Genomic DNA, 70,345 nt, shown 5'->3' on the forward strand with positions numbered 1-70,345 from the left:
GCGAATGCGGTTACAGCTTATTTGAGGCAGAATGCGTGTTTGTAGGTCAGAACATTTGGGGATGCGTGGCAAAAAGAACATGGTAGAGAACAAGAGGCCTAAGTGATATTTAGTGTATGATAATGAATTATTCATTTATTTTTTGCATTTGAAACTTGCCTTAGGAAGGCAAAGCGAGGTGAGGTGAGGTAAGTTTGTAGGGCAGCAAATACTGGTTAGATTTACTGTGCTGTGGGTAGTTTTGATTTGGTGTTAGGAACAGTCTATGGCTGACTCTTTCTTCTTCAATTGTATTTTTAACTTTTGGCAAAGTCTTGAAGATGCTTATATTTATAGATGTCAGAAAGCAAAATAAATAAAAATAAGCTATTTGTATCTCTGTGCTTCTGTAATTCAAAGTCATAACCATGACTTCCACTGACCTAAAGAGGACCAAACAGCTCTTTTTTATAGCTCTGAAGAGCTCTGACAATACCTGATAGTGCTAAATATATGATACATTTCCCTCAAAGCCCCCCATCCTTGCTTTTAGTAAGAGCAAATTCTTATTTATGAGACAGCTCTCACAAGATGGAATCTGTTCTGTAAGAAGACCGGTCTTACTCAACTTTGTACCAGCAGCTGGTGTTTGCTGGAGTAGAAGTCACTGCTTCTGCTCAGTGGCAATTTATCCTGAGATACACACATGTAATTATGGATGAATGTCCCAGCCCCAGGCACTTCCTGTCCTCAGACACTGTGATGTTGCTCCCCTTGCACACGTTGGGTTGGGTTGCAGGACGTAACTGGACTGTCCTAACTCCACAGCCAGATGTTGGGCATTGCCAAACCCATGACTGTCCAACCTTTTGGCTTGCCTGGGACACGCTGAGTGAAGAGGAATTTGTCTTGGGCTACGTATATGTTGATCTGTCAAAAAATACTCTTATTTATTTCCTTGGAAACTATAACAGATACAGTGAGCACAGTAGCACTGTGTGATAGAGCAAATTCCCAGCTACAAAGCACTATTTTTCAACAGTCATCACCATTAGATATGTGTTTTCATCAGCAATGAACAGGAGCCTGCATTCCACAGTAGTGAACATCTGCACCAGCAGATGTGACCCACCCTTACTGTCACCTTTGCTGAAACACACCACCTGCCACTGTGCTCACATCCACTGCTGGGTCTCCAGAACTGCTTGGCAAGCACCGATGAATGCCAGTTGGTGCCATTTTTTCTGCTTGGAGGAACTCACTGACACACCTTTGCTTCATCTGCACTTCCATGTCAGATGACATTTTGTCAGACTGCCCCTCTGCTGCCCTCTGTCACACGGCACCAAAATGTAATGGGATATTGGTGGGAAGGTTCAGCCTCTATTGCCATACCACCAACATCCACCACTGATGTTGTGGGCCATCATAATGAAATAGGAGGCATTACTTTCAGAGCATGTAAAATGCATAATATAGTTAACACATATAAGTAACAAAACCATAAAACTAGTGGTATATTTGACCTTGTTTTTGTGAAGCTAACTCATCAGTCTGGTTTGATGGAAGTAGCTGCAATTCTTAGTGAGTTCTCAAAGTGTTCATCAGTGATTTTTTGTGACAGTTTATCTTTCCTGTGCTTCATCCTTGAAAACTGTTGTTCACATACTGCCAGAAAGTGATGACATGAATAAAGTGTGATTGTGAAGAGAGGGATATTTCTCTCTGCTAAGATAGGGCTTGTAACAGTCTGGTAGAGAGGCATGATCAGATCTTTGAGTTGAATATCTGATTGCAACTCTGTACATTCATACATATGCACATTTCATGCATTTGAAAATTTGCAGATAATGTATTTTATTATATTGACTGAAAATGAAGCTGCAAATATACAAAAAAATCTTTTTTTTTTTTTTCAATCTTGAAACCTACTCTCAAATTCCTTTATCAAAATGGAATGTACAGCTGCATATTTTTTGCTGTTCACAGGATTGTTTTTAGCCAATGTATCAAAATGCATGAAGTTATCTGTCATCACTTCAGCTGGCATTACACTGCGCCCCATGCCCTGGTTTCAGCCCAGGCAGTGTTAAAGCACACCAATATTTGGTTGTTGCTGAGTGATGGTTGCACACCCGGCATGGGGCACAGCCACTAATATGATGGCATGGAGCCATGATAGCGGCCCATTTTGGTCCACAGGAACCACTGTGACTCTTTTCCCCACTTGCAGACAGGCAGGCAGATGGCAAAAGGCTGTGTGAAGCTGTGGAGTGTCTTCCCTTGGTACAGTCTCACTCAGAAAAAAAGTTGCACCAGAGACAGAAACAAGCATGGGCTGGTGAGGCTCCATTGGATTTTTTAAGGCTCTGTTTTTACAATCCCTTAAAGAGTACCATTATCGTAAAAGAACCTGGTATTTGTGGATTTGGAAAGTCCAATAAAATTTAAGTGGGAAAACATACCAAGTCACACTTATTTTCTATATTTATAACTCTAGTTCTGACAATATGCCACAGATACTGCAGTCTAACCATACAAGGCTGCATCCTCAGTAAGGACATCTCTGTGTTTAAGGCATTCCCCTTCAATTTGTCATGGCCAGGAGATGAGTGCCCAGCATGTTGTGTTGTGTGTGCACAGTGAACTGTGGGTGACCACTGGACAGAACCAGTACAAGCACATGGGAGCCCCAGGAGTGGAGGACATATTTGACAGCCACTGTCATCATCATCCAAAAAAAGCTTAAATAATTATGTTCTACACAACGGATGGGGAGCAAGAATTGGAGAAAATGCCCACTCACATTCTTGCAGCCTCATAGCCCCCAGCACTAGAGCAAAAGCCATGCTGGGTCAGTCCCAGGCTGCAATTACTGGTACTGACAGCAAATCCAAGAGGTGTGCTCACTTCTGTCGCTGGATGCAGCTCTTTTTGTTGGTTAAACTTGATTTGCTACTAATGAATTATTAGCACCTCTCCCTCTGATTCTACTGCCTCAGGTGTGGCCCATGCCTGCTGCACACCCTTATGATGTGAACCTCATGTGCTCAGTGTTTCTCCCAGGTGTGCCTTACCAGCTTCTGGGAGGCAGTAACTCCCCACCATACCCTTGCTTTGTGTAACGTGATGTGTTACATGAAAGCGGTCATCTAGTTTGCCATAACTAGCTAAAATGTTAAAGCAACAAACTATCTTGTCTTCTGTGAAGTGTTCCTTCTTGCTCATTACCTCATGGAGGCTAAGACCTTTGCAACTCTTGTCATACAAAGCCCCGAGCCCCATTGTTTTGGCTGTCTCATAGCAATGAGTTAGAAACTTAGCAGGGCCTATGTCAGACAGTGACGTGATATAACGTGCACAATAATCTCCTTTTTTTGGGAAGACTTTTGGTGTGCATGTGTAGGAGGTATAAAGGCATTTATTTATTAGTATTATTTGTTTAAAGGACATAAGAAAGGACTCTATTTAGAGTCCTTTCTTATGGACTTCTGCCTGTGCACTAATGGGTGAGGATGGGAGACACATTGTCAGAACCATCTAGGATCATCCTAGTGACATCCTGTGTAGCTCTGACTTGAAAACTGCTCCAGTGATCCTGCACAAGAGCTCTAAAGTGCCATGAGCCACAGATGTTAGCCACAGCATGTCTGTCCTCCACCCTGTTATACACTCCTGGTTTGAAGACTTACAGGGTACAGATCACATAAGGAAAGTTTTTTCGGAGTTCATTATTTCCTCTGTCAGAAATAAGTGATGTTATTCTTATCTCAATTTCCAGCCACTGCATCTGATTTTACCTCCACTGCTTTGAAGAACTCCTATTAGAAACTTGTTCCCATGAAGACACTGTCAGGCCTGATCTTTTAACCATCTCTTTAGTATACCAAATGGCTTATGGATCCATGATAGGAAGCAATGAACCCATTTCAAGTTACTGAGGATTACTCAGCAGCTGAGTTGCAGCAATGTGTTGTGCATGTGCTCTGAGCTTGCTGCAAGCAGAAAAGATGCACACAAGCATAAGACATTGTGAGCTATTCTTTAATGGAAATTGGAACAGCCAAAGAGGTTGCAGCAAAAACTGTAACCCAGTTGATGAGCAGTAGCTTCTAAAGCTCTTGTGACCTCCACGCTTCGGGTATGTGTCTGAGCTCTGAGCTAATTTACTCTCTCTGTGTGTACACTCAGTGCTTCATCACAAAGCTCAAGGGAATGAAGGGGCTGTGGGGACAGGTTTCTCTTCTCGCTTTTCTTAGCACCGAAGTGAAGACACATGAAGGACACTGAATAGTTTTTGTACCACAGTGTAGCTCCCAGCCACAGTCCCAGGTTGATGGCAAAACAGAAGGTTTGTACTGCTGCAGCCACATGAGACCTTCATTTGGGGCTCAGAGAGACTGCAGGCAGTCCCCACAGTATGACTTTTCTCAGTCCATCAAAAGAAGTGATTTAAAATGTACTCTGTAATTAAATTATTATAACTAGCAGCAATTTCCTCCTGTTTGTAATTTAGTTCATATTAAATTTATCTCCATCATTTTTGTCTGTATAAACTTGGGAATCTGTTTTTTAATTGACTAATTTAGATTGAGAGATGAGGTTCTTCTGGGAGTAGATATCTGTAGGCTCCAAACTTTTCATCTTGAATCACCAGATCAGCCCAGGGCCAGGTTAGTGAGAGGAAGAAAGTCATTCCTTCCTGCTTGGTTTATCAAAGCATCTTGGCATTATTATTCAGGCTAAACACTGCTTGAAATTCTTGTGAATGCAAATTTTATATACAGAGATACAGAGAAGCTACAAGTGAGAAGGATATAACACTGCAGCACTTTTCCAGTCAGGTAATTCAGTGGTTTGCAGTGAGCTGGGTTGGGCTTTTTTTTTGAAGCCTGACCTGACTCAAAGCCCATAGAAGTCAGCGGTAAAACTCCCAAGAGACTTTGGCTTTAAGTCAAGGAATTAACTTATATGTCTTAGTGCCATAGGATATTATTGAACTAAAGAGCTTATTAAGATTAAAAATGGGATTAGGCATTACCATGAATGAATGCAAAGAGGTTACATGGCTGAGATAAAGCTGCAAAGCTTCATTCTGCCCTTCAGGAAAAGATCCTGGAGTGGAGCTGTGGAAAAGAAAATTACTCATCACAGCATTACAGATAATGAGGTGCATCTTTTATCTTCCTAAACTGAGAAATCTGGCACAAAAGGTAGATGTGGAACTGAAACATCACAGCTTTACTCCAAGCAGTGATTGTTTCTGATTGATGCAATGAAAATACCTCGTTCATCTCAGTGCTTCTTCTTTTGAGCCTTGGATTTTTATTTTTTTCCCAATGAACTTTTCTCCCTTAGCCACTAAGATATCAGCAAAGGACCTCAGCACTGCGGGGAAGAAGTGGGCAGACATCAGAGGAAAGAGGGGAAAGGAGGGAGATGTACAGAGGGAGCAGTGAGCGCAGTGCCAGCAGCTGATGTATGAGGGCAAGGCTACATGCTTTGGCTTGATGAAACCTTGCCAAGGGCAGCTGCTTGCTGCAGGCCGAGGGCACACTTGGGGCGAGCACTGGTGTGCATCTGAGCCAACAGCAGCATTCGTTTTTTCTTTTGGAGGAGGCTCATTGAAATAATAAATTCTGACAGCAGGGAGTGGGGCTGAGAGCTCACCATTTCTCTTTAATCATATTTATGTCTTTACTGGTCTATTTATGTCTTGTTATCAGAAGCTTACAGATGGCTGCTAAACAGCTACTATGTATTTAATTTTGATATCGTAACAACAAAATACATTTGGTTGAAGTGTGTGGCTAGAAAAGTGGCTGAAGAATGGCTGGAAAGTTGCCTACGAAGAGGACTAGGGATGCTGAACATGAACCAGCAGTGAACCCAGGTGACCCGGAAGGCCAATACAGCCTGGCCTGTATCAGAAATAACGAGGCCAGCAGGTCTGGGGAAGTGAGTGTCTGCTTGTACGCATCACATGTGAAGCTTCATCTCAAGTACTGTTTTGGGTTTGGAGCCCTCACTACAAGGACATTATGTTGCTCAGGTGGGTGCAGAGAAAAACAATAAAGCTGGTGAAGGGACTGGAAAACAAGAGTTATGAGGACCTATGGTGTTGTTTAGTCTGGAGAAGAAGAGGCTAAGGGGAAACCTCGTGGTTCTCTACAAGTGCCTGAAAGGAGGTTGCAGCAAGGAGAATGCCAATCTCCTTTCTCAGGTGACAAGTGATAGGATGCAAGGAAATGGTCTCGACTTGTACCGGAGGAAGTCTACATTTGATGGTAGGAAAAAATTCTTCGCAGAGATGGTGGTCAAATATTGGAATGGGATGTTCAGAGAAATGGTGGGATCCCCATTTGTGGAGGTATTGAAGAGATATATAGACATGGCACTGAGAGATATGATGTGGTAATGGAACTTAGTAGGTCAGTTTAATGGTTGGATTTGATCTTGAAGGTCTCTTCCAATCTAGATAGTTCTATAATTCTATTTCACATGAAAAAGCAAGCTTATTCACTCTATACAACACTACTGTATTTCATGTAAGAAAACTGCAGTGATGATGGCCAGAGAGACTGCCCTGTCTCCTGCCAGAGTTACATCTAATCCATACCAGATGTTCTCTGCAGGGGATTATTGGATTCTTTCTACAGTCCCACTGCAAATGCCCTAAGTAATAGAGCCTTCCCACTCCCATGGAAGAAGACACCAACTTTCCCGAGAAAGAGGTTTGTTAAGACTTGATAACATCTACTTAAAATTTTGCTGTCTTGTTATGTTCAGGTAGACTTTTCCTTGTATTATCCAGGTGATATTTGTCTTCTTTTGTTATCTACCTCCAGGTGGGAGTCACAACTCCACTTGGCTGTTTCAGCGACTGGATCAGATTCCCTGCTGCCTGTACAGTCCTTACAGCTGCATTTCCTCATCTTTCTATCTGTATGTTTCTTTCCTCTCCCTCCCTCTTCCATGTTTGCTTGAAATGCGTAAAAGTTTATTAGTCTCTGTCCTCAGAATGCCTGGATCTGAATGCAGCCTTCTGGATGGGATGTAACAGTATTAAGTTTCTTTCAGATTTTTCATAATGTAGCTCCTTGTGGTGCTATTTCTATATAAGCAGTCTCAGTCCAGAATTGCTTCGTTTGCTGACCATATTTGGTTCCAATTTCATAGCCCCTTGCTTTCCCCTTGTTCTCGTTTTGGGACTGGTGCTTACCTGATCTTCTGCCAGCTTAAGATGTGTGTTTCAATGGACTGCTCCCCAGTAGTTTCATCTGTGTGATCACCATCCTGACTATTTATGTGTGACCTGGTGCATACTGGCTTTCCCAAGACTGTTTTCCTGCATTTCCACAGTCCCTGCTTGCTATTGAAATTCAGTATTTGTTGGCTGAAATACTATGCTGTCTTGGAGATCAGGCTTAATACTAACCCATTAGTTTCCAGCAATGCATTTACAAAGTGCCTACCCTGGAAAGACCTTGATCTCAGTGAGGATTTCAGGTAAAACTGCAATCACCAAAGCCAAACCTAATGCTACTGTTGTTTCTCATGTTGTTGGCTTGGTGTTATTTTTCTTCCTTTACTCTCAGACCTGCAGCCAGCCCCCTTGGTGCAGACAGATGCAAGCTTGCTATGCCTGTACCAACAGCTGCCTGGATGGTCAGGTGGCTGCCTGCTACAGGTTTGAGCTGACTAGTGTCCAACTCGCTTGTGAGATGAGCAGAAAGAGCTTGCATTCTCTTTGTGCCTAGAGAAACTAACGGGGAGGGTTTGTGAAAGCAATATTATTTTGTGCCTTAGGTCACAGAGAAGCGTCCATGTACTTGAGGAACTGTAGTCCATCTGCCTACAACCTACTGTGTCCCTCCACCCTCTGTAAACATGCTTAGATCACACTTACAAGAGATGCTTGCTAACAGCTCACATTGGAGTGTGTGTTAACAGTCCTGGGATTTCCATCCTTTGCTCCTCCTGTTCAGTCCTCACCAGAGGTAAAGGGAAACAAAACAAAAGCATTTGAGCTTTTCTTAGTTCTTCTTACAGGTCTTCTAATAGCACAAGGCACCTGGCTGTTATTGGAGCTGATATGGACTGGCTCCACCTTGGTAACTGTCATTCACACTCTTGAGGAAATCTTTCCTTCCTTGGCATGTTTCTTGTGCTCACTGCTGCCCAAATCTCTCAGGGTACCAGAATCTTTTTTTCCATTTCTAAAGCCCACCTGGCTAGAGTCACACTCTTAACAAGATTCTCAGGAATGGGAGAGACCCTCAGAAAAATGATGAGACAAGGACGCGTTTATGAATGCCTGGAGGCAGTAAGTCTTTGGAATGAAAGCATCAGTTTCACCCAGCAGGGTCAGCAAGGGCCAACAATCCCTCCACAGTTGTCCTAAACTCCAGATAAAGAAACCACATGAAAATAGAGTGCTGGTTAAAGGTAAGAGCTGTGAAAAATCAGGTACTGGAGACCTCAAGGTGGAAGATACTCTTTGCATTACTTTTTCTGACTCCTAGAATCTCATTTGTAAGGTAGAAAAATATCCCACATAACATCCAAAAAGATTGTCAGAATACATTTTTTTAGCATCTTCCATATCGTTTTGATCAGTAGAAAAATGGTAGAAAAATGCAGTAGTGGCTTAGTACTGAGGTGATGATTTTCAGACTTTTGTTGGATGGGAATCTTGCAGTGGACATCTCCAGATCTCCTGTAAACTCCAGCTCACACTGAATGTTTTTTCTTTATTGTGTTTCCTGAGATGGTTTAGATCATTTGTGGAAGGAAAGGCAAGACATGCACTTCTTTCTTTTCCCAAGGTTCAGACTTCTTTTCTCTCACACATTTAGGTCTATTTAACTCTTCAGAGACAGAAACACACCAGAGAAGATTGGACTCATCTCGGACGGCACTGTGGTGTGATACAGAATTTTCCAGGCATCAGCTAATCTCAGCTTTAGTTTGTACTGTTGAACAGCAGTAACCACGTTAAAAGAACTTTCACTGGCTTTCAAAGTCATGTTAGGAAAGGATCCAATTAAAAAGGAAAAAAAGATGCCTGGCTAACTGATATTTGTCTTTCACAGGAGAGACAGCACTCAAAGCCAAAAGACTTTGAATTAGGTACTCAGTGAAGAGATGCAAGAAAGAACCTCTGGAGATTGGTACAAAAGAAATCAATGAGACCTACCAGCATGTACCAGCAGGAAGTTAGTCCTCAGGAGCTTGAATCTCCTATGGATCTGTAGAAAGTTCAACAACAACGAGAAGCAAAGGGACACGAGTGGTGTAGCTCTCCTTTGCAGTCATAGCAATGAGAAGGAACTACGTTCTATGGAACTATGGAAATTACTATGGGTTGGAAGCACGCTGACACCCAGTTGCACAGTCCTGAAAGAAATAAAAAGCTGCCTAAAAGATTTCAGCCCTGAGCAAATGGTGCACAGCATGCCTGGGAGAATCACAGAATCACAGAATTGTAGGGATTGGAAGGGACCTCCAGAGATCATCGAGTCCAACCCCAATGCACCAATCATCACTCAGGAGCATTGCTTCTTAGATGATATCACAGTTAAGACTTTATTGCCTATTGTTTGGAGATAAATAGCTAGTTTTCTCTCATGAGGAGGGGTGACTGGCACTCAGAGATTTCCTAAGGAAAGGATTTTAGAATGAAAAGCCGAGTCATCTGCCTTTCTCAGGACATATTTTGTAAGTAAGTCAGACTAAATTTTTAGGATTTTAAAAATGTATTTTATTATTTTTATTGCTTTTGACATGTTTTTATAGTAAAAGAACAAAGAATAACATATTTCAATGTGTATAGACTGAAGTCCTTCTAGAAACTATTTAAATATATTTGCTTTCTTGCACCACAGCCATCTCTTACTACTTGAGAAATTACAGCTTCAGGAGTTACATCTTGTTAGAAAAAAACTCTGAGTCTCAGACAAAGCAACCGTGAGAATGTTTTAAAACTCCTAACTCTTTGAACTCCTTACAAAGAAAGGAACAAATGTCATTCCTATTAATGCATATAAATTATTTTAAAAATAACTAACAAACTGTGGTGACTCAAAGCATCTTCTGGCAAAGCTCCTCAGCCAGGCATGGGACAGGGGTATATGTGCGTTCCCATTGGAGGTGTGGTTCTGCTGGGAGCAGGGGTTATGGCAGTCTGATATGGAACTACATCAAGACCTTCCCCTTCGCTGAAACACTTCAGTCTCTGGGCTGAGGAGAGCTTTGCTTTTACCCCAGTGTTTTCTAACCGAGAATCTCACTGTTTTTGTACTGCTTTCCCAAGGCCTGGGATGACAAGTGAGCAGAAGAACTAATTTGAAAGGTTCTCCTCTTGGTGTACTCCTACTTAAAAAAGGAAAAGCTCCATGGAAATGGAGGCAGCCAGCTTGCAGGATGTAAATCTGGATCCAGTGGGTCTTTTCACAGACTGAAAAAATGAAATAAGGATCGCATTCTACAGGATAACGAAATGGGAAGAAAAGCACAAGAGCACTGACATAGGAACATTCACATTTAACCACAAAAGGAAAAGGCTAGCACATGCTTGAAGAAAAAATGATATCTGTCTCCTGTTGTAAAAGCTAAATAAAATATCACTTACATTCAGAACACATACAGAAAGAAGAAAAGCCTTAAAAGATATGAAAGGTGCGAGAAATGAGGAGTGAGCAGAAAGGACAGACTTGCCTCTGCCCATGGAAATAGCTGTGTGCAGCAATTAGCTAAATGATACATGACTCCAGTGATGTGATTGCACTGCTGTTCTGAGCCACTCGTTGCTTTGCTGCTGCTGCTAATGACAGGAGCACTGAATAATAAAAGCTCTACTCTGGGCTGCCAGTGAGAATTTCCTTCAGCTTCTGGTGCTGGAGCTATATTTTACATGAAAACTGCTGGCTTTTACTTCTGCCATGACAGCAACTGGTAACTATAGCACAGCTGTGGATTTATAGCAATGCTTTATGTGTGGGGATTGATCTTCTAGGCAGGACTTGCTTTCCTCCTCACAGCCATTCCTTGCTGCTCATGAACATTCTCAGCACAGGAAAGACAAACCAGGGAGAGGCGGTTCGTATGCACAGAGGCTTGTGAAGCTGAAAGTGATAAAAAATGCTGTCTGCTCTTATGCATATCACGTAGCTACAACAATGCCTGCTCCTTGCCTCTGACCAAAATGAAAGTCCTTCCTTAGTGCAGGGCAGAAGGGAGTGTTCGTGCCTTCACTCACTGCTCACCAGTGCTGAGGCTGCCAGATACCAGGAGACACAAATCGATGAGGTTAAGTGGATTTGCTCTGCGCTTGCCTGCAAACCCACATCCTAACCTCCCTCTGCCTCCCACCTGCTCCACTCTTATCTCTCCCAGGGGAACATCCAGATGGGCTCTGGAGCTTTGAGCTGGCAGAGGGTGAGGAGAAGAGCCTTCCTGCAGCTGAGTGCAATGAGACAGACTTGCCCATGCTAACTAATGCAATGCCATCTTCTGCTAGATGAGACAGAACTACCAACACTATCTGGTGGCAAATGGTAATGATTTTTTGTCTTTGTAACCAGCAGCATGTCCTTGGAAACAAACTCTTCATGTAAATATGTATGGGCATGGGGACAGTGCAAATGTCATTCAAGGGTCTGCTTTCTAAGGAAAGGACACACAGTGTCGTATGGAGGGTCGTTTCTTTGGCATCACAGCCACTCGGGAGCAAAAAGGAATGAAAAGCAGGATTAATTCATTTAGCTTTTGATCTCAGACACACACATTTTCATTTAACAGGATTACAACAGCCAGAGTCTTGTGACCCATAGCTGGTGGGCAGAGAGAACATTTTCCAAGCCCTTTCCCCCTTTACTTGGTGAGGTGCATCTTAGCAGCAGGTTCCTGGTGGTGAACCCCTGGGGAAGGCTCTCCCACATAAAAACAGCCCAATGTCTGGACTAGTTACTCTGATTCTGATATCTACAGATGAACTCCTGGCAACTAGTTGGTGTCCCAGATAACGTGGGAACATACCCATGGAAATCCTATATAGAAAGCTGTCAGAGAGAGAAGGAAGAAAAAAGAATGCGTTTGATATAATTAGTTCTGGGCATACATGCACACCCATGCACACACTATCTCAGCTAACCAGAAGAAAAGCTTAAATGAGGCTTCCTATTTTCTCCACACACGTGAAGGTCTACAACAGTGGGAGAAGACAACGTATGGTGCAGGGAGGCATTAAGACATTTTCAGTAGTTTCTTCACATGGAGCATGCAATCTGTTCAGGGTCCTGAATAACTTCTTTGACAAATTAATTTGCAAAAGACTTTCTCATAACTAGCTCTTACAAAACCATCCTGCTCATGAGCAAGTGGGTATAAGGGCCAGAAATCAGTGTCAAACATAATAAAGACCAAGCTGGCATCTGTGGAGTCACCAGGTGACACCAGTAGAGATGCTGGAGCCTTAGATGATCCCAAACTGGGCCAGCTCGTGCAGTTCCAGATGGCTGAAAGCTTCCCATGGGCAAATCACCGTGATATCTGCGAAAGAGAGAATGAGAAATGGGTTCTGGAGCAGCACTTCTTGGATTTCTATTGTATGAACAGAAAGGCTGATTTACTGAGAAAACATTAAAATGTGGGACAAGAAAGAAAAGTGAGACTCCATTTGAAAATTAAATGAATCAATGAGCTCTTTAAATGTGGTACTACTACCAGTCTGAACCAGATCACTGTATTTTCTCCTATGCCATCTTTCTCTGTGAACATGACTATGGTTGCTTCAGTGGTGAGACTGGTGTGAAAATTCATTCTGGTTACGGGGTTTCTCCTGTTCTTATAAACTACCCATAACCAAACTGTGGTATCCTTGAAGATGTGCAGTCTTAAATCAGATGCTGAATGATTTAGTGTAACATGTCCAGGACCTGTAACTCACTGATAGGTGCAGCTGTTATTTGACTAATTATAGGTCATTCAGTGTGTATTTTTCAGTCCAAAATCAGTACATTACATTCTTAAAATTAGGATTTTGGTGATAGCACAAACACTTCTCTAGCTGAGGTTTAGTTACTGTGATTTCTGCTATTAATAGCTTAGCACTTGGCATTTATTTGAGAACCTCATGCTGCTGAAATTCTTAGTCAGAGTATTAGCAGAAAACAAAGACAAACAAGCCCATTTGCAGCCAAGTGAAAGTATCCAAAAATTGAAGCATGACTAAACAGCCTTTCTGCCTTGTGTATGTAAGCATGAGCATGGCCATGGCAGCTTGCAGAGGGAGCACTGACCTCCTCCAGTGACCCTGAGAGCTGCAAAGAGGCCAGGCAGATGAAGGCCACCCCAGACAGACCTCTACTGTGCTGAAAAGTATGCATTTATGTTCAAGAGGGGCACAACAGCAACATCCTGCAATGCCTACCTGTGCCCAGCCCCTCCATGCCTGGGATGTCATCTCCAAACCTAGGAAAGAAAAGAGCAGGTGAAGGGTGAGTTTGAGACAGCAATACCAAGGGGAGAAGCCCCACAGCCCCAGACAGGGAAGGGGGAGTGTGGGCAGCAGATGATGAGGAGCAGCTCTAGGCTCAGGTGGGCCAGCACCAGGACAAGAGAGCTGATGGCACTATGGGACAGGATAAGCCTCCTGGTTCCTTGCCTGGGGGAAGGTGGTGCCACAGGAGCTCAGCTCAGCAGTGAGGAGCAACCCAACTAGAACAGTTTTTTTTCTTTCCAAAATACCCTTACCCTTTTACTCCTTTTTTAGGAGGCTTGCTCTTGAACTGCCTTGTCTGTCTCTGCTTGAACTTGGGAGGACCCTTCCGTGGTGTGGTGGGACCAGTGGGAGCATCTCCAGTGGTAAGGTTGGTGGTGGGGTTCTCGCTCATCGTTCGGCTACTGCCAGAAGTATGCCTGACTCAGATCCCTCTATCTGCAAGAGAGTGGCAAGGACTGACACAATATTCTGCTTATCATATCTAGGTACCAATAGTCTTGTGATAATTATGGGAAGTAGAATTGTGACAGGATTAAACATAAGATACAAAATATAAAGAAAGACTGTTATGCATACAAAGCAAGCAGTTTAAGCATTGCCTTTCATTGTGAATGCTAGAATTAAGATAACAAACTGTGAACATTCCCAATAGGAATGAAAAGTAACTTAATCCCATAGTTCAGTGACCTGTGGAATCGTAGAGAATTATACCTTTTCTGTCTCAGACATGGCTGGATTATTGGAGACAGGTTTCTGCTGCTGCAGTTTGCCCCATGGTTTGGGCAGGATAGGCAGGTTTAGCCACTATTGTCTTCCAGTTTGCCTTCATGAGAGTAGAGCTAGAGTTTTTACTTGCTAGTTCTAGATATGACTAGTATTAGGAGCAATAAAGGCATGCTTATGGACTTATGGCTTAGAGATTTATCTTGTTCTTTGGAATCATCATGATATACAACACTTGTTCTTGTATCCGTGCCAACGCATTGCCTTCTGCACAGTGGTGAAGATGGGATGCTGAGCTAGATGGGCCTTTAGTCCGAGTGCAGCTGCACTTAGGGCTTCAAGTTTACCAGTGCCAACCTTATGAGGAATGGCACAGAATTTCTGAAAAATTGTCATTGCAAACTGTGGTTTAGACAGACATTAATTTCTGAGGATTGAGGAGATAAAAGCCTATAACTTCCCACATTATCTGTTGTCCATTTTGATGTTTTGAAGCATTATGTTGCATACATTGACCTCATGACAAAATGGTGCACATGAGGCAAGTTCCACTTCTCAGGAGCTATAGAATTGTCGGGCAGCAGTTCTGGTGTGGGAAAAACCTTTCCTGACTGAGAGCTGCTGCACAGAAAGCCCAGAGAGGACAGCAGGAACTCTCTCCAGTGCCCAAGGGAGAACCCTCATCTTGATCAAATTCTGTGCTAATTAGTGTGCTAGAGCAGTTTGACCACTCCATTTATGGACAAAAATAATTGCCAGTTTTTCCTCTCCTCCCTGGAGTCACATTCTTCCCCATGACCATTATATAACTCCTGTCTCCAAGTTTCTATCCCTGTGCAGCCAGGCTGATGGAATAGCTGATGGAATTAACTTCAGGATTTTGGTACTAAAAGATAATCCTATTATGTCATCATAATGCTCTGGCCTAATCCCCAATATCACCTGCAGTGACACTCCAGACTTCTAATCTCAGAACTATAAATGCCATCAAAAATGAGTGTTCTTTTTTTTCTTAGTTTAGAGAATAGTCTGCATCTTTGTCAGTGCCTGAAAGAGCCAGAGTGCTGAAAACAAAACCTGAGACGGAAGGAGAAACAGCATCCAAACAATCCTTCTGTGTCACTGGCAGACAAGAGCAAGGTGAAGAGCCGTGTTTGTGTATCTGTGGCAGTCTGGGAATACTTCTCCCCTGACATCCTTCCATCTGTGATAGCAGTAGAATGGATCCTCATGAAAACACCCAGAGGCATGCTAGTTCTCCCGTTGCCTGTGGCCAGGCTCTTGTCTCAGCTGTAACATCCCGTGCAGGAGGCTGGAAAGGTTCCAGCAGCCCCAAATGGAGCAGCAGATGGTTGTGTCTGCAGCTGAAGGATGCACAGATGCTATTCCTTTGCCTGTAACACAACGATTCCCAAGCACAGAGTGTGCCCACAAACACAGGGACCAGCTTAATTCAGAGAAGTTGCTGGTTTGGCTGATCTCTGAAGAACCTGAGCAATTCCCAGAATTTATGACTCTATTCTCGCAGCGTGGTAGCTGGACAGGCACATGCTGTCACCTTCATCTCTTGCAGAAAGGGACAGGAGGTGCAGTGATTGAAGTTTCTGTATCCTTGGCACCCCTTACAAGGGCTGCTCCCAAAAGTACAACCAGAGAAACAAACTGGCTAGCAGATTTCCAACCCTTTGTCCTGACAGCCAAAATTTGTAAGAGGCAACTGAGCTCAGACTTAGTTCCCAACTCAAGTTGCCAACTGCTGTCTGCCAGCATGGTACCTTAATCACAAAATGGTCATTGAAGGCAATTCCCCGTAGTTCTTTGAGTCTGTACCTTCATTCCATTGAGAAATATCAATGGGAAGATATAGTCCTTGGAATTTACTTGGTCCCAATCCAAAGTAGCTGTGTCCACATACAGCTACTTCTATACCTAAGATTTGGGATAGAAAAGGATCTCCCGAAATCACACTTCATCCTCTTACATACATGAATTCAAGAAACAGCATTCAAGATAATGGAAAGGGACAATTCTATTACCTTCCTTACCAGTATCCCTCTACCCATTCTTCCCACACATCACCAAAAGAAAGGGCAGAGGCAGGAACCAGCCTCAATGTCACAGAACAGCCTCCACCTGGCAGAAGGAATCTAGCTTCCCTCCCACTATGGAGCTGGCGGGACTTGCTTGCCATCACCCACAGGCAGAGGTGCCTTGGTTCATGCTGGAGCCCACCCTTTTCCAGTTCCCACTCCTCGTTATCAGCTGCCCCTGCCTTGGGATGGCATATTCCCAGCAGTGTTTCCCAGCTTCCCTGTACCTGGTTACTTGGCTGGTCCCTGGTCCCACACCAGGCAGACAGTTGATCAATGCTGGGTGCAGATGAGTCTCCTCTGTCCCCTATAGGTGTTATGCAGCCCCAGGGCTTCCCAGGCTGTTGGAGCTCCTCAGCTGCTGCCGGCTCTGGGATGCAACTTGTGGGCAAGAGCAGCTGTGGACGTGCAGGCTGCTGGGGAACAAGATGTTCTTCCACACACTTCCTCTGCCCCCTCCTCTGACAAGGAGTTACTAATTGCCCCTGACAGCATTTCTGTTCAGTTCAGGGCTTAATCCTTGGGGTAAGAGCCTTGCTTGCGTCCAACTGCTAATTATACCTAATGCGCATTAATGTGCTTATCTCAATTGCGTCAGATATCCCACCTCTGGGTTGATGGCCAGGTTAATCATCCTTCTTTTACTTCTCTTTGAACCTAAAGAGGCTTGAATACTACTGTCAAGTGCTGACTCTTTAATCTGCCTCCTCTTGCCCCTTAATCTCTGATCTGCTATGGAAAATTTCCCTGACAGATAATGCAGATGCCTCACTTGACTTTCTTCAGACAGATTCAGCACAGAGTCTCTTCTTTCTTTATCAGATAACTTCAGGTACGGAATCCACCATGTGCCTGGTGTCTTCATGATGCTGCAAGGGTGTCAGACACAGAGCCCTCCATGCAGTGATGCACTGGGAATACACAGAATCCAGGAGGAAATACCCTCAATTTTTCAATCCTTTGGATAATTATTTCTTGACCTCATGAGAGCCACAGGCATTTTCCTTGCAGACAGGCTTTCATCGGGGCATAATGAATCCAGTATAAGATGCCTGGGGGGAGTCTCGGAGGCAGTCTTAGTCTCTTGAGTTGGCTAATCATAGACATGGAAACAGCACATGCATGTCCAGCCCTTTCTGATCCAGTGCTCTAGACAAGATCTCACAACTCTTCTTAAAGTGTTAAGACCACAAACAAATGAAAGATGGACTCCAGAAGACAGGAACACACATCAAGTTGAACTGTATTCCCACAATAGCTTCCCAGATGGTGATTACTGGAAAGACTATCTCAGTTAGGGGGTGACATCAAAGGAGGGATTCATTCACATGGGAGATGCAGTGCTGCTTAGTACGAGCTTCCCACTGATGTGCCCTATGCCCTGATCATCCCTGGGAACTCCAGGAGTGAGCCCACAGCCAGGCACTGCCAACAAACCCCTCCGAGGACTGCCCAGCCTCAAAAATAGTGTGGTCCTGGGGGATGGTGGAGCCTGGGACACACCAGTGCTGCAGCATGTGCCCTGATGCCCCAGCAGCCAGCCCTAACGGTAGGAGGAAACAGCAACAACTGTGCAGAAACACAACTACCTCTCTCAGCTACTGGGTGCACTCACGTTTTCCAAGCATGAAAATCCAAGCTAGGAAAAGACACCAACTTCTCTTGCACATACCCCTTTCCCCCCCCCACTTATTCCATCGAGCTCCTTAAAAATACTCACAGTCCTAAAGGCTCCTCTTGCAAACCATTCAACTCCTGTCCTGCAGCCTGGGTAGAAAAAAGTCTCGAGGTGTCCTGCCTCCCACAGATATACCCTGCCAGCAGGTGACATCAGGGCACCAGGCGCCAATCAGGAACAGGCCCACGTGGGGCAGTGCGTGACCTTGGTGCCCTGCAGGTACGGAAAGGAAAGAGCTGGGGCTTCAGCTCTAATTCCAGCCCAGTGAAACCCCACTGGCAGTAATACGCATTATTTTGTGTGGGGCTTCATACCTCCAGTGCATTTCTGTTGCCCGTTGTGGCTGCCTGGGAGAGCTGTGCAAGAGATTTGGAAAAAAAGTGAGAGGTATCTGCAGATAAGAAGAACCAGGGTCCTATTGGAAAGTGCTAGAAGATCATTTTCATCCTCAGCTGCAGCAGCACTGTGTGGCTTTAGCCTAACCTCAGGGCAAAGTTGCAGCGCTCTGGGTGTACTGGCTCTGGTGAAGGTCTGCTCACATAACCTCACTGTGCATCCGGCTAAACTAAAAGAGGGGAGATTTAGGTTAGATGTTAGGGGGGAATTCTTCACTCAGAGGACAGTGAGGCACTGGTACAGCTGTGGGTGCCCCATCCCTGGAGTTCAAGGCTAGGTTGCATGGGGCCCTGGGCAGCTTGAGATGGTGGGTGGCAGCCCTGCCCACGGCACGGAGTGGAGTTGGGTGGGCTTTGAGGTGCCTTCCAACCTGAACTATTTTGTGATTCTATGTCAAGGACAGGAGCTGCCTAGCATGAGGGGCCCTGGCAGAAGGGTCTGGCACAGCATCAGTCTGCTGCTGAGCCAGAGCCCACAGACGAGGCCCCTGGCCTTCCAGATGGCTGAAAGTACTTCTTACTGAGACTCTGGGGTTACATTTAGAACAATCAATAAGGTCCTACCCCTAAGAGTGGACACAGGGAGTTAAATCCTGAGTGCAGCTGACGACCTGCCCATCAAGCAGAGAGGCAGCAGAGAAAAAAAGTTCCATGTGTTTGGGGATGATCATGCAGCTTTTGGAGACTTTGCAATTCTTTCTGGGCATAGGAGGAGGAGATGGGGGCAGCAATGCTGGAGTTTAAGAAATATCTGCATAATGCTCTCAAATATATGGACTGGTTTTTGGGTGCTGCTGTGTTGAGCCAGGAGTCGGATTAGATGATCCTTATGGGTCTCTTCCAACTCAAGATACTCTGTGATTCTGTGATCACGTTGGCGTTGCCTCTTCCCTTGCACTTGCACACAAACACACTGAGGCTGATGGTACTCAGCAGCTCCTGACAGCAAAATTGATTTCTGTGGGCAGGAACCTGCCTGTATGGATATAAACAGGTGCAGCCCGCTGGCAGCAGGCTCCATCCCATCCCTGCTGCTCATTCCCATGCCTCCATCTGCTTCAGTCAGGTTTCTGGGGCTCCCCCTCCCTCTCTGCCTTCTCCTGTGTGGGCAGAGCTGCTGGGAAAATCGGCTTTGCAGCCCCCAGTCCTTGTAGTCCTTTTGCTTGCATTCTTCTTGCCTCCTCCTCCATGCTGTTCTGAGATCTTGCAGGCTTCCTTTTCTTAACCTTATAAATTTACATGTTTCCAGGCTGTTTGTTTTTGAAATATTCCTTTTGTTTTCCTGTTTTTCCAGGGAAAGCAGGCCCATTTCTCTTTATAAAAGCGGATATATGGGAAAAAAAATTTCCAGTGCTCCTTAAGTAGTGTGGCAGAAACTCCCACAGCAGTTCTGCTTGTTGTGTTCGCTCCTATTCTCCACCATGACCAGGTCATTCTCCCTCTCCTCTCCTTCCTTCTCCTCTCTGCTTTGCTCCTTTTGTAGAGCTGCAACGACTTAACTGGACTGAGCCCTACAACTTAACTGGACAAGGACATTTGCCCAGGAATAGGGTACCTGTTTATAGAATCATACAATTACAGAATCATGAAGGTTGCAAAAGACCTCTAAGAACACCTAATCCAACTGTCAGCCCATCCCACCATGCCCACTAACCATGTCCTCAGTGCCACATCCACATGGTTCTCGAACACCTCCAGAGATGGTGACTCTGCCACCTCCCTGGGCAGCCTCAATACTCTTTCAGAGAATAAAGTTTTCCTGATATACAATTTAAACCTCCCATGGTGCAGCTTAAAGCCATTACCTCTTGTTGATGATCCCTTCCCAGCCCACAGTCCCTATCCCTACACCTGCCCAGGCTCTGGAACCACAGCAGCAGCCACTGCACCCAGAGCAGATCTCCAGGAGCTGCAGGGCTGTGTGGTGTCTGGTTTCCTAAAGGGAAACTATGAGCTTCATCACCTTTGGCCGGGTTTGTCCCTATTCTAAGGAATAGCTTAAAGACATCTCTGAGGTTTTTGACCCTATTTATGAGCTGTGTAGCCATGGCAACTGTAGTTATACCAGAAATAGCAGCTTGTTTGAATGACAGAGAGTGCAAGTTTACAAGACAGTGACTTTTCCAGGGCCACTGTGCTTGTGGGACTGTGGAAGGTAATCCTTGCCAGGGGTCAGGCTGAGGATGGAGTGGCTGAGGACTACAATAGCTCTTTTGAAACAAATTTCTATGATCTCATATCAGGTGCTTCTGAGATGTTGTGCTGTATTGATAGAGTGTGATTGCTTGCAATACAGGCATACCTGGCTGGGAACTGCTGGGGGATTTCTGTGGGTAAGCAGAGGTTTCCTACCTTCAGAAGCACAGCCTACCAAGTGCTTCTGCATCCCTGGCAGGAGGACAGATGTAGGACCTGAATTGGGAAAGTGATTACCTGTTAGTTTTGTAGGTCAGTGAGGTTGTCATGTCAACAGTACTTCAGTGGGAAGCTTGGTGAACTGAGGTGTCTGCAAAAGAAGATTCACATAGAATCATAGAATGATTTGAGTTGGAAAGGACCTTTAAAGATCATCTGATCCAATTCCCCTGCAACGAACAGGGACACCTACAGCTAGAACAGGGTGCTCAGAGCCCTCCAGCCTGGCTTTGATTGTCTCCAGGGATGGGGTTTCCACCACCTCTCTGTGCAACCTGTGCCAGTGCCTCACCACCCTGACTGTAAAAAACTTGCTGCAACCCTCCTTCCCCACTGTTCACCATGTCCCCAGCAGTCTGTGATGGTGAAAAAAGAAACAGATACAGAGAACTGAGTGTAGCTGCAAATATACATAACTGCAGATGCATGCAAACCAGCTCATCACAACTGCAGAGAAGGCGGCACCTTCATGGCATGTTGCATTGTCCTTCCTTCAGGTCATGCGCTCTGGTTTCAGGACAAAGCACCTGACAGCCTGCAGTAAGCACAGTAGTTTGCTGACTCTGGGGATCTGCGCCTCTGTTGTGCTGAGTGCCCCTGCGCTCAGCTTGCAGAGCAGCCTGCACTTGGATCTCATTTCCACTCATGCCATGGAGACTGCTTTGTTGGTAGGGTGGGGGTGGCAGAGGCCAAGATTTGCTCCTCCACTGCCAAGGCTCTAGAGAGAGATTTCCATGGGCAGTCTGGAGAAAGATATCCTTTGAGGAAATGTAAATCAAGCCTCTGGCAAAACATGGGATGAATTCCCAGAACAGCTGCAGCTGCTGTTTCCTCCTGGAGCCGCTCGGTGGTTCAGTGCCTCTCACAGCCCAATGCCTCATATCTGAGCTGTCCGACCATCCTGCTGTCCCAGGGCTCCCTCAGGAAAAATTAAGTCCTCGCCTTTCTCCTTCAATCAAGGTGCTCGGTTCATGCATGCCAGCAGAGCATCGTAGAACCCGAGCTCTCAGGCACCAACACTTGAGGATGTGCTTGTTTTTTGTAGCAGGTGACATAAATCCTGTGTAGCTGTCATACACTTCATTAGCTACCAGCCACATTTCCTTGCTTCTACGCAGTGAGCCTGGCCTTCCTTTACGTGGGTAACAAAGTCTTGCCACATAACGCTAACAAGGAGTACATGGCTAGGGTTTTGTTAACTCACACCAACCTTTCCATGATTGGTACTAATAAATACGGAAGCTGATGTACACAAATTGCACAGAGCTGCAGACTAGAACCAGCCGCCCCAACATCTGCCATAGGAGCCATGAGCGTGGCCGTGCAGCACAAAGAGCTCCACACTGTGTAACTGCGCTGTGATTTATCACCTGGGAGCATCCCCTGCCCATTGCTGAGCTGTCCCAGGAGAAAGCAGTAACGTTACTGAGCGTCCTTCCTGTGCACTGACACTGCTTAAATGTCTGCAGCCAGGCTGCTGGCAGTGCTGCAAGGGGACTGTGTTTGTTAGATCAAAAAGCTTCCTTTCTTTTCTGTTCTTTCTCTGTCAACAATTGAAAGATGTTTTTTTTTATTTTATTATTTCCCCCCAAATACCATTTAGCAAACAAGTTTAAAGTCCTGAACTATGACCTGGCATTTTTTCATTTTTCTAAACAAGCACAAGGAGTTAACCTTCCTGTCTATGTGGCTGCCAGTAGGCAGAGCACGTGGTCACTCTTAAAAATGCACCTCAACAGCAGTTTTTACAGCGGTGTCTCCAGGATCTTCCTTAGAATCTTCTCCTCCCATTATTGACTCCTTCCGTATGAATTAGATGCCATACACCTGCATGCAGTGATTCAGTGATCCACTAGCACTCACTTAACATGTTCATGCATTGAACTAAGCGTGGAGGTAACACTGTTTAGCTTTATTGCTAAGAAGAAAAACAGAAGAGCCAGCAAGAGGGTGTCTTTATTTAAATCAGATAATTCCAGTGCTTTGTCAGTTTGAAATAGTGAAGCAAGTGACTCAGTGTCATTGGGCTATGAAGAAGTAACTGCACACAAGTCAGCTCCAGATGTCTCCTCTCCTGACAGCTCCCCTTCTCTTGCTCTGAAGGATCGATTCTCTCTCCTTGGCAACCAGCAGCCCAATCCAGAGAGGCTCCTCTAAAACATTTTGGTGAAATGTTTCTTTCTTCTTAAGGAGACACATCCATTACTGTGGCTTGCACACCACACTACAGGCATGCTCTTCTTTCCTCCTCCTCCCAGATAAAAGCACTGCCTTGCAATCTCATTCAACTCAGCTCTTTGCCACCACCACCATAATTAGGATCGTTTTTTGAAGTAACAGCTGAGGCTCTCAAACAGAACTGATTGCTGCTGGGGAGCATCCCGCATTCTCCTCGGGAACATTCAGCTAATGGGCAGAGGAGGCAGCTCTTCCAGCCCCATTAGCTGGTCTCCTGGGTGACTGCACACCTTCCAGGCACACTGATGCTGAATGCTCCAGCTGCCACACGATAGCTGATCCCTGGTGAAACGACTGTGGAAGGGGGAAAAGCCAAGAGATGGAAGTGTAAATCACACTGAAAAAAAAAAAATAAATAAAATTCTTCTTTTACAGCTGAGGTCTATGGCCAGGGATTAAGGCTGAGGTTCTCTCCTCAGGGTTTCATAAGTCTTTAGGTTTCACTGTTTTAAGTTTTTTATTTTTATGTGATGGTTTTGATTGGCACACCCCAGCCTTTCTATTAGTGTAGATCCTTGCTTTCATGCTTGCTTGTGAGTGGAGGTGCACCTCTCACCAACTGAGTTTGAGCCTCTTGCTATGAGGCTGCTCTGTGGCACGGGCTTGGGGCTCCAGCCACTTCTAGGTCCAGTCAAATATGATGAGCACATCACAGAATCACAGAACCATAGACTATCCCAAGTTGGAAGGATCTGGTTCCAGACAGGACCGCCCAAAACTCAAACCCTATGTCTGAGAGCACGGCTCAGAGATGAAGTGAACTGTTCAGGAGTTGTCATTGCACACCTGGCTTACTCATGTTGCACAAAGGATATAGTGGCAGGTTGACATCCACAGAGATCAGTTTGCAGGGTCCATAGCTGAAGGCGTACAGTGACTGTAAAGGTTAAAGCTGGTTATAGAGGAAAATGAAAAAAAGGAAGGAAAGAGTGAGAGAAGGGAGAACGTTTCCCTGGTGACCAGCTGGGAATGGCAACAACGAGCTCCCATTGGAGCAGGGGTGCTGCAGGTGATGATGAGGAAGATGGTAAAGATGACAATTTATTGCCATGTTTTCCCTTAGCAAGACATGCTTTTGATCAGGACCCTCTTAAGCTCCCTACTGATTGTCCTCGGCTATGAGGCTATGACTCTGTTAGCTCTGAGAGAATTCTAATTGCATGCAAATGTTGTTGAGCTTCTGTATACATATGTTTTGGATGGCAGCTACTGAGAGTTTAAATAGCTGCTACCTACTTTGTTGAGCATAACATTTTCTCTTTTATATCCCTAAGTCTACAAAACAAGAGGCAAAGAAGGAGAGGGAGGAGGGCAATCCTCACTCCAGTACTTTCCATGAGACCAGCACAAAACCACTGTGGGGGCTGGCAAGGGTACAGCTGTGGGATCCGCAGTGGGAACAGCACAAGTGCAGTAAAGCAGAACCGTTGCCACAGTGCCCAGAGCAGCTCTCTGCTGAACACCAAGGCACGCACAGCACTGGAGAGCCAGCGGGAGCCTGGGCACAGCCCTGCTCTGAGCCTGAATTTCAGCACCAATCCAGGCTGCCTGCTGAGATGAGTGTTCAGCACGGGCAAGGCAGGGTGCAGCTGGCAAGGAGATTTGCTAAAGCCAGCGGGGAAAAAGAGGATGCCACATCTTTCCTAATTTAGTCCCAGTTTCAGCTCTGGCTGCGTCGGAGGGAAGCCACAGCGCACGGGGCATGCTTGGATAAATACCTCCGTAACACTCTGCCCAGGGATCAGCTTAGGGCTGAGATTTGATTGCACATAGTGAGATCTGACCTTACATAACCACTTCTGAGAAGCCCCCTAAGGTTGCTTGCTACCCAACAACCGCTGAGAGATGTGAGATGGGTGCAGCTCTCCTCCATGCAGGCATTCAGAAGAGGGACCCCAGCCCTTGGGGAAAGAATGTTCCCACACCTATTACCTTCCTTCCTGTCTCCCCTTCACTCCTTCCACCTTCACTGCCCTCTCCTTAAGTGGGCTGCAGTAACCATCCTTAGCCTATCTCAGGATGGCCTCTGGATTTCCTCCATGCTCTATTTGCCTTTGCTCCCCCAGCTCCAGCCAAGCCCTCTCCCTCTCCTTGCCCTGATGTTCTCCCTATGGCCAGCAAGGCATGCAGGAACAACATGTGAAGATTTTGAGTGCCTTCAGGCTAGAGATGGGGGTTATGGGATTAGCACGTTAACTGGCTTGAAAGCTACTTAAGCAAGCATTACATTTCCAATCTCCTCTCCATCTTTCAAGGAAATCTCTTCTGGAGGAGGTGGAGAGATGGAGCACCCAGTCACGTGTTGTGAAGTCAGCTCCTTGGCCAGCTGACAGCCCAAAGGGTGCGCTGGAGGCACCTGTGTGTGATCTAAGGAGGAGGAAGGGCCTCCACGCAGTACAGGGACACTTGGCCCGGGGACACCCGTGGCTCAAACAGATGGTGTCCTTACAGCACTCACTGACATTAGTTTGCTGCACCGTGAGGTCTTCTTGGTGCATTGCTCATAGCCTCGGTGGAAATGGCAAAAAGCTTGATGGGGAGGCAAAGCTCAGGACAGGGACAGAATTTGGCAGTGTTGTTCATTAGAGAGCAATGCAAGTGAGCAACACTGTGCATGGAGTTCATCACAGATGAAAATGAATAGCTGCGAAGCAAAATATTTAACAAGAGTAGTGGGAAAAGATATTGCACTACAGAGCCTCTTAAAACTACAAAAATGGATTCCTTGCCCATGGAATCATAGAATTATTAAGGCTGGGAAGATCACTATGATCATCTAGTCCAATCATCAGCCCATCACCACCATACCACTAAACTATGTCACTCAGTATGAGATCTACATCTTTTCGTGAACACTTTCAAGGATGGTGACTCCACCACATTACTGGGCAGCCTGCTCCAATGCCTCACCAGACAGAACTCTGTATTCCCCTCCCTGGTGCTTCCAGCCTAGGAAATTTCAGCTCAAATATAAACATTTTACAAATAAAGAGTGGGTGAAAATACAAGATTATAACAGGTGATGTTTTCCTCAGTTAATCACTTCTAAAGGCTATAAAACAGTTCAGTTCCTCAAATTCAGACACCTCTTATGTGGAGCACGGAGATGACATTTAGCAGCAGTGGAACACCATGTGAAAAAAAAAAAAAAGCCACCACAGAAGTGCTGGACAGCTGATGGCAGCAATCCAAACACAAAGAGAAGAATAATGCCATGCCTTATCTTTTCTTAAAGTTTTCAAGAAATCTCAAGGTGGGTTGGATCCAATAATCTTCCACAGAAAGCATTTGACTATTAGCAGTAAAGGCTGTGTAGGTGAAGGATATACGCTTCAAATATTGAATAAGGTTTTCCTGTTCCTGGCCAAGGGGTTGGAACTAGTTATCTTTGAGGTCCCTTGCAATCCAAGCCATTCTGAGATTCTGTAATTCCGTAAGCTTGGACGCTAGTGGTTGGTCATGTGTATTAGTGTGGTCAACCAATTCTATGACTGACTGTGGTCAGAGATCAAATGAATAAGAACTAGTAATAACATTTTATTTAATAACCTCAGATATTATTTTTCAACTAAAGTCACGTTTGAAATATTGCCATTCTTTTGCAATCAAGCAAGGCACTATCAAGACATTGTCCTTGCTTCCTTCTGTCACAGGCTAAGAAGTGGCTGCAGTTTGACAAAGTCTGCCAAGAGATGGTCTTCATTGCATGGCATCAGATTGTCACAGATCAAATACTTGGTGTTAGAAATTTGCTTTCAGTGATATTCTGCTGCAACATAGTTCAAAACCTGCCTTTTTTTTCCAGCAGATCAGTGACGTGGTTCCCCAGCGGGATGCCGGATATGCCAACCTGAACGATGCTGCCTGGTTTCTAAGCTCCCATCTGCTCACCATGGTGCGTATCCAATGTCTGCAGTTCCTTCTCACCCCACTTACTAACAGGAAGATGAAGCAAAGAGCAATGACATTTATCCATGATTACATGCTGGCTAATTTATAATCTAGGGATAAAACCTGTTTCTCTTGTGTTCTGGGCATTTGTGCCAACATAAGTTGAGTGTACATATTCAAGTGTACGTCCCTGTACCTCTCTGCACATCTGTGGGTGTACTGGTCTCAATGTACACTCACATACATTTAGAAATAGTGCATATACAGCACTGGTCTCTGCACATGGCCACTAAAACCAAGGAAACCACAAATCAGGGTGTAACCAAATGGTAACCACAACCCTTGCACCTTCGCAGCAAAGGTGTTCTTGTCTCCATTGTAAACTGGTGATTCGACTGAAATTGGAGAGTGAGTCTAGACACCACAGGAGGTGAGGCTAAAGGCTGATTTACAAGAGGCATGGGCTGCAAAAGAAGACCATAGTTAGCACTTCCAGCTGTCTAAATGTTGCCCAGGCCAACACTGTTCATGCCAGGCAGTTTGAGCTGCCATAACTTGGCATGGTCAAGGAAGGCACTTGTTCTATGCTTTCCCAATCTGCACTCCCACACAGCCCCTTCCCTTTGCTAGCACAGGTGAACAAGGCTGGGAAACTGATCTGGGTTTAAAGCTCACTGACAGATACTTATGTGTCTGCTTACCAGGTCTTGGCAGGTATGTCTTAAACTGAGCACAGCGCTGTATGCACAGAATCATAGAATGGTTTGGGTTAGAAGGGTCCTCGAAGCCCACCCAGCTCCACCAACTGCTGTGGGCAGGGCTGCCACCCATCACCTCAGGTTGCCCAGGGCCCCATCCAAGCTGGCCTTCAATGCCTCCAGTGATGGGGCACCCACAGCTTCTCTGAGCAGCCTGTGACAGTGTTCTGTTCAGTTCTGCTGTATTGTCCCATGAGGAGGATGAGATAGGAGTGGGAGGATGAGATAGGAGTGAGAAAGAACAGCAAAGCATTAAGCAGTTTCTCTTGGTCGGGAACAAATTAATGGAGGCTTAAAATGACTCTGGGGCTACAACCCTGACTCAGTGAGAATCCACTGTCAGCCAGATATGTGCCCTGTTTGTCCCCTGAAAAGCATGAGGTCAGAATCAAAGTGCCACCCACAGCTTGGGTTAAAGATAAGATAGGTTTGGAAAATCAGTTCCTCTCTTCTGAGATCTGCTTGTCCCTGGTAGAGATTTCTCTGATTCAGTTGTCTGCAGCCTCTAAAAATTTGTATGTGATAAATATTTTCTATCAGATGTGAATCTGGGGCAGAGAATGTAAGCCCCTCAACAATAGATTTGCTTAGCTCGGTTTGCTTCTGCAAACACATTAAAAGAAGTGCATCAGTCATTTCAGATCCAGATTTGCTGGTTGCAGACCAATGATCTAATTTGTCCTTAAATTCCGCTCTGAGGATGATGTGCACGGAAGAGTGATGTGAGTGAAGAAGCAGGTGGGCAATCTGCAAGTGGAAGAAGAGAAAACCTGCCTGTATTTCGGAGTGGAAGTGGGGTAAAATCCTTCTTGTATTTAAGCATGCCTGGGAAACGGGAGCTTATTGTTCCAGAGGCTGCTGATCTTTGGGACTGCTTGAAAATGGCTGGGAGCGGGGCACACGCGGCCGGATGGGAACGATGTGCCAATCAGGTGTAGCAGGTAGCATGCGTTACTTGGGAAAAATGAGGCTCACCTGTAACGACCCCCACTTGTATCCCCGCCTATGCGTGAAAACGCTCGACCCGATTTTCCACACATCACCAGTATAAATCAGTACAATATACAGCGGCACCGGCTTTTCAGACCGATCTTAATTACAAGCAGGAAAAGAAACACAATTAAAACCGGGGATCGAACAACGAAGAGCCGAGCGCCCAGGTGCAGTAGCAGCAGCCCTCACAAAGAGCCGGGAGCCTCTCGGAGCCCCCTCCCGCACCCCGCCCGGGGGCTCTGCGCTCACACAAAGCCGCGCAAGAAGAGCGCAGCGCCCGGAGGGTCGGGCAGAGAGATGCGCGGAGGAGCGCTGCAGCATGCGGTCTCGGGGCTTCCTCTTCGAGTGGGCTGGTGGAGGGAGGCTTTTTTTTTTCTTTTTTTTTTTTTTTTTGTTGTGTGGGGGGGTTTTTTTTTTTTATTTTTTTTTTTTTTTTTTTTTTTTTTCCACCACCAACTTCCTTCCTGCTCCAACTGCCAAAGCGCAAAGCTGAGAGCTGAGAGCAGAGGAGGACCCCGCAAGCAGCAGGCACCGCGCAGCAGTGAGTGCGAACCCGGGCGGAGGGCGGAGGTCGAGGGGGGTGAAACTGGGGAGGGGGCAACTTTTTTGTTCCGGTATTTGGTTCCATCGCCCAGCCTGGCCGGCATACGGACAGGGCCCTGTCTGCATCCGATGGGGAAGTTGGGTTCGGCGGTTGGGATGCGGACAGAGGGAGGGTCTCCCCGGTGCCCGAAGGATTTTCGATAGCTGGACGCTGGGCTGTTCTTCTGCCCCCGCACCTCTGGGGTGGGACGTGGGGCACCGGTGGGGCCGTGTTTCAGTGCCCCGGGGTGGGAAATTGCTTCCTCACCTCCCACAAACCCTCTTCCTGGAGATAAGCCCTAGGATGAGGGAGGGGGGCATTTGAGGGAGTGAATTGGATGTGCTGAGGGAACGTGAATAAAACGCTGACACCGTGACTGCCCTCTTTGTGCCTTGTGGTGGCATGGGGGGATGAGGAGGTGCATCCCCCTGTGTGCATCTCTCTGCCTCAAAATGCTGCAGATGCAGCCCCAGCACAGGCAGCGATGTGTAGGAGAGCACAGTCCCTCCGTGTCTTCCCACAGCTGGCTTTATAGTGGGAAGTTCCTGATATGGCTCCAGTCCTCTCTCTGCTGCTGCATGAAAGCTCCCAGATCTCAAAGGTGCAGGCGATGCACAACTGAGGGTCGGGGCTGCAGGAAAGTGAGAAAAATACAGCAGAGCAGGGCATAAATAAGTCATGTCTCCTTGTGTAAAGCAGCTACAGGGTTAATGCTTTTCATTTTTAATGCAGCTGGTGGCCTGAGGCCCTGGGGGGTTCTGTGGAGCTGTGTGCTTGGCACAGGAAGCCAAGCACCCCAACAGGTGGGCGCTAACATGCTCACCCTGGGGATGCTGCAGTGCCTCAGCCCTGCAGCATCTCTCTGCTGGTGGAGGGCACCGGTCCCACAGGTGGAGCGAGCAGATTCAGTGCCCAGAGCTGTACCCATCCCCAGCTCTCCCCACACCCCAGGGTTCTTCCTCAGCCCTGAGGAACTGCTGCCTGTGAGGTAAAGGCAGGGGTGGGGAACAGGTGAGATGTGATCACCTCCCTGCCTTGGGAACATGGCAGGAAAGTCAGGTCTACAAATAGAAGATAAATGCTGGAGTGGGGTCTGATCACTGCCATCTTGCAAAGATGTACTTGAGCTGTTCAGCCCCAGCCAGGCTGTCCTCCATGGGCTCCTGCCACTGGCACAGCAGGCTATCTGTGTAACTCTTTGCAGGCTTTCAGAGCCTAAGTGCATCTGCACCTCAGGTGAGCTCCCCCAAGGGCTGGCAGGGGAAATCTGCAACATGAATGATGCAAGGAGGAGGTCTGAGGAGCAACCAGATGCCTCAATTCTGGCTCTGCCTCTTCTGTGCATGGGGCTGGTAATATCTTGCTTTCCTCCTGTGATAAATCACAACCCCTGTGTAGAGTGGGAACAGGTGGGCAGTTGCTTTATAGTTCTAGTGGGGGCAGACAGCTTGGTATCACGAGAAAGCTCTGGCGGGTGGAAGTGACTCAGATCTGCAGCTGGAGCCCAATGGATGGCAAGACCTGGTGCTGGGTGCTGCAGCTCATCACATCCTCTTCCTGTGGTTGCTATGCGATAGCACTGCAGGGTCATGAGGTGCCATCATTAGATGGCTGTGCTGGGGCTGCACAGCGGTGGGACATGAGCTACAGTGCTCTTTTTGGGAAGCTCCTGGTTTCCTTCCTCGTGAGGACAAGCTTGCGTGCCTTTCCTATAGTACACAGGTCCTTCATGCTCCCAGAGCCAGGAAGGGGCCTTTGGCTTCTGGGACATGCTTTCTTTCGAGGCCATTAGAACTGGGATTTCCTTTTACTTCCCAGCTGCTCCCCCCTGCAATAGTTCCTGACTTACCATAGCATGTTGTAGCAAAGCAGCCTTGTATCAGAGCAGTAACACAACTGAGTGCACTCACCCTTGTGCTCCTCAGTCCTTCCCTGTCTCTGTAATGTGCCTTTGCCAATATGCCCCTCCTTGAATGTTTTCCACTGGTCTCATCCATGCTGGGATAGCACTGGGAGGTCTGTGAATTACTCATTGCTGCCTGATTCCACTTGCTGATTCATTGTGGACTGTTGCATAAATATATATATATTTATTTGCATTCTCTTTCAGTGAAACTGAAAACAATCCTGGGAGCTTCCTACTGGGAACTTCAAGGCCACAGCTGTAGAGAGGAACAAAATGCTTAGTGGGGGAAATGCAAGTAACCAGGGAAAAAGTGAATTTTTAGCCTCTGAGGAACAGCCTCAGAGGATGAGTTAATATAAGGATAAGCTGAAGTGCACTGAGTGATCTGTGTAGCAGTGCAGCTCACCTCTCCTTCCTCTTGCTTGTCTTTGTCTCCTCTTTCCCTATCATGTCCCTCTGCCTCCCTGCTCTGCCTCCCATTTGGGATGCTGGCCAAGCTGCCTCACCACCTGCCTGGCACTCAGTGTTGTGTATCCTGGCTGAGCTGGGCTCCAGCCCTCCTGTCTCTCCTTTCTGAGAGATGAAGTACAGGTATGCAGGGCTGGATGCAGCCACCATCATGCTTCCTTCCTCAGCAGGAGGGAGACCTGATGAGTCTGGGGTGAGCAAACATTGAGAATACCAAGAGACAGATCAAAGTGAGTGCATCTCTTTGGGTGCTTTAGACAACATGCTGATGTAAGGGAGCTGCTGCCAGGTATATGATCTTTTTATGATCTCTGACTGTTGGCTTGTAAGAAGAGAGTGAGTGAAACATCTGTCCTCAGCTACATTCCCGTCTCTGTGCCCTGCTGTGTGGCTGTGGCTCTTTGTATGAGCTCTCTGGCAAGCACAGAAGCTGTGCACAGTGGCTTCTAATTGCAGGGTTGTCAGCCAGCGATCGCACTGCAGAGCGACTGTAAATCATTCTGGTATCAGCCTCCGCTCCTGCACCTCCTCCCTGCAAGGGAAGGCTGGTGGAAATCTGTGTGTGTGTGGTGTCTGTGGGTGAGCAGCGAGGGCAGAGGGGGCTGAGCTCAAGCCCAAATTTCAGCACAGCAGTGTCAGGATTGCTGATTGCTGCTGCCATTTGCCTTTGACGATCCCACTGTGTTGTGCCTGCCCGGCTGCCTGGGGAATTGACACGCAGTGTGCCCTCAAGGGTGCTACTCCCCACAGAGCAATCCCATTGACTGCCCCTTTCTTATACCCAGACCAAGCGACCATGACTGAGAAGACCCAGGAACCTCATGTGGAGGAGGATGATGATGAGCTGGATGGGAAACTGAACTACAAACCTCCTCCTCAGAAAACACTGCAGGAGCTGCAAGAGTTGGACAAAGATGATGAGAGCCTCACTAAGTACAAGAAGTCTCTGCTGGGAGATGGACCTGTGGTGGCAGGTAGGCAGGAGCATCGTGGTAGGAAGGGACTGGGGAGATTCATTGCAAGAGTGTGTCTGAATACAGAGATGGGGCAAGGTGGCCTCAAAGAAAAAGTAACTTGGCTGACTAGACTTCTGCTGGCAGAATGGGGATGGACAGGTGGAGAGATGCAGGGGATCTGGCAAGTAGGATGCCCTGAATATTAGATGTAAAGTATCAGAGAGTGTTAGTGTTTGAAAGGGGCTTGTGGTATGGGGTGTGTGGGCCTTGGAGGGCTGCAGGGGGGTTAGGAATATGAGGGAACCAGCTTGTGCTGAAATGGGACCTGAAGAGAGATGTCTCCTGTGGTGGAAAGACCTTGTCTAGGAATTGAGGTAGTGGCTGGAGGGATCCATGTTGAGTGTCTGGCGTAGATACACGGTCCTGTTGTGCTACAAGAAGTTTGGTCTTACTGGGTGCTTTGCGAAGTGCATCCTCTGTGTGGGAAGTTCAGAAGCATTTCTTTGGTTTCTGTCCCCCTTCCCCCTCAAACATTTAATTTCACAAGCTGACAGCTTCTCCCTTACTTTCCTACCTGCAGACCCAACAGCTCCCAACGTGGTGGTCACCCGACTCACCCTGGTGTGTGACTCTGCTCCAGGACCAATCACTATGGACCTTACAGGTGGGTACAGACTCACTGGGCACACAGAGGAACACACAAAGGCTCTGGGATGTTTCAAACTGAAAGGGAGTTTGTCCTCAAGATATCAGTGGGCTTTAGAGGAGTCGTGAGGATATCATAGCCTTGCTTTTGATTTTAAGGTGCACTTGTATGAAAAAGAAGATGCAACAGAGGGAAGTGCGGAGGATCTTTCTCTCATCTAGACTGCTCTGGTAGCTTCTGGTAGAAGGGTTCCTTCTGCTTTCTCTTCTTCCTTTCATTTAGAGCACAGGGGACGTGCATGCATTTGGGTAACAGGCTGTTTTGAAACTTCAGAATCAAGCAATACTGCAGTTCCGGCTCCAGAGGACATGGGGAGAGGAACAGGCTTCACCTTATATGGGCTTTTCTATATAGAGAGGAAGCCAGGCCCAGAGGGGCAGAGCAGCTTCCTGTTCAACTGCAACCACACAGTGCCTGGGAGGCCTCACTAGCTGGGCAGGGGCTGTGATACACAGCTCAGTTCACCCGGTCTGGTACTGGGCATGGCTGAAGCAGGGTATTAACAGTGTGTAGTGCCTAACGATGAGCCTGCACATAAATATCTCTGTGTACCAAGACCTGTGTGTATTAAGCACTGTCGACACAGAAGCATGTGGATGTGGCACTGAGGAACATGGTTAGTGGGCATGGTGATTGATGATGGGTTGTTGGTTGGACTAGATGATCTCAGTGGCCTTTTCTAACCTTAATGCTTCTATGATGCTTTGGTGTGAAGACTGATGCATACGCACTGCTCAGGTGTTGGCATTTCTGCCAATGTCTGCTCATTGGGCAATTGCAGTGTATTCGCGTTGCAGGTATGCAGTCTTTTGAAGGGATGCTCACCGTGACACCAGTCCCAACCCTGGCCCTCTGCAGGTGTTCTCTCCTTGCTGTGACACCCCTAGTTAATGGCTTGATCCTCTTCTCACAGGTGACCTTGAAGCACTCAAGAAAGAGACCTTTGTATTAAAGGAAGGAGTTGAATACAGAGTTAAGATCCATTTCAAAGTGAGTTGCTTTATGTATTGTTCTACCCATCAAGGGACTTGGTCTTTTCAGAGAATTACTTCTGCCTGTTCATCCCTTGGAAGAAGTTGCCTTCTGTCCATCAAGGATGGTGAACAACAGGTTATTTGGAAATTTTGGCTGAATTTGGCTGGACTTTACAGCCAAGAGAAAGTCTTTAATTCACACAGAGTGGGAATGGAAAAGAAGGAAAAGAGATGATGGCTCTTCTGCTTGCATTGCTGGGCTTGATGAATGCATAGCAAAGATTTAATACTGTAGCATTTGGCAGAAGATACCTGAATTCTCTTGAGTCATGACATATCCAAATGTGGCTATATGACATATCCAAAAAGGGGCTAGTTTCAACCCCTACTCTTCTGTTAAGCAGTGTGTCAGCCACTTCTGCTGTTTCCAGCTGAGAACAAAATTCAGTCACACTGCAGTGTGGCATCCAGCACTGAAATGATCATCTCTGCAAATGTTTGCTGCAGACAAAGCTGGGTTTGGCAGAGAAGGTAAAGAGAAGGAAGATAGTGTTCCTGAAACAGGAGGGAAAATGTAAATGTGTAGGCTCTGCAGGAAAGATTTCCCTCTGTCTCTGAGGTTTACCTGCTGTCTCAGATGGCATTGTCCTTAGACACACTTCCAGCTCTCTTTTATGCAATGAAATATTTCCAGCTGTATTTGAGCCCTGCTGACAGGAGATGCCTGGAGTTACTTAAGGGAGCTACTTTGGGACTCCCTTAGTCCCAAAGCTGGTAGGAGCTGACACTATGTGAATTCTCCTCAAGATGTAAAAGGATCTTCCCATCTTGTTTCACCATGGAACTGTTTTGTAGAGGGGCAGTGTGTGTGGGATAGGGGCAGCAAGAGATATCCATGGGAGATTCGAAGAAAGATTACAAACAAAACTGTGCCCTCCATCTCCTGAGGAGCTCCTCTCATGAGGAGCTTTGCCAGCTCCTCACTGAGTTTAGAGGGCATCTGGGAGAGTTCAGTGAATCTTGCTCACGTATTTGTACTGAAAGCGTGACTCCAGTCACCCATCTCTGGTTTCCCTTGCTTCACTTTGTCATTATTAGTCTGTTCTGGGAATCTGCCTCAGACACCTTCAAAGTCAACAAGGAGATGCCCTCAGACACACAGAGAATACTGCAGGTCTCTGGCTGCCTGTTGGGAAGTGACATTAGGACTCCCCACAGCGTGTCTTTTCTCAAACTCTTGAGAGCAGTTGTGTGAGGAGCCAAGGTGGACATCTCTCTAAGGAGAGAAAAAACAGCAGATACAGGATCAAGATTCTCCCAGTGACTCTTATTTCTGGTCACTTTGTGCAGGTAAACAGGGACATTGTGTCAGGACTAAAATACGTGCAGCACACCTACCGAACAGGAGTGAAGGGTGAGTAAGAGACCTGCATGCCCTTCACACCCATGCTCTTTCTCTTGCAACCCTCTCTGCTCAAATAAGTGTTCCTGCAGATCTGGACTAGGACAGGGCCTCCCTGTGCTGCTACACAGGAGATGTGGCTTCTCAGCAGAGTGCATTTGCCTGCACTTTGTGTCACCCAGACCAACTGTTTCCTGTGCCTGTGTGAACTCATTACAAGCCAGCTCTGCTGTCTGTATGCTACACCACCAGCTGCAGCAGAAATGTCCCCAGAGATGCTGTTCAGACGGTGTTTGCCACAGGCTTACTCTTCACCTCCCCCACCAGCCCTTGAAGTGTGGCTCAGTCCTTGTGGAGATTCTCACCCATCAAAGTTTCTTCCAGATGCACTTGGTAAAATTCAGAGCTGCTCTGCAGAGCTTCCCACTGTCTGTGGAGGATTGTGCTTGCCTGTAGCCTCATGTGTTTTTACAGTGCTGCCCTGCCTGGGCTTGGCAGAGGAAAGCCCCATTTTGCACACACATCCCACATATGTATTTTTGCATACAACCACCGCTAAGGCTCCATTGTCTCATTAAGCATGCAGGCAATGTCCTCTGACCAGAAGAGAGAAGTAACAGAGGATAAAGAGAGATCTCTATCTGTGTGTTGAGGCTGCATACTTCCCACAGGTGTTTGTTGTGAGAGCAGCATAGAGATGTGAGAGGGTACAGACTTAACTCCCTGCCCATCTTAGCCCACCTTCTCACTTCCTTCACTGATGGTACCTCTTGCTTGCCACGTCCCTTTCTCTCACCACTCCGCTATTTCCTTTCTGTCAGTGATCTGTACTTGTGTTCATAGCTTTTTCTCTCCTTTGTTATTCCCCTCCTGAGTGTTTCATTGCATGTGGATTGTTTTCTCCTAGTGGACAAAGCCACATTTATGGTTGGCAGCTATGGGCCACGGCCAGAGGAGTATGAATTCCTGACGCCTATTGAAGAAGCTCCTAAGGGGATGCTGGCTCGAGGCACCTACCACAACAAGTCCTTCTTCACGGATGATGACAAGCACGACCATCTCACCTGGGAGTGGAACCTGTCCATCAAGAAGGAATGGACAGAATGAGCTCACCCCATTTGCCTTCCCCCTTCCCTTCCCTTTGCCTCCTGCACCAGTCTCCAGGTGGGCCATGCCCACCACGCTGCTCCATCCTGCCACCATGGCCGGCCACAGCCCTTGCAGCTCTCCTCATGGGTGCTGGGGCTCTGTGCCAGCCTTGGTTGATGCACAGGCCTGCAGGTGGCCTTTGCTGCTTCTTCTGATACACTGAAAATAACCCGCCCATTCTCACCACCATCCCATCATGACATGCAATGGATTAAATTGGGAAGCATATCCCGCCCTTTCCCCCAGTACTTCCTCTTGTTGCCTCCATCTCTCCTCCTGTATCAACTCTGGTCCCGGGAAGTGCCTTTTCTAGGAAACAAGATCACCTCGCCAGCTCCTTGAGTCTCCTGGCAGGGCAGACTGGCCCCTGGAAAATCCCTCTCTGAGTTACACTTGCCATGTGCCCTGACTCATTGTAAATGGCTACTTATATCTCCCATGATGGTCTCCTGGTTTGTATCTGGTGCCCCACCCCGTTGAAATCCATTATTGTGCAGGCAAAACCAGTCAAGGGGATGCAGCTAGATGCTGTAACAAGACATCAGTGTCTCAAGAATAAAAATGATTTCTTTCTTCTTCTCTGCATGAGCGTCTCTTTCTTTTCTGGAGTATGGCTCCTGATACTTCAGTTTGGCGGTGAGGCGCATGTGGCATTCGCTTCTCATGCTTAATATTTCCCACGGCAACTGTTCTCATCCACCAGAGGAGATACAGGAGCTGCATGTCCCACTGGCTGAGCAAGTACATGGGAGCATCTGTGAGACCCAGCACCCAGGGAAGTGCAGGGGAACCCTCTACACAGTGGTGTGGTTGAGATGCCCAACACTGTGTGTGAGGGCATACCAGCAACAGTGTTGGTGAGTTTGCCCAAGGCTGATGCCTGTGCAGCAGGGAGGCCCAGGGCTTTCTCCCAGCCAAACAGTTATCTCAGGAGCTGGAAGCTTTGCCCTGGCCAGCTGCTCCTTTCCCATCACATGGGAGTGATTGCGAGCCCCAGAAGCAGCTGACGTGTCGCTTGCCAAGGAGAGGTGTGGAGCAAGGTGGCATGGTGAAGAGAAGGCAAGCAGGCACCATGGGCACCTCTGTCTTCTCATGTCTCTTTGTTGTCCTCCTAGCCGGGAGCTCCCCAGCAGGCTGTGCTGAAGATAACAGCTCTACATCCCACAGTAAGTGAGCCTTCTCAGTCCTCCTCACCCAGGGTGTGCTATACAAGCTGCGCATCAAGCTGGTGGGAGAGATATGGGGGGGCATGTAAGGGGTGAGATGCTCACATAGGTATGTGTGGGAGCATCAGAGCTGCTCTTCTGTACCCTTGGTCCAATTCTAACCTTTTCTCTCCAGGCACGGAAGGAGGTACAGAGAAACTTGTCCTATTGAATGACATCGCAGATGTGGAAGCCTTCATCAGTGGTGCGGAGGTGGCAGTTGTTGGGTTCTTCCAGGTGTGTTGGCAGCAACTGTCCTCTGACATGTCAGACATATTCCATCTCAGGTGGGAGCCCTATCTCTGGTGGGACAGCAGGGTTGACGGGGCCCTTCATATACCTCCATGCAGTGCCTCCTGCCATGGAGAGATGCTGGAGTTGTGATAGACTTGAAGTCATGAAGTGAGGGGTGAATGGAGTGGGAAATGGAGCAAGGGGGGGATGTGAGGCTGTTGGTAGGAACCTGGAGTGTGAAAAAGAAAAATGCTGCATGAGAAGGAAAAGGGGAATGTGGGTGGCAGAGAAACTGAGTGCTGTGGGAACGTTGGCTGTTGGCTTTGGTCATTGGTGGCAGAGCAAGGCACTGCCTGCATGGCACAGCTGGGGAAGCTGGGCCCCAGGGAGCAGTGATGGTGGGCATTGTGTCTGAGAGGATTTGGGCTTAAGCTCAGTTTTCTCTTAGAGAGAACAGAGGTACGGTCCCTCTGGCTGCTTTGTTCCCCAGAGTTGATACCGTTGAGGTCTGTGCCTCTCCATGACCAAATTAAATTGAAATGAGGCATCAGAGTGACCGATAGTTGCATGTGTCACTTGCCCCTTTTTCCTGCTACTTGAACTCTGGACTGCATACACTGCTTATGCCAGAGAAGACTTAATCCTTCCAAAACTAACTTCCCTCTGCAAGCTCCTTCCTCCTCCTGCCTTAGTCCTGGGGCTGGAGAGCAGACTAGGGAGGGGTTATGCGAGTGGGTTAAGGCAATGACATCTTGCAGCACACTGCAGTGAGGACTGCTGCTTCTGTAGCAACAAGTGTGTGAATGCTGGAGGCGTTTGCCCCAGGCCTTGCTTAACACTGATCACAGAGCACTAGCTGCCTGGGGCTGGGGCCTGCAGGCATACAGAATTCCTTAGGGGCCTGTCTGGCAGCACTGTAGCCCTACAAGCCACAGAGGCTGTAGGTGTCTCCTTCTCTGGGGCAGCTGGCTGGGGTTGCAGCAGGGCTGGGACCTCCTGTGGGCAGTTTCATGCCGCCAGAACCCCATGCCACCTCTGCCTCCCTCCTATGGCATAGTTTCATTTATCAGCATGGGTCTAGGCAGCACAAGTTGCTAGGGCAGGGAGGGCTGAGTGTGCCGTCCTGAAGTGTGGGGACAGTCCTGGCTGCCAGGAACACAGGGCAGCAGCCAGCAGCCTGGCATGTGTTCAGTGCGTGAAGCACAGCAGCGCTCTGTTTAAGCGGCAGATAAGGACCTATGAGTGCCATGAGGCCTTGTCTTGGCCCTCTGCCCAAGGGTATATTCATCCACATAATGCCTGCGTTCCCTGCTCACCATAAATCATTTCTCTGCTGCAGCCTTTCAGCTCACTGCAGCGCACAGCTCAGCAAGCTGTGCCTGTAATGAGCTGGGAACTGCATGCCACGATGGAAAAACAGCGTGCTGCCCCGTGTGCTGTGTGAGAACAGGGCCTGTTCAGCCAGACCAAACCCATCCTTCATAGGAATGCTCCAAAACAAAGCAAATTCCCACACCATGCCTTAATGCAATCACCACAGCCATGTTGACGCGCTGGCATTTCCAAAACAAGTCACAAGAACTGTTTTCCTTTCACTGAAGAAGGAATTTTGTTTTCTGTTCTCTCTGGGCTCGCAAACAGCTGAGCTGACAGTTCAAAACGAAAAGAAAAACAAAACAGCTTCCAAGCAGAGACTGTGTCTGGAGAATTTGAATCTAAAACGTATCAAAAATACATCCCTCAGCAGAGAAGTTAGGAATGGGAATAGGAAGGCATGCGTTAATGCAGCCTCAGGCTGGAGCTAATGCTCTCACTAGATGTGGTAAGCCCGAGGTATTTAACAATTTTAACAGCCCCCTGGACTCCAGAATCAAGAGACTCTCTTAAAAATGATCTATGTATATAATGCATATAGCATGCACGTTTGCACATGTACATAGGTAAGGGTTACACCTGGGTTCTGACTTTCTCGCCTCCTTTCTGAGAGCTCCAGGGCTTCACATCACCGCAGGGTGCACAGGGGGCAGCTGCAGCCCCGCGGCTCCCAGCGCCGGGAGGAAGACGAAGAGGAAGGCCGCGCGCCCGCAGCTGCGGGAAATGGCGGAGCGAGGCGCCCCGCGGGCGGCTCCGGGGCGGCCGGTAGGTGTCGCCCTTACGCCGTCGGGGCGCCGCTCTGACCGCCCTCTCTCCCTGTGCCCGCAGGAGCCGGAGAGCCCCGAGGTGTCGCAGCTCCGCCTGGCGGCCGCGCGGATGCCGGAGGTGCCCTTCGCGCTCAGCAGCAGCTCCGCGGTGCGGGAGCACTACGGCGTGGCGGCGGCCACCGTCACGCTGTTCCGCAGGGTGCGTGCGCGGCGGGGCGCTCGGAACGAGGTTCTTTACAAAGAATGGGGGCTGTGTTCTGAGTGGCTCGCACGGAGTGCGGCGTGACTTGGATGGGGTTCCCGTGGCTTTGGAAAGGCTCCTGAGGCACATGGAAGGCATCTCCCGGCAGTGTTACAGTGAATCAACACAGCAGGAAATCACATCTTGCCAAGCTCACTTCAGGCAGGCTAAGCTGGCTCCGTGCATGCCCAATTTTTCCATCAGAGGCGGAGCAGGGCTCTGCAGCGACAGATGCCGTGCCTGCCACCAAATGAAATCCCCAACAGTAGATCCCTCGTAAGTCTAACACTGTAGTTGATGTGCTATTCTTTGGGCATGGGCCCATTAATAATTGTAGAATCACAGGATCATTATGGTTGGAAAATACCACTAAGATCACCTAGTCCAACCATCAGCCCATCCCCACTGTGCCCATTGACCATGTCCCTCAATGCCACATCCACATGGCTCTTGAATACCTCCAGGGATGGTGATTCCATCACCTCCCTGGGCAGCCTGTGCCAGTGCAGCACCACTCTATTAAGGGCAGTGTGCCCTTGTGGTCAAGATGACCAGTGGCTGGTAGTGATAGGACATGGAGTAATGGCCTAAAATTTGACAATAGTAAGTTCCAAAGACATGTGGAAGAACTTCTGTATAGTAAGGGTGACAGACCACTGGAATAGGTTGTCCAAAGAGATTGTGGAGTTTTTTTCTATGGAGATATTAAAGATCTGTCTGGATGCCTACTTGTGAGATTTAATGTCGAGGACATCCTTTAGCAGGGGAGTTGGACTCAGTGATCTCTTGAGGTCCCTTCCAACTCCTGCAGTTCTGTGATTCTGTGATTCTAAGAAATTTTTTCCAACCTGAGCCTCCTCTGGAACAACTTGTCATCACCTCTCATCCTATTGCTGTTACCCAGGAGAAAAGAGTGACTCCCATCTTGCTACACCCTCTTTTCAGATCATTGTAGAGAGTAATAAGGTCTCACCTGAACCTTGAGTACAGGCGTACAAAACTAAACACAGCACTCAAGGTACTACTTTGCAGTTTCTGAGGGATGGATGCTGTGCAAGCTCAAATAATTTTGACTGCAGCCATAGTTGTCTTGTTCTGAAATTGAAGGTATTTCTACTGAAATATAAGAAGATGATATTTTGAAGGGTTTTTTGAAGGGCCTTGTACTTACTGCAAGAATACCACCAAAAGCCAAGAGCAGGCATATCAGTTTCCTGGGATTGCACTTGAAAACAGGGGAGAGAGGTGCCTCAGAGGAGAGGGGCCTTAAGAAGTGCAAGATATCCTAAAAAGCTACAAAGTGCAGTGTTACAAGAGCTCTAAGCACACTGGCTGGTTGTTCTGTGTGCTACAGAAGCTGGATGTGGTGCCTTAGTCAAGTTCTAGATCTGAGTTTCACAAAGGTTACATAAAGCCCATTTGTTCCCGTTCTTTTTCATCTTTTGCCTGCACCATGTTTACCACCAGTATAATCCAAATAGTGCAAGGAGAATGATCTAAGAGTGAGCAATAAGTAGACAAGTCCTTTCCTTTAACTTTCTATTAGCCATGCACAGATAGTAGAATCACAGAATCACCAAGGTTGGAAAAGACCTCCAAGATCCTCCAGTCCAACCACCCACCTACCACCGATATGTCCCCATTAAATCATGCCCCATAGTACAACATCTAAACGTTTCTTGAACACCTCCAGGAGTGGTGACTCCACCACTCTCCTGGGCAGCCCATTCCAGTGCACGACCACTCTTCCAGGAAGAATGTTTCCTAACATCCAACTTGAATCTCCCCTGGTGCAATGCTGCAATTGCGATTTGAAGTAACACTCACCTCAGTTTTGGTTCTTAGCCATGATGATTTTCTTCCAGAAACACTGAAAAGATCCTTTGTTTTTACTCTGTGGCAGATAGTGAGGATTGAATACTGCATTGGGATGGTGTTCGATAAAAGAAAGTTTGGATTGTTGGAATTTGTGTTCTATGGTTCACGGTTCAATTTTTACAGCTGAATTCTTATTTAATAAGGAAAAAAAATCAAGAAACAAAGACACTAGCTAGGTTCAAATGAGGTTGGCAATTCTTTTGTCTAATTTTCTTAAATTTAAGTTATTTTTCTGAAATTTAAGTTATTCAGACACATTATTTTTCCTTTTATTCTGAACACTGTGTAGGAGTAAGGAGTCAGAGCTAAGAAATAAAAGTAAAAAGAACTGAGATGGGAACTTAGAATTAAACATTCATTTGAAGAATACAAAGATGGGTGACCAGGATGACAGTGAATCAGAGGCATAAACTCATCCTTCCTTGTTTTTGCATAGCATGAAACACACATAATGCTCAGAAATTTGTAATTACGGTAGTAGGATGGTCTGCTGTCAACTGCTGAAATGTTTTTGTGTATAGTGGAGCAAAGCTAATTTATTCTATTGAAGAATCTAGCCTGACAGATCTAAAAGGACATAACTAACAGATGTAAATAAGCTAATTACAAAGAGTAATGAAGACATTTTGGGCAGAGCTTCAACTATTAGATGCAGACCATTTTCAACTTTTTTTTCCTTGGGATCCTGAATGCTGACAGCACATCAAGGATATTTTTACCCCTAGATGGAAACCAGGTGTTTGCAGAAGTTCACTAAAGTTAAGAGAAAGTTTTCTGTGCTTAGATTGGGTCCCAAAGTCTCTCTGATCTCACCTGCTCAGGTGTTGCACCAACCTGATCCCATTCACTAGAGTAGAGTCACCCTTTCACTTTATGCTGGGGCAAATCTGTGAGAGAAATCATGGTGCACTGTCTGAAAAACACCCGTTTGGGTTACCAGACCCAATGGCCCCCTACCAGATGAAAGACGTTGCTAATGACCACAGAAAAGCAAAAAATTTTGTTAGATGTCTGCACTCTGCTGGAAAAACTAACACAAGTGTTTTCAGAGGTTGCACAGATGCAGAGGATAAAATCCGGGGTGTGCATGTGGACATTTCCTCAGCTCTAAGAACCTCATTCAACACGAGTATGAAAAGTCTTCAAATCCCAAACTTTGATCCCACTGGTTGTCACAGCCTAGCACGCCCGTGGCTCAACTCATTCATCTCTTGCAATGGTACCATAGAGCAACTATGCCCTGTTGGCTGGTTTGGCCTTTATTTGATGTTTGACTGCTCTTTTTTTTTTTCCTGTTTACCAAGTCAAGCAAACCTCAATAAAATTACACTGGGGGTGAGAGGGGGTGAGTGTGGGAAGATGTGTGGCAGGATGGATTTTCCTCTAAAGCTAAAATGTGCTGTGCTTGATTTTTTATTTATTTTTTTTTTTTTCTGCTGTTCTGGAAAAAAATCCTCTTTTTATTGGAGAGATTTCCTGCTTGCACAATGTTTCCAGGAAATCCATACAGTCCATGCCAATGTTTATTACTTGTAGAAGAAATAGAATAAGCAGATGAAGATTTTAAAGAGGAATATAAAGCCAAAATCAATGTAAGGAATTAGGCTATGTTAATGATCGCTTCTCACAACTCCTAGATTAGTTTATTGGCTAATCTTCCCTGTCTCCAGTGCAGTAAGAGCAGATAACGATAGGACATCTTGTCCTCAGCATATCACCGAGAACGTCTTGTTCTCAGTGATATGCCATGAGTTTGCTTTGTCCTTGGGAGACTGAGGGAGGGTGGAAGATCCTTATGCCGAAGCGCATGCAGATCTCTGTAGGTCTAATGGCTCAAGAAATGGCGTTTTTATTCTGGAAAGAAGACAAAGATGGTGTCCTGGGGGGTGGGTGTCTCTGTGAGTGAGTGCCATCAGCAGCTCTGAAGGAAATAAGGGAGGGACAGCTGTGACCTGTGGTATCTTTGCATGTCTTCAGGCAGACAAAGAAAGGATAGATATGGATATGGACAAAGAAGAAATCGATGCCGATAAGATGACTCGTTTCATTCGAATGAATGAGCTCCGCCTGGTGACAGAGTACAACCCTACGGTAATTAGCAGCTCCTCACTGCCCTCACCCCAGCACCTGGCCTCCTCCATAGCTGCCTCCTCTGGCTCAAGTGTTTATGCATGAGGATGCGTGCAGGGGTTGCCACAGTGGTGTAGATGGAGTTGGGGGAAGCCGGTGCATATCTTTGCTGCTGCTGAATGACGTGGGAGCAGATCTTGCATTGGATTAGACAGGTGGGGTGGAGAGAGGATAGAAGGCACTTCCTCCGATCTCCCAGTAGATTTGAGACATTGGTGGGCAAAGAACTGCATTTCTTACCACTCCTGCTGCTTCTTCCCTGGGGCATTTGTCATGCCGTACCATGTCTATAGATCTTGCTCAGCCAGGATCCTCTCTCTGTGGCTGAGAAACCTCAAGAAACACGGAAATCCAGTGACCTTCTCCTTGGAGCAGGTTTTTCTTCATTACCCAGAAAAATGGGCTTAACATATGTCTGGCTATTTTAAAGCATATTCAAAAACTGGTAGGAAACTTCCCAAACAAAAATTTTCCCATCCCCTCCATCCTTTACCCCATTGTTTGTCAACTCTACAAAAAAAAAAAATCAGACATAGGATCATAGAATCACAGAATCATAGAGTCATAGAATATCCTGATCTGGAAGAGACCCGTAAGGATGTGCAAGTCCAACTCTTGGCTCCAACACAGGGCAACCCGAAAATCAGACCATATGCCTGAGAGCACCGTCCAGATGCTTCTTGAACTCCGGTACTTGGGGCAGTGCCACTTCTGTGCAGCCCGTTCCATGCCCACCACTCTCTGGTGTGAGAGTCCCTGTCCCTCACCCCCAGCTGCCCTCCCCTGACGCAGCTCCATGCCGTTCCTCGGGCCCTGTCACTATCACACAGAGCAGAGCTCAGCGCTGCCCCTCCTCTCCCTATGAGGAGCGGCAGCCATCAGGCCTCCCCTCAGCTCCTCTGCTCTGGGTGAGCAAACCAGAGGACTTCAGCTGCTCCTCATATGCCTTGTCCTCCAGACCCTTCATCATCTTTGTAGTCCTCCTTTGGACAATCTCTGATAGTTTCATGTTCTTTTTTACTTAATGCTTCCATGCTGGTCATCTTCTTTAGCTTACCCACCTGTCTGGCACTTGGCACATCTCCTTCTGCCTACAGAGGGTGACCACAGGCTCCCCTGAAATGCTGGCAGTTCACTGGGATGCTTGCTATGGAGCAAGTAGTTTTTATAACACCAGCTGACTGCAAGGCTGAGACTGTCATTGCTAACAGTGTCTTCTCAATAGCTCTAGCAGTGCTGATCGTGCTCAGTATAATCAAAGGAGGATGGCCTGACCAATTTCAAAGCTGTATCTTTTCAAACAGATGCCAAACATCAGATAAGAGGGCTGGCACATTCCCCAGTTCAGGTTCAGCATGCTATTTTGGGAGAGCATTTTGTTTTAGAAATGCAGCATTTTGTTTCTGAAGTGAAATACTGTAGAATCTTTTTTTCTGCTTTTTTTTTTTTTTAAATAATAATTAAAACACAGATTTATTTTTTTCCTTCTGAGAAAGGATATGAAAAACATTTCAAAATCACAGAACATTTCCTAGAGCAGAAAAGCTATATCCTGCCCCTCTGTCCTGACAACTCTTTGAGAGCGGCCCAGAAGTGACAGTGGGGATGTTCTTATTATCTTTATAAAAATCCTGGCCTTCTGAATCCTCGTGGCCTTCACTGCATCCCTTGGCAGTTCATCAGACTGTAGCTCTCTCTCTGTGAGTTTCTGCTCCATAGTGTCCCATTCAGCACCCAGACTGCCTTTCTGACCTGGAGATCCTGAGCTTTTCAGCCATTCCTTCCATCCTGGCTTGCACTACATGTGGTGTTTTATTGCTTTTTTTCTTTTTCTCTTGACACTCTGGAGCCCTACCAAGGTGCCGCAATTAACAGTGCCTCCTGCAGTCCTAGGATTGAAACTCTTCCAGCTCTGCTAACATAACTTATTGGTTTGTTTTTTGTTTTTTGTTTTTTGTTTTTTTTTTTGCAAATATTTATTCCCAGTGCATATGCTGTTTATATCTAAGAAAGCTGCAGGTCAGCAAAGGCTTGGATAACAGAGATCAAATCAAGCGCTGCCAAGAGTTTCTCTCCCTGTCCCGGGGCCCTAACTGTTTCTCCCACATACTTCAGGCATTTTTATGCAACACTTAGCCTGTGTACTTCCCAGGAGAGTGTGATGCAATCCAGCCGTGATGCTAAGCTATGCAAATCTCTTGCGAAAGTCTGTGTGGACAGATATATCTTTGTGCGCCACTGTCGGGGGAACTGCAGCTCCAGCCATGCTCCCACAGCTCCATGGCTCTGGTGCTGCCTGGCTTCACCCTTATCTCCAGCTCTGTCCTTTTCCATGAGGTCTTCTGACACTCTGCATTCCTTCTGCTCTGCCCTGCCCCACCTGCATGCTACAGAGAAGTTAAGGGATACGAAAAGTCTGATAAGCATTATGCAAAGGAGAAAATCCCAGCCACCAGAAACAAGATGCTCTGTGGCGCAGACATGCACTCTCTGACCCTGTCTCTGTTACTCCTGGAGTGTGTGGAAACTTTCTCCTCCTCTGGGGAAGTGCTGGCATGGATCTCTATGGCCTGTGTGGTTTTGGCTGTGTGTGGGGATGCAGCAGGTCAGCTGGAGCACAGCCCCACTCCTGTTTGGTTTGAGGGAGAAGCGATTTGCCTGGGGAGCAGGTGGGAGGAGAGGTGGGATGAGGAGCAGTGAATACCTGGAGGTTGCACATGGGCTTTCTGGACACTGCCAGTCCGTGCTCCTCACAAATGGCAATTGTATGCGGCCTGCTCAGCCCCTGCCCAGGCACAACCTGCTGCAGTCCTCTCCCCACTGCAGAGGTAGTCTTAACCCAAGGCATTTTGGACTGCCCAGCCCCTTGGGTTGCTGAAATGGAGCTTGGGACTCAGCCTCATCCAAAACACAGTGCAATGCTGAGGAAAGGAAATAAGATGAAACACCAAACTCAGCATCATAAACCCTTCCCACTTGCTTGTTCCCAATTCAGCCAGATGCTGGATCTCAGCAATTCAGGGCATCATTACCATGGAATCATACAATCAGAGTCCATATGTCTGGAAAAGACATCTTTGATCATCTAGCCCAACCATTCACCTTCCACCAACACTGTCCACTATGTTCCTCAGTTCCACAGCTACATGTTTCTTGAAAACTTCCAGGGACATTGATTCCACCACCCCCTGGACAGCTTGTTCCAGTGCCTGACCGGTCTTTTGGAGAATTTTTTCCTAATATCCAAGCTGAACCCCCGCTTGTGCAACTTGAGGCCATGAGGCCGACCCCAGCTTCGTTACCATCTCCTTTCTGGTCATTGCAGAGTGTGATCAAGTCTCCCCTGAGTCTCCTCTTATTATATTGTTTTCAAACCTTCCCTCTCCAATTCCTTGCCATTCCAGACATCAGCTTGCTCTGAGCAGACAGTCTCCCTGCCTGGTCACTGGCCATCCCAAGGGCAGTGAGGAGCCCTTGTGAGCTGCAGACTCTTGGCTCAGGAATAAGTGAAACCAAGAGGTTAAGTGCTTCCACAAAGAACCCAGATTAGATGCCTCCTGCTTTAAAAGAACTTGTCCTGCTTATTGGACTGATTCTCAAAGAAGTCTCAGTTTAGGCATAGGAGTTGATGCCCTTCTGGCAGTGCATCCGATATGCATTGAATGTCTTTGTGTGTTTCTCTCTCTGTTTGTGGTGGTCATGTTTTTTGGCAGACAGCAGTAGGTGTGCTGCACAGTTCTCTCCAGCTCCACCTCCTCCTGTTCACAGACAAGAAGTCCCCAGAGCACCCTGAGCAAATGCGCAGATATCGTGAAGCAGCGGAGCTCTTTGAGGATAAGGTAAGTCCAAAGAGGAGAGTCGTGGGAGAGCAAAAAAGAAAGACAGTGATTATTTCCACGGAAATAGAAGGCATCATGTCCTGTTCTGTGCTACTATTAGGGGAGAAATGACCAAATGGGAAGAAAAGATGATTATCTGGATAATTAAATGAACAAGTTGTATCTGTACACCTTTTGCCAGTTTACCTCCAAGGGGGAATAACCTTTGTATCCCGCTTCCCCACTCTCTCAGTGGGACATTGTGTACTTCCTGGCTTCTAGGCCAATTTTATTCTCTTCCACTGGGAGATGACAAACAGCTGTTGCACTTCTGCCCAGCAATGGTCACATTCCACTGTTATGAGAGGTGATCTTGTACATACAGCTTGCGAGATGCCAAAGAACATTATATAAGTGACCAGATAGAAATTAGTGTTGCAGTTCTTCTTAACACTTAGCCTTCTGGTTGGTTCCTGAGGAAATGGCTATTTTAAAGGAATTGAGGATGGTTTTTTCTGATTTCCCACAGCAAGATGGTGGGGTAGATGGGATCTTTCAGAGAAGTTTCCTCCAATTCCCATCCCTGTGTGGACAGAGCTCTCCAAGCAGTAAATCTTCACATGGCTGATTCTATGCCAGCAGCTGGATTACAGGGGATTTTGGTCCAGGGAACAGAGAAAGGAACTGGCAAGCAAAAAGGGATTGGAAGCAACAGGCAGGCATTTAGGACAGGAGATCAAAGCATCAGAGAAGGCTGAGATGAGTGGCAGTGGAAGGGATCTTCCTGGGAGAAACGTGGAGTTGGAAAGAGTTGGGGTTTGAGAACAAGAACATCTGCATGATCTGTTTGCTGTACTGAAGGAGAAGATTAAAATTCAAGTATATTCTTATCTTCAGTTGGAAAGGCCTCCTCAGGACCACACACCCTCAAATGTCTCGAGATTTGTTTATGACAGGACTTCCATGGATCTTGCCATTTCTACCGCCCATTGACAAGAGAGTGGGCAGAAACCATGTGTGAAAGTCAAAGATCTCTTAAAAAGTGTTTTGTTTTGATTGATACTTGCTGATAAAAGAAAACAATCTGAAAAAGTCCAGTTGTCATGTGAGATATTTGTTACAGTGGCTCCATTATCTCTGTTCATCAGCAGTGATACTGTTAAGCATCACTGTCCTTTGCTGATGCAGCTGCAGCCCGTTTTCCACTCATATGGCATGCTTTGATCTGAGTGAAGGGGAATGATTTTCCTAGAACGACTTCACAAAGCATTGGATAAAAAAGTCATACTGCAGTCCAGATAATTAATGAATTACCAGCTATCCAAATCTAACTTTTTTTTAATTCATGCAGGCAAATTTCTCCCTGAATCAGCCTAGAGGAAATTTGCAAAAAATAAAATACAGAGCTAAAAGGTGTAGGGGTTTGGCTAATTATTTGCACTTTACTGTGGTGGTACTGCTATGCACCTAGATGGAAGGATTGAGAATCTAGTAGGTTGTGTTTCCCATGGGATGAGCGTTCTGAGAAGCAAATTATGATTCAGGCTGCCTTCTTACAAAGCAGTAAAAAAAGACCAGGACTAGGACTTATTTGTGCTGCAGTTTGAGTTTGCAATCACTGATTTGAGTTTACAATCATTGCTGTGCAGTAAGGAGGTTTTCAGGCGCTCTCTGAGCATATACAACTGCATAGAGCTTGCAGAGTGCTGTAGGAATGGGGACATGGTGTGTGTCCCACCTGCTCTTCAGTGACAGCACAGAACACTGATGTAGTCTTGAGAAGGTTCTCAAGCAGGATTTGAGGTGCCAATTCTTTCACTCATCTCTGCTGAGGTCTGAGGGAAAAGGAGTCCTTGTCCTTGTCTTTACCACTTGGAGAAAGGATACAACCTGTTGTGTGGACTTATGGAGAGAAGAAGAGAAAATGCTGTTGACCCAAAAAGTGAAGAAAATAAATAATGAGGAGGTGATTCACCTGGCACTTCCTGAGTTATGATCCCTTCCTCTTTGTTTTATGATATTTTCATCTCTACCTGAGACAAATCTCAGGTTTTCATCTAGAGATTCTTCTTGATTTGATAGTGCAATCCGAGGGCTATAAAATGCTGGAGAGGAAAACACAAATGTTAGATAATGCTAAGTAACCAAGAGCTGACAATAATAATAAGAAATGTGGTACTTTCTAGCAAATCTTGAGAAACAATTGTGGGTGAGTAACAATGAACAGACAGAACTCAGTGCTACAGCTGCAGGAACCCACCAGTGTCCTTAGAAGGGTCCCACAGCAATCAAATATGTACTCATTTGGAAAAGTACTGCCAAAAATCCAAGCTTTCTACTGGAAAGGAAACGTCAGAATTAGTGTTAGTGAGCCAAACTAACATAAGCATCTTCAGTTTTCTTTCTGTAATATCAGAGTACAACATGACAATGACATTTGGTGTAGCTCATGAGTGTTTGTAGACGTTTCAATAAGGTGATTCTGGGAATAATAAAAGCAGTTTCTGCTACGACTGATATAACATGGTTTATAATGTTAAAATGATATGTGTAGTGACGTTCACAAAGCCCCTTTTAGTTTATATGTAGGGCCATTTAGAAATTAGTTCTGAGAAACTGCTGAAAGACCTTCAAGAGTTCTTCTATGAAAAGGAAAGGACAGTGTCCTTTTTCTTGAAGACAGTAATTTATACAGTTTTTATTTTGATTGGCAGATACAGATGTCTCCAAAGCTGAGAGGGATTATCGTTAGAGTTAGTCATAAACAGGAAAACATGCAAATATGGAATGTCTGTCACTAGACGGATATCTGAAGTTGTTTATATAGCTTTCTTTTTTTTCTTTTTTAATTTGTGACTAATGTTTTCATTTTTTTTGCTTTGATTTACTAAGTAAACTATGAAAGAAATGACTCAGACTTCAGAAGTTGATATTTTTGCTTAGACAGCCTCCTCAAAGAATGAAGATAACAGCTCCATAAAGCTCAAGGTCAAACACTAGATACAAGGCTTGATCATCCTTCCTGTTGGTCTTCTTTGGAGAAGAAACTAAGAAACATGAAATTGGTTTCCACCATTGCAGTACTATGTTCAATTTCACTGAACTCCTTGAACAATACCATCATTCTATATCTTAGCATTTACCAGGAACTTCATGTTCTAAAAGCACCAGGCCAGGAATCAAGTTGTCAAGACACTAAGACAACACCATGTAAAAAAATCTTTGAAAGAACTCAATACGGATAACATTGCACAGATAATATTGCACGGTGTAATGTTTTCTCAGAACATCATGTCTAGGTAGTTTGTTTTGGGAGTTCTCATGCATGCAATAGCTGCAATAGCTCTTTCACTGCCTCTGGTAGCAGGTCTTTAAACACACATACACACACAAGGGGATTGATACAAGTTGAAGCGAATTCATAGAAAATTGTTTTTGACGGGGAAAAAAAAAAACAGCTATTGCAGAGAATAGTTTAAAATAGAAAACAAACTTTCTGTTTTGGATGAAACTATCTAGTTTCTACTAGTGATATGAGAGTTGGCATTGTAAATGGAATTTGTTTCTGTGAGTTATAGCTTTGGTAAGTAGTCTGAGCAAAGGCTTTAGGCTCATTTCAGCACTGGCAGTGGAGAACAATCCTTAATTCCCTTCTAAAATACATGTAATAGAAGTGCCTGTCAACATTTGTTGAAGAGTTCATCCTAGATAACTGCCGGAGACCAGACCAAGATTTAGATGTCAGAAGTTAGGCAAAGTGAATTGTTTCATGGTCAGTAGGATTTTCCATGGTTACCGCATTTATTCTTTATGATTACAGCTGGCTGGGAATCTCTAAGTAAAACAAATTCCTCATGAGAAAATGCCAGTTCCACCAGGTGGGATCTATCATGGACACGTCTGTGCTCAAAAATCTGCTTGGTTTCTTGCTGCTTCAGAGACCAGGCTTCCAGTGCTTGTGGCCTCAGCATAAGTTCACCCTACAGACTGCCCCACAGCTGTCACTTGGAGACCAGTGCACCCAGTGCTGTATTTTGGCAGCCTGCAGCTGTGTGAGCTCCATGTGTGTCACTGGAGATATCCAATACAAGAACTGTGGATGATGTTAACAGCTGTTCTAGTTAAGTTTTCCGTTTTAACTGTTTTTTTATGCAAGGAAGAAAACAAGAATTCTAATCCTCAAACTTTTTACTCTTTTATTTTTTACTCTGTTCTTCATGCTCATAGTTTCTTAGTTTGAGGATTTTTAACAAAGGCTAAAGGGAAGAATGTTGACTTACATTTATATCAGTGTTTGAAATGCTGCTCATCTGTTTTAAAGCTGGAGGAACTTCTGCATAACAAAGAAATAAAAAATTAACAAACTTAGTATTCCAAAGTCTTTATCAAATTGAATTCTTGTTTAACATTTGATTTAAGAAAATGCTGTTGTCTAGTGAATATTCCATAGAGAAAACCAAAACTTGGTGAACAAATTGGTGAAGAATATGATACCACCCCCTGTACCATCCCTCTGAAAGTGCTTCCATCCAACACTAGCCTATTCCAGTTTGCATGTTAGAAGGAGAGCCCTTAAACACAAGGCTTGTTCCAGTTCCTTCCACTCCAGCTCAGAACTTGGGGTTCAGCTCTTAGATAGATCCTTAGATCTATGACCCTTGGATTTATGATGATCAAACCAGAGAGCTCTGGTTTGATGTTTTATCCTGCAAAAGGATGAACTTAGCATTCTGAACTTAGCATTCTGAACCACAACCTGTCTGCTCATTAGTTGTTGCCTCTGGAACATAGTTAACTCTTGGAAGAGACATTGCAAGTGCATCTGTTAAATCCAGTGAAACTGTTGCTGTTTATCACAGTGATTAACTACAGTTAGGCTTACCTCAGCCTACTTATTCTTCCTATAGGCCATTGCCTAGAGAAGTTTCCATATATGTATATATTTTTGTTTTGTTTTTAAGAACATAATTTTAATTAAAAATATGAGATTATTGAATCATAGAATGGTTTGGGTTGGAAAGGACCTCAAAGATTATCAGCTCCAACCCCTGCCTTGGACAGGGCTGCCACCCACCAGCTCAGGCTGCTCAGTGCCCCATCCAACCTGGCCTTGAATGATTCCAGGAATGGGGCACCTGCAGCTCTCTGGGCAACCTGTGACAGCACCTCATCGCCCTCTCAGTGAAAAACTTCCCCCAGTATCTATTCTAAATCTCTCCTCCTTTATTTTAAAATAGTTTCCCCATATTCTTTCACCTGTGTAAAAAGTTGTAAAAGTAAAAAGTAAAAATTTACCAAGATTACTTTTAAAGAATCAAACAGTTTTGAACTAGCTTGAGTGTTCTTGATTGAAAAGAAGGAAAAAGATGAGTCACAGCCTGGGAACTGAGCACATCATCTTCATGTCACATTAATGTTATTTTTGTAAATGCCTCTATTTCTTGTATAAATTGGGTTGTACCCATGTCTGTAGGCACATTTAATATACTAGGCCCTATAGACTGCACAGCTCAAAGAGAAGATAAAATAACACATACTAGCTGGTTTCTTTGACTTGGATGTCACCTGCTGTAGGAATCTATTTAATCAGATCATTGATTAAATTGTTCAACTGCTGTATTTACTCTATCAGATGTATACGTAATATTTGTATTTATTATTAACAGACAATTTAACAAAGCTTTTTTTATATAGATGAGCACCTTATTGATAACGTTTTAGATTCTAGAATTTTAATCTTCTACCAATTCCTACTGCAACCTGTAAAATATCAGTTGCAATTTACTCTTGAAATGGGATACTGTCAAATCATCCTAGCAGTATTATGATCCTTGGCTTTGTCTTGATCTCCAAGACTACTTGGGAGTCCAGAAGAATGTATGCTGTTCTCACCAGGGCATCTCTCCCCAAGTCTAAACAACTCTCCATTAAACTTGGCTGTGGGGGCAGTGGTGTAATGCCAACAATTCTCATTTCCCAAATTACTGCATCTTCATTTCTAGTCACTCCAGCTGACCTAAATTCATCCTTTGTGTTTTGCACTCTCATGTTCTTATCCTTGACAGTTTATACTGTCCTATTCTTCCCTCCCATGTTCTTGCAGTTGTGTTTGATCTTCCACACACCAAAATACCTTTTTGCCATGCCACCCTGGCTCTTGCATAAATCTAAGCATCTTATCCTGACAGCATGCAAGTAGAGGAATCAGCTTCTTCTACATGTGCCTTTGAGTTAAAAGACATCTTTGTTCTTCATCTGTTCAGTGAACAGAATAGGAGACTGCCGTTGTAACATACTGTGGATTTTTTTTATTTTTAAAGAAGGGATAAGCAGAGAGTTTGAGTTGTATTGTAAATATGGATTTGATAAAATACGGAAAAATGCTCTGCATGGAGCAGTTAAATAGTGACAGAGGAAAGTGTTGTTATAACAGAGCATGTTAGGTTTTCTCTAATTCAAAAAAATATTACTGTTAATCTGTCTATGATGACTGTTTGAAGATCTGTTCTCTCAGTCTCTGCTTTGCTCACATTTTGTCTCCTATTTATATCACAGATTCTCTTTGTCCTGGTAGACATTAACTTGAAAAGCAATGAGCAAGTGATGGCATACTTCAAACTGAAGAAGTCTCAGCTGCCAGCTCTGGCTATATTCCATACACCGGATGAGAAACATGATGTGTTGCCTCTGGATGAAGTCTCCATTGAACGTGTGAAGGACTTCTGTAATGCTTTCTTACAAAAAATGCAAAAGGTAAGAGAGCATTTCTGAGTAGGCTATAGGATGCTAGGGTCTCATAGAAAGATGCTGTTTCTCACAAGGCTCTTAAGGAAAAAACTTCAGCTCCTTGAACACATTCCCTATCTGCTACCTCCTCCTCATTTTCATTTTCACCTGAATATCAGAAAAAACATTAGATCTTGAACAGAGCAGATATGGATGTGTTTCCAGAACCTCTTTGTTCACTGACCTCTGTCGTCTCAGTCTACAGCAAGAAGAATTCATTGACTTTTGTATGAAGGTCTCAAAGGAAGCATCTATTTTCTGGGAGCAGCAGCTGGGAGGTTAGATGGAGGATGCTTTGGACATTGAGTATGATCATGGTGGCAGTCAGGAGAGGATCAGAGAGACAGTGATCAATGGCAGGGATGAAAAGAAGGCCACAGAGATGAGGTGTACAGACAAGGGCTCTGCTGGAGGTCTCTGGAAGGAGAGGGACAGTTTAATCTCCATGTTCATTCAGTGCTAGTGTTCTCTCTTTGTCAAACCTCACCTTCCTGTAACATAGAAGCTTTGTGCATCAGAACCCTGTGTTGTACAATTGAAATAGAATAGGCAGGGCAGTGCCATGGAGAACAGAGGGAGACATTTAAATTTGCTTGTTTCCTTTTATCACTGTGCTGAGAAGCTGAGTGATGTCAAAGTTGATTTCATGCCTTTACTGTGTTTTAGGAAGAAGACAAGCCAGAGGAGAAGGCCTTCAATGAGGAACTCTAACTCTTTCTCAACAAACATGATGACTGTGCCCAGAGCCATCTGCTCTTGGTGTATAAAGAGTTCACTTAGCTTCACAGCTCAGGAATTCTTGGTGTAATAGGATTAAGGGGCCAAGTCAGTCACAGATTCCCATCTCCATGCCATGCACATATTTGCTGCCTGTCCTCTCTAGGAATCACTTCTCTCTTCTGATTTGCTGGCTCCAGCTCTCTCTCTTATTTTTCCAGGTGCTCTGGTATTGCTGTACACAGTGTGCTTCCACTTAACCTCTGATGAAGCAACAGGCAATATAACAAAATCGCAACATCAGAGATATACCTTGTAGCTCCCAGAAAGACTGACAGATCTGTTTCTCTCATAATGCCTCCCATGTTCTCTTTGCTTTTGGTGCCATGCTGGGATCCAGCAGGTTCAGTCAACCTATTGTGACACTAGGAACAGATTGGTTGTTTAATGTCACATATGGTACTAAATAAAGCAGAAAGTGAATATCCTGAATTTTTATGGAAGCATGTGATTTCCCACTCCCCATGTCTGTCACTTAAGGACAAAGCCTGTGCGTTGCTGAATGAACAGGCTTGCAACATCTAAGCAGACAGATTAGTTGCTAAGAGTCATTTCCCATGGAACTAGACACGTGACCCACAAGTCCACGAGGATAAGAGATTTCTGTGAGGGTCTGGGATCAGAACAGTGCTTTTTACAGCAAATGTGAGCTGGTGCAGCAAAAATGAGTAAGCCTGAGATGCAGATTAAGGAATGGAAGCTGTGGCAGAATGGCAGTAGAAAATTGCATTGCAAGGTAGGGACTATTTCCACAGTGCATTAGAAGGAGAGGCTGTTGTCAGTTTATTGACCTCAGATGTCTGAGGTCTCACTGCTGGCACACAGAGGATGGGGACTTTGCAGGCGAGGGGTCTGAGCCATCTCTGTTCTGCTGTATTAGATGCATGCAGTGGCCTTTCCTCATAGTTGGCTCTGCATCCTTTGGCATGGAGTATGGATGCTCCTGTCAAACAGTGACTGCATTGTCTCTTGGGGCTTGAGAGACTTGGCTTGAGACAGGGAGACTAAGAGGCGTAAAGCTGAGAAACCTCAACATTTTTCAGAGATCGGCCCAAGGCAAAAAACTGGGAATAGAAAGGAGTTGTACTTGTGAATGAAGCAAACACAGATGCCCACTTCAGAGGGATAGGTGAAGAGCTGAAGGGGATGCAAAGAAACTGCTAACCACCACAGTGAAGGGCACAGCAAGAAAGATCTGTGTACAACAGAGAGGCAGGTGTTAACCCAGCATTAGTTCTTGCCTCCTCCATGTGAATCTATCTGATGTCTCTTATCAGCCTGAGGCTCTGTCACTTACGCAGCCAGATTTACCTGCTGTTGTGCTCTGACCTCCCTTCTTCTCCACTTACATAAAGCAAGACTGTTGCTGTAAAAGTCATTTAGGAAATCAGTATTGATGCCCATTTCCAAGGGAAAGTGAGATGACCAAAACAATATTCAGGACTGTGCCTTGTGTTGGCAAAGCTGACGAAATGTCTCCTTGCACAGTGAGCTCTCTCTTCAGAGGCAGGGAGGTGAGCAACATGGGGTGTCAGAACTCTGTAGCTGCAGAACCAACACAGAATCACAGAGTCATTAAGATTGGAAAGAACTCTAGGATAATCTCCAGTAACCAGCCCATCCCCACCATGCTCACTAACCATGTCCCTCAGTGCCACATCCATGGTTCTTGAACACCGTCAGTGATGGTGACTCCACCACCTCCCTGGGCAGCCTGTGCCACTGCTGCACCACTCTTTTGGAGAAGAAAAGTTCTTCCCTTGTCAGTTCCCTTGTTCAGTTCTTTTCTTGTCAAAGTTGAGTGCCCCCTAACCTCTGGTTGGAATATAGTTTATGGAAACTGTTGGTATCTGGATGCAGACAGATAATTACAGTGAAGACGCCAGTGAAGAGGTGAATTTGGGGCATTATGTGCTGTACATTTCTTCAGGCTGGTAAAAGTGGAGGCACCTGCCCTCAGCCCTTAAAGGTCTTCCACAGAGACGTGTTGAGGAGCCTTGACATTGTGGATGTTCCCAGTGTCACGCACCTATGTGGTACAAACCAAATAGTGTGTGGGTAACCAGCCTGCTGCACGGGTGTCTGAGGTTTATGTCTTGGCCCTGTATGGACATGACAACTGCAGAACCTGGGCACAGCAACGTGACTTTTCCTCAGGGCCAGAGGGAAACAAACAGGATGTGAATGGAGCCCTGGTTCTGCAAACAAGCCCTGGAGCAAAAGCAACATCCCCAGTGACCCTGTTCACTCTGTACACAGATAATTATAGGAACAGCTTTTTGGGATTTTCTCTGTGTACATGGTGAGCAGGGAGGTTCATTCCTTCTGCACCTTCCTGAGCTCAGCACAAAACCAATAATCGTGGGATCCACAACAACTGCAGGAAAAGCCTGTATTTACTAGGAGGACTTGCAAAGTGGTGATAATGGAGCCAGGGATCTTGGTCTGCCTTATTCCCCATGCTCTGAAGCTTCTACAGCGCAGCTTTAGTGGTGGGTTTAGTCACTGCAATGGTGCATCTAAGGAAATAAACAGAGGCAGAATCTCATGGAGGGACAATCTCTGTTTGTTGTTTTATTTTGGGTTTGGGCCCCAGCTGTATTATCTCTGACTTGAGTTTGTGACGTATGTAGGCCAGATGTTTGGAGCTGCTTAAGGATACAAGGCCAGCTTTCAGGAGGAGGAAGAGCTAGACACAAATCGACATAGGGCAGGACACTGTGTGAAAGCCCCTGCTTTGCAGCAGTGCCTGAACCCAAAGAATCTGTGAAATATTTAAGCTAGCAGCTGAGTCTGCCCAGCAGCAAATCTGGGCTTTGTCAGCATTTGAGACTGCTGTCTTTACCCCAGGGAATGGGGATTGGGTTGCACCATGATGCAACTTCACATTCATCCTTTCTGAGAAAGGATTTGGGCCTCCAGGAGCAGAACATTGAAAATGCCTGGAGGTTCAGTGGGGGGACTGACATTTTTGTGTTTTCTCCACCCGAACTCTTTAGTATGAAATAAATGAATGTCTCTTAGAGTTGAAGACAGGGTCCCATGAGCAATACCCACATAGCCTGCTTGGGGATAAGCCAAGTCCTCATGGTACTGCTCAGCTATCTCAGACACTTACTACAGTCCTCTCCTCAATGTGTCCTGATCTTTGGTGGGATATTTCCCCACTCACTGTAAAGCTTTCATCAGCTTGAGCAAGGATGGTAAAAGGGGAAATTCAGTATCGTATGGGGGTATTAGTCAACAGCTGGCTGTTGACTGGAGAAGAGGAAGCTCAGGGAAACCTTATCGCTCTCTACAATGACCTGAACACAGGTTTTAGCAAGGTGGGGTTCAGCCTCTTCTCTCAGGTGTAACAATAGGACAAAAGCGGTTGACCTCAAGTTGCACCAGAGGAGGTTCAGGTTGGATATGAGGAAGAATTTCTCCTCAGAAAGAGCAGTGCAGCAGCAGCACAGGCTGCCCAGGGAGGTGGTGGAGTCACCATCCCTGGAGGTGTTCCAGAACCGTGTGGATGTGGCACTGAGGGACATGGTTAGGGGGCATGGTGGGGATGGGCTGATGGTTGGGATAAGTGATCTTAGAGATCTTTTCCAACCTTAATAATTCTGTGATTCTATGATATGCGCAGTTTCAGTTGTTAGAGTCACTGTCTCTGTTCACTCCTGTCTTTGAGCACAGAATTTGTTTCCTCCTTTTTTTTTGTAGCATAGGCCCAAACCAAAGTCTAAATATTGCTGAATGCAGGGGAATTAAATCTCTGTAGGTTTAATTCCAATCCAGGTAGAACCTAGAAGTTCAATCCAAACATGTCTGCACCTAAAGCATGTTGTAGAGTGCTGTGTCTGGTCATGAGTGGCTTCTGAGCTGCTGGGAGTCTAGTCAGCAGGAGAAAGGCCAGAACAACCTGAAGGAGAGGAGATGACTCTGCCTTCTGTACATGGGGTGGCCTGGAGATTGGATGAGAAAGAGTGAAGATTTCAGTTACGGTAAGTACTGTTATCCTCTTTATAATAAAAGGAGGAAGGGCATAGCAGGCTGACACCTCTGCTTGTCCAGAAGGAAGCTGGACCAACAAATCCAGGTAGTGACACCAGAAGAAAACCCTCCCTGGCAGGTGGACAGACCACAGGGCTTAATCACTCTGCACCTCTACACAGGACACTTCCCCTCAGCACCACTAACAGCAGCCCATGGGCTGACAAGGAGGCGGGGGCAGTTGACACTGGAGGGGGAAATATTGACTGAAGGATGCAGCTGGGGAAGTGGTTTGCAGAAGCATGAAGGAGCAGGACAGCGAAAAGCCAGAGGTTGGTGTGGGAGGAGGAAGGGACTTGACCAGAGGGTGATGCTGTCAGGGACAGGCAAGGGTCAGTGTAGAAGGTGCTGGGTGGATACCACAGGGAGCTGATAATGATGGGGAGGAGAACATAGTAGGGCTTTTTTCTGGGGCTGTGAATCAAGTTCCTCTGTGAGCCACTTTGGCTCAGTCACTAAGAAAACTTCAGTGGAAAAACCTGCAAAGCCACAGATGTGCAATGAAGAAGAAAGTACTTGTTCTCTTCTTTGAATTTCTCTCTTCACTGCTAATATATCTAAAAATCTAGGCAGGCAGGCTGTTCCCCTGAGCTGCAGAGCAGCACATTTCTCCAGCTGAGAGGAAAGGCTCTTGAATTACTGCCTGCCTTCTTGCACCAAGCCTCTGGGTATGGAAGTGTTTGCTTGCTTTCTTACCATGGCTGCAGAGCAGCATGGTGTCCTCCTCCCCACATCCTCACCTGAGCTCAAGCCCTTAAATCTATGCTCCACAGCAGCCCTGGAGCCTCCCATGTTCCATGTGCAGGATGAAAAGCGAGGCCTATCTACCCCACAGCCTGAACTCATGAGGTGAGCACAGAACTAGGGAAGTCCCATGCTTCAGAGGTTCAGCAGGCTGTGCTGAAATACCTGTCCCTCCGCCATGTGAGGGAGTCTTTGGTGAATCAGGCTGTATGGTTTATATGACGTCTGCACCACCAGCATTACTTCATCTATCACCTGAGTGATTGGTTGTATCACTTTCTGTAATTTCTTGCACAGGATTGGGATAACTAATCACTACTTCCACAGGAGCAGAAGACATAGGTGCAGTTCACTTCTTGTTCCTCAGTCTGTGGGAAACTGCAGAGAAATGTGTCAAGTCCCTGGGTTTGCAACTCAGCTATCAAGGGAGTAGGATGGGCTCTTGCAATTTTCCTGCTGTTGTTGATATTAATGACGAACCAACAGAATAATCACCCCAAGAAAAAATCTTCATCTGTTTTCTTATCCATGAGTAATACAGGGCTGTGTGCCCAAAAGATTGCTTTTTAAAATATAGACATGGATATTTGCAGTATAAATCTGCTGCGCTTTAAGTATTCTTTGGCATTTTGGAATTCTGTGTGGGTGTTGACCCTAGGCTATTTCATGACTTCCCATTTTATTTTCCTTGGACAATTACTTTTATTATTTGGCTGAAATGCAGAAGAGACAGACAATAACTTACACCAGATAACAAAGGAAGCCTGTGGGCAGAACTGGAAAGAGAACCTGGATCTCCCGGATCCAGATATCCCTAGCCAAACCTTCTCAGATATCCACATGGCCGGACCTTCTCTTCACTCTCCATCTCCCTGTGACTATCAAAGTTGAAGTGACAGTTTTTCAAAGAATATCTGTACATACAGAGAATTTTAGAAGATCTATGGAAACCTATGAATGATCCACTGCCTGGTACATTTAACTTTGGCAAGAGCTTTGGCAATGCATCAGCACAGTAGAAAGGAAGGGACTGCTCATTGCAAACAGATTCGGGGCATTTCTGATGTTATAACTGAAACAATGATGCTTGTATCATGGCATCTTTAAAAGGTTATAACTTTCCGTATACCTGTTCTGTCATCTGGATGTCTGATGTTGCCACAGCTAATGAATCTTCCAGCCATTTCACCTTGCACTTCCCTAGCACTGAAACAGTGAATCCTTGGTGATCTACTAATGACCACCACTGCAGAGAGATACAAAGCACTCTGGAAAGATGCTGTCCTCTATGAGAGAAGCAAACAGGAACAGGGAACCCTGAGAAACACAGCAGGGCTGTCCTCAGTATCCAAAACCTCTCTCCTGTCTTTCTGCCTTCTCTTTTCTGCATGGAGACTTTCATGGGTGCAAACAACTACGCAGACCCTCGCAGACTCTAAGGATGGAACAGAGTGTACCTACACCCCTCTCCCTTCTCAGTCCCCATCTTTTTTTGTGAGGGGTGGCCTTTGGACTCTGGCTATGAGTTTATTTCTCTGTTTGCCTATCCCTTACACTAGAGGCATTGTTGTCCCAAGCACAACCCTGCTGCTCCCGAGGGAAGGTGCCTGCCACAATGCACGTGCTCCAGGCACTCCCTTCTAGAAATATCACAGGCAAACTGGGAATGAGAATCCACCAAACACCCTTCTTCCCAGAGATGGTGAAGCAACATGTTGCAACACAAGGATGGATTTTTTGCCTCACCGGTGAGGACCCTGTTCACAAATACACTTCTGCTTGGTCTGTGAATCCTGGAACTGGTTTAGTGAAACTAGGTGTTGGCCAGAGAAGAAAAGTCCAAAAGTCACACCATTAGCTTTGTTATGCCAGAATGCAGTGGTTCTGACCATAACACGCCATTACCTCCTTACCTCCCTGTGCCTTGCAAGGTGCCAAGCTCTCTGGCATCCCTGTGCCTACTTTTTGAATATCCAAGAAGGAGTGTTTGCTTTCATTTGGGCTGGGCTTAACCTGACCGTCTGTCCTTGTGCTAGGAACCCATCATGCACACAAACCCAAAGTCCTCAAATTGGCTGGCTGCTATTCATAGCTGTGACAACCAAGCTTAAGGCTTGGCACTGGTTTGTTTATTTTTGATGTATTAAATCTGTCTCTGTGAATTTCCCTTTGACAGGCAGAGGCATGCCAGGTTTGGGAAGCGTATGTAGGAGGGGGCTTTGTTTCCAGATGAACACTTTCCTCTGCTAGTTTTCTCCCAGCCCCACCATCCACTCACAGAATTCACAGGTGGTTGGGAAAAGAAGCAAATACTCCCAACCAACAGCACAGAGGACAGGGCTGGGAGAAGAAGAAATGCCATCTGCCCCAAAATGCTCAAAACATGGAGATGGCAGAATCCTGAGAGGGGCATCAGGGTACAAAGGCTTCAGCTGGCTTCTGTGTAGCATCCCAGCATCTGTGATATGTTACTGGAGAACAGCAACAGATTATCACTATACTGATAGCACATAGGTGGGCAGAGACATCAGTTAACACGGAAAAGAGCTCCAGGGGATGAAGAAGAAGGTGAACTGGATGTCCAAGCCTTTGGGAAACCTGCATATCATCATCTGTCATCACCAAGCTCAAGGCTTGGGAGGCCAACTGGTGATAAAGGGGTCCTTGGCTGAGAAAAGTGCTCCTGCCAGACAGGCATCTCCTGTGAAGGAACAAGGACAGGCACGTAACTAACTACACATCGCTCCCTTCTGGGGCTTGTACAGAACTCAGCACAAACAAGATTTTACTGTTCATTAAGCCCTTGGGGGATTGTCTGGGAGAAACTCATTTGACTGTAGACCTTACTGGAGTTAGCTGTTCATTTCAGGTGTGTGCTTAGGTCTCAAAATGGACAAAGGTCTTTGTAAGAGCTAGAGAGTATTTTTTTATTGATTGGGTGATCCAGCAGGTTCTCCAGTGAAATGATTATTGAGAAAGACAGTTGCCTCCCTCAAAGAGTTAAAGTGACAGGTAGATCATAGAATGATAGAATCATTTGAGTTGGAAGGGACCTTTTTGCAGTCATTAGTCCACTTCCCCTGCAATGAACAAGGACACTATAGGGTGCTAAGAGTACCCCCAACCTGACCTTGGGTGTCTCTGGGGATGGGGCATCTATTGCCTCTCTGGGCAGCCAGTGCCTCACCACCTTAACTATAAAAAACTTTTTCCTTACATCCAATCTAAATCTCCCCTCTATTAATTTTAAACCACTTCCCCTTGTCCTGTCCCAACAGGCCCTGCTGAAGAGTCTGTCCCCTTCCTTTTTACAGCTCCCCATTAGGCACCGAAAGGCCCTCTCTGATCTCCGTGGAGCCTTCTTTTTTCCACGCTGAACAGCCCCAGCTCCCTTGGCCTGTCCTCATAGGAAGGTGTTCCATCCATTGGATCATTTCTATGGCCCTTCTCTGGATGTGCTTTATCAGGTCCATGTCTCTCCCATACTGAGGATTCCACTTTTTGAACACTGTACTCAGGTGAGGACTCACAAGTGCAGAGCAGAGGGGCAGGGTCACCTCTCTTGCTGTGCTGACCATGCTCCTTTGGTTGCAGCCCAGGGTATGGGTGGCTTTCTGGGCTGCAAGGGCACACCGCTTGCTCATGTCCAGCTGCCATCCACCAGTACCCCCACGTCCTTTTTGGCAGGACTCTGCTCTGTTCTTTCATCCCCCAGCTTGCACTGGTAGTGGGGGATGCCACAACCCAGGTGCAAGACCTTGCACCTGGATTAATTGAACCTCATGGCTGGACAAGTAATATGGGAGAAGGCTCGTTCTACAGATGTCTACGGATGTTTGGTAAACAATACATACACAACAGAGGCTCTCATGCAATATCTGCTTTAGGAAAATTAAATAATATCCTCACTTAGGCTTAGCCAGCCATCAGTGTTGTAAATGCTTGTGTACTGAACATATGACTCATCCAGCATATCTTACTGGTAAACACAGAACATCACATTCCAGTGTAAATGTGGCTGTAAGAAGGAATCTGTAAAGGTAGAAATCTCAATAGTATACAGCTTATTGGGAGCTAGGAAGTATCACCTATGTAACCCATTGGTAGAACAAAGGGGAAAAATCTGTTTAGTTAAAGGCCCAGGAAGGACAAATTCTCTTTGTTGGTGAAAGTCTTTAATGAAAAGTCCTACTAAGGAAAAACCTCTAGTGATTTTGGTTCTGCTACTGAATTTTAAAATGCCATCCTTTATCACATACAGTGAGAAAAATGGGTGATTAATGTCAGCACAGTGGACCCCAAACAACGTTGACCAAGACAAGTGAGGGAGGAGGCTGAGTCCAAGAATGTCACCTTATACCTGCAGCACTGGTGCTCTTTTTGTGTATTTGATCTGGATTTGCCCCTGGCATCTGTTTAGAAAAAGGGAAGAGCTCTGAGTCAAAGAGAGAAGAGCTCTGAGGAAAGTTTCTTATCACATAGACCACTGCCAAAGCTGCACAATGGCATGAGATGCTTTTGGAAGAAGACTTTTTCATACTGAAGATATCATAAAATGTCAGTATGGTACATTTTGGTACCTCAATTTGTACTGAATGAAGTTGCAGTAGTGGAGTAACAGAAATCAGTGTGAGACACTATAAGAAGGGAAGGCTTTGTTTCAAACCACATTGATTTCGCTCATTCAGACAAATATTCATAACCACATAGTCACAAACAGCAGGACATATTTGTCATAATGTTTGGTTTCCTTGCAGTGACATAGAATGCAGGGTTCTACAGTCTTCATTATGTCACCCTGGGTTTTTCATAGTTTGATTACTACATGCTCATTTTAGACATATTTTCAACATCCTTCAGGAACTGACAGTATTTGTGGTCTTTTGTCTCTACACCTTTTCCCACCTCTGAGTATCATTACATCTTACTGTTTTTTTGTCTCCTCATCTACGTGTGTTATGGTTCATTCTCATTCTTTTTCATAGCACTGTCATCTCTAATTATTTGATATTGTGCTGGGAACTTAACAATCTCCTAATCAAGGGTGCCATCACTATGTGCTGTTCTTGTAGCCCTTCTTCTGCCTTTCTTCCAAGTGCTTCCACATCCAGATCTCTTGTTCCATTTATACCAATCCCATTGCTTCTTTTACAGTGTAAAGGAAGTTATGGCTTCTAGTGATAAAGTCATTATCCCCAGTAAAGCAATGAATTCTGGATCCAGTGCCATTTCATAAAGAAGAGAAAACAAATTCAAAAGCAATAAAAATTGATCTATCTTTTGTTCTCCTTTCAAAATTATTTCCTGCTTTATGAGAACAATGTTTCTTTGTAAAAATAATAGGAAGATTTAATAAACAATAAATATATCTCCAAAGAGAGTATAATTAGTGTGTGAAATTCATTATTATCGACGGTCATCTAGTCTTGGCAGGTATGTGATGTTAGGAACATTAATATCATTTGCAGTTATGCACCAGAAGATAAGAAGAATCAGACTTAATTCTTCAAGAGATAAGAAAGTCTTTCTTCTCACCACAAACATTATTTCACAATTAGCTGGGTATCACACATTTCCCTCCAGTCCTCCAATCTTCCTTTGAAGCCTATCAGCTCCTGGCGACAAACAGAGCCCAAGATCAGGGCTTGGTATGCCACAGAAAATGTTATTTACTTACTAAAGACAAAATTTATGATGCTATACATGTACTGAACCGAAAACAGAGCAAAGAAACAGTAGTGCTTGTAAATATTTCAGTGGTCTCCTGCATTCAAGACAGCACAGAAATGTTTCAGTCTGATCTGGACTTCACAAGGACTGGCAGATTTTGGATCTAAGTTCACTATCTAAGTTCACTGTCACGCTATCTAAGTTCAGTGGTTAAAAAAGTCACAATATTTTTCTTTTTTGTTTACCAGATGGATGAGCAAAGTGAAACAGCAGCTGCTTTCTTATCGCTCTGCATGTCTGTACAGGAAATACGGTGGGCAAATCTCATCTGATCCCAAGGAATGAATCACGTCAGGACATTTTTGTGTTCATGTGGTGAAGTGAAAGGGTTGGGAGTGGACAAGGAGGAGTGATTTCTGCACCCCTTTCCCACAAGAGTGCGACCCAGAAGTATGCTCTGTTTTTACAGTCAGATTTCAAATGTTTTCTTTGCTTGGTTTTTAATGGGATACTGGGATTATAAGCAATGTTAGTTACTTGTATTGTTTAATCCCCGCAAAGGAGCCTCTGCCAATGTTTTCAACATCCAAATATTAACAATATCCTTTCTCTTCCTTCCTTCCCAGACAGTAGAAGAAATAGGCTTGGTCTATGTGGATGTGTGTGGGTGGGTGGAGGTGAAGCCAAAGGAAGCAATAGAGTTAGTTTTTAGCCCTGAACGCTTTGGTTACTTTTTTTTTTCAATGAATTAAATATCCTTGGTCTGGCTTCTGTGAAATTCTGCTCTTCTGTGCTATGAATTTCCCGTTACCAGTAATATTTTTCTCAATGTTTCAGGCAAATACAGCTGTTCTGGGAAGTCCTGGCTAAACATGAAGAGTTGGTATTTGAGCTAAATAAATGATATTTCATGGAGAGTGCTATGTATTGGAGTTGAAGGCTTGAGCAGCAAGCGAAAGTGGAAAGTAATGACTTCGCATTGAACTGTGCTGCTGACCCCAAACATTCCTGTTTTTATATCCGGCTTGAGATTTTTCCAGGACACTGGGCTTCATTTTTAGGTCTGATGGATTACAAGAAGTGACTTCGAGGATCACAACTCCATAGACAATGGCTGTGAATTTATACCTGGTCTGAATCACAACAGATTAAAAATTAGTCGCCAACAGCAGACAGCAGCTAAAAAATTAGTCGCATACAGCAGCTAAAAAACCCAATCTGTCAATCAACTAACCAACCAACCAACAACCAAAAAAGCCTTACAGCTCACAGATTGGAAACCTCTTTTTATGAAAGTGGCTGATGGGGATACAAGCCCAGGTTCTGTAGAACACAGCAAGCGAAGGAAGAATGATCATTTTACCTCTGGATTTGATCAGAGAGGAAAGTTCTGGGCCTTTTCATGGCATTTAACTTCAGTCCTACTCCTTGGCACTGGTCTACTGAGCAACCAGTCAGTTTGAATATGAGAATGTGTTCCACGTATGTTGCTGGGCAAACTCACTGAAAGTCATCGTGTAGCACGGAAAAGGGAATTTCTGAAGTGATCTTGGTCTAAAACTTCGGAGCAAGCATGAAAGAAAGTAACTATGAGCTGGCATGGGGATCTTTGTCCTTCTCCATAGAAGACTGACACTACTTATAAACTTCAGGTGTTAGTTTCTAAAATACTCCTAAGACTGTGCATGGCGTATTTGCTTTGTTAGAATAAATGTCAGTTAGAACCAGTAGGTATTTTCCCACTATAATCTTCTTTTTGCACAAAGCTGTAAAGCTGGTGACAAAATTCTTCTCAGGGAAAAGGTAGAAACTGATTTCAAAGATATGTATTCAAGTATTTTAAGCAAAAGAAAAACAAAGCTTACTTCTTATGAAATTACTCATTAATCCCTGCGACTGAAATGGAAATGAATCATGTAGATTATTTTGAAATAATTTTTCTGTTTTTTTTTTTTGTGAAACTAGATTTCTCTGGTTTATATGTATACCATTTCTTTTAATTTTTGAGAATTTTTAAATCTCGTTTTGAAATGTCTAAATCTGTGTTTTTCCCAGGTTGAACAACAGATTTTTGAACTAGCTGTAGGGTTAATATCGGGTAGTGGAGTGAGTTTGTTGCCAAAACTAGCACACACTCAGATACGGATATCAAGTTCTTTAAATGTCTGAAATGTGTTCCATTTATTTTTATTTCATACTCTTCTGACTAGCTTCTGTGTTTAAAAATCATCCCTGTTTCTAAAGCTTAGTGTCAGTATGCTAGTTTTCAGCACGATTTATTTCATGAGGTTGTTGACTTTAATTATATTGTGGATACTCAGACACTGTTACTTAGTGGCTGAATTATACTTGCTCCTTGGATCTATTCCTAGGCATTACTTAGGACTAAATGAAAAAGTAAAAATAAAGTCTTGTTTTCTCATGTGCTGTAGAACTAGTTGTTCCAAAAAGCACTTGTTTATCACGTTGAGAAATCACTAAGCCGTAGCCCATGTGGTGGCTGACTAACTTACATCCTGAAACATGGGAGTGAGCTTGGAAAGGGCTGTCCAGATCAGTGTGTTCAGTTCTTGGTACTCTGGGCATCCTGGGTTTGGAACTCACGTTTGAAATGCCATGAATGCAATGGAGCTGGTGGAGTTTATTTCCCTGATGTAGTGCTCAGCAAGTGCCAAAGCCTTCCTAGAGGCAATCAGAGTGGCTTAAATAATTCTACCTTCCTAGTGCTTACTGCAGCACACTCATTGAAAACAAAGTCTATCTTTTCATTGAGCTCAATGAGCTGTTCCTTTACTTCTCTATTTTCAAAACAGCCCTTTTTTCCTCTCCTTCTCTAGGAACTCTCAGTCATCCCTTCCACTGATGTTCCCTTATCACTTTGTGTGAACAATCAGAACTTCTATGCCTCAGTTTCCCTCAGGGTGCTGTGTAGCACAGGGCTGAATATTCAGCAGTACCTGAGAGGCAGTAGAGGGAGCACAAAAGATGTTCTGCTCTTTCCACTGCTTTTCAGAGGTAGTTTGTGACAATGACTCCAATACCCTCAGGATATACAGGGAACATTTTACTCCTTCTCCCTTGTACTGGCAAGAATTAAATAAGAAGACAGAGCTCCAGCTCTCCTCTGACATTTCAGAGATCAGGGCAGAGCTTTCCTTCCTGCATCACCTTAATGCTTTGCAAGCTGTCTGTAGCAGTAATGGCATGATTCCAAACCAGGAATTTCCATGTCGGGTTTCTGTTCTCAGTCTCCGTCAGTCTCTTGCTTGTGCAAAGACACACATAATGTGGTACCATTGTGCCACAGACAGGTCTGAACTTTCCACAGTCAAAACTGGAGCCAGCAGTGTGCCCTCACAGCCCAGAAAGCCAACCATGGATTGGGCTGCATCAAAAGTAGCATAGCCAGCAGGGTGAGGGAGGTGATCCTGCCCCTCTGCTCTGTGCTGGTAAGACCTCACCTGAGCACAGTGTCCAGACATGGAGTCCTCAGCACAGGAGGGATATGGAGCTTGGCTGAGCTGGAGCACTGCTGGCATGGGTTCGTGCATAGGCTTGGCATCCTGGTGTGGTGCACATGGGCGCCTGACCTGGGTATCTTGGGTGTGTTTACAGAGCCAGGAAACCAGGACTCCAGTATCCCAACCCAGCCAGCACCCGTCCTGGGTTTTGCAATGGCTAGTCTAGCTCTGTTGTGGTTCTGGAGGAGGGGGCACCAGCTGCAAAAAGAGCATGAAAGGAAATGGGAGAAGGCCTCCTGCTCCCTACGGATCAACAGGTGCCCTAGCCAGCACCATGGTTTTGCTCAGGGTGGGCATAGAAAAGAGGGAGACTAAGCTTGTCCTTGGACCTCTGTTTACGGGTGCAGAAAGGCA

General features: G+C 45.7%; 3 protein-coding genes across 3 annotated transcripts; 2 read left to right on the forward strand and 1 right to left on the reverse strand.

Moving 5' to 3' along the window:
* Positions 1–11,535: 11,535 nt before the first annotated feature.
* Positions 11,536–13,893, reverse strand: PDE6H (phosphodiesterase 6H). Its single transcript, XM_042890468.1, has 3 exons — positions 13,735–13,893; positions 13,412–13,452; positions 11,536–12,531 (listed from the first exon to the last, which is right to left on the reverse strand). The coding sequence occupies exons 1-3, from the start codon at positions 13,872–13,874 to the stop codon at positions 12,455–12,457; spliced, it is 258 nt and encodes an 85-aa protein (XP_042746402.1). The 5' UTR covers positions 13,875–13,893; the 3' UTR covers positions 11,536–12,454.
* A 14,907-nt stretch (positions 13,894–28,800) lies between these two features.
* ARHGDIB (Rho GDP dissociation inhibitor beta) lies at positions 28,801–37,391 on the forward strand. The gene is made up of 7 exons (XM_042890467.1): positions 28,801–28,831; positions 29,147–29,205; positions 32,407–32,595; positions 33,158–33,241; positions 34,197–34,273; positions 35,608–35,671; positions 36,567–37,391. Exons 3-7 carry the CDS (start codon positions 32,418–32,420, stop codon positions 36,764–36,766), a joined length of 603 nt encoding a protein of 200 aa, XP_042746401.1. The 5' UTR covers positions 28,801–28,831; positions 29,147–29,205; positions 32,407–32,417; the 3' UTR covers positions 36,767–37,391.
* Positions 37,392–37,853: 462 nt separating this feature from the next.
* On the forward strand, positions 37,854–56,377 carry ERP27 (endoplasmic reticulum protein 27). Its single transcript, XM_042890395.1, has 7 exons — positions 37,854–37,974; positions 38,150–38,250; positions 40,450–40,587; positions 44,485–44,598; positions 48,351–48,476; positions 55,011–55,208; positions 55,908–56,377. Exons 1-7 carry the CDS (start codon positions 37,854–37,856, stop codon positions 55,950–55,952), a joined length of 843 nt encoding a protein of 280 aa, XP_042746329.1. The 3' UTR covers positions 55,953–56,377.
* Positions 56,378–70,345: the final 13,968 nt, after the last annotated feature.

The sequence above is a fragment of the Lagopus leucura genome, unplaced genomic scaffold (assembly GCF_019238085.1).
Source record: "Lagopus leucura isolate 7727_CA_CO unplaced genomic scaffold, USGS_WTPT01 Super-Scaffold_100159, whole genome shotgun sequence".
In the NCBI taxonomy this organism is placed as follows: domain Eukaryota; kingdom Metazoa; phylum Chordata; class Aves; order Galliformes; family Phasianidae; genus Lagopus; species Lagopus leucura.

Excerpts from the sequence above, each read along its gene's own strand:
- ARHGDIB (XM_042890467.1), top strand. The coding sequence starts at position 32,418 with ATGACTGAGAAGACCCAGGAACCTCATGTGGAGGAGGATGATGATGAG. Across the intron at positions 32,596-33,157 it reads AGATGGACCTGTGGTGGCAG|ACCCAACAGCTCCCAACGTG; the intron begins GTAGGCAGGAGC and ends TCCTACCTGCAG. Across the intron at positions 33,242-34,196 it reads AATCACTATGGACCTTACAG|GTGACCTTGAAGCACTCAAG; the intron begins GTGGGTACAGAC and ends CTCTTCTCACAG.
- PDE6H (XM_042890468.1), bottom strand. The coding sequence starts at position 13,874 with ATGAGCGAGAACCCCACCACCAACCTTACCACTGGAGATGCTCCCACT. Across the intron at positions 13,453-13,734 it reads CCTAAAAAAGGAGTAAAAGG|GTTTGGAGATGACATCCCAG; the intron begins GTAAGGGTATTT and ends TTTCTTTCCTAG. Across the intron at positions 12,532-13,411 it reads CATGGAGGGGCTGGGCACAG|ATATCACGGTGATTTGCCCA; the intron begins GTAGGCATTGCA and ends TCTCTTTCGCAG.
- ERP27 (XM_042890395.1), top strand. The coding sequence starts at position 37,854 with ATGGTGAAGAGAAGGCAAGCAGGCACCATGGGCACCTCTGTCTTCTCA. Across the intron at positions 38,251-40,449 it reads CAGTTGTTGGGTTCTTCCAG|GAGCCGGAGAGCCCCGAGGT; the intron begins GTGTGTTGGCAG and ends CTGTGCCCGCAG. Across the intron at positions 55,209-55,907 it reads TCTTACAAAAAATGCAAAAG|GAAGAAGACAAGCCAGAGGA; the intron begins GTAAGAGAGCAT and ends ACTGTGTTTTAG.